Genomic DNA, 72,089 nt, shown 5'->3' with positions numbered 1-72,089 from the left:
TCATTCCCTTCTTTTGAGGCCCACACCATCAGGCTCTTCCGTCCCCTTTCCCTCAGAGTAGCGGTCATATACCGGCCCCCAGGCTCACCCACCCACTTCCTGGACCACTTCTCAGCCTGTCTGCCGCACTTCATGTCCTCAGAACCCTTATCCTGGGAGACTTCAACATCCCCATTAACAGCCCCACTTCCACATCTGCATCCCAGCTTCTATTACTAACCACTTCCCTAGGCCTCTCACAGCTCTCAACCTCTGAAACACACAAAGACGGTAACACCCTGGACCTGGTCTTTGTCCGGCTCTGTTCAATCTCTTACCTAGATAACTCACCACTTCCCCTCTCTGACCACAACATTCTCTCCTTCACACTCACAATTCCTCGCCCACCCCAGCACTCTCCTACCTACCACACACTCAGAAATCTACATGCCATTAATCCTCATACACTTTCAGACTCCTTACACTCATCACTGTCCCCAATCTCTTCTTTTTCATGTCCTGATCTGGCTGCACATCACTACAATGACACTCTTAGAAGCACCCTAGACCAAGTAGCTCCCCTCACCCTCAGAACCTCCAAACACAGAGTGAAACAGCCCTGGCTCACATCGCAAACCCGATTTCTCCAGCGATGCTCTAGGAGTGCTGAACGCTTATGGAGGAAAACTCGCACCCCAGAAGACTTCATACACTTCAAATTTATGTTAAGGACCTATAACTCTGCCCTTCACCTCGCCAAACAGTTCTACTACACCACCCTGATCTCCTCACTATCCAACAACCCCAAGAAACTTTTTAACACCTTTCACTCCCTCCTCAGGCCAAAAGCACAAGACCCTATCACAGACATTTGTGCTGATGACCTGGCCTCCCACTTTATAGAGAAAATAGACAATATCCGTCAGGAAATCCGCTCCCAGACACCAAGTGCAATGACTCCCATTCCTCCCTGCATCTCCCCTGGCTCACTCTCCACATTCGATCCCATCACAGAAGAAGAAGTCTCCAAGCTCCTCTCCTCTTCTCGTCCGACTACATGTACCACCGACCCATTCCCTCACACCTCCTCCAGTCTCTCTCTCCAGTCATCACAACTCACCTAACTACAATTTTTAATCTCTCCCTCTCCTCTGGCATTTTCCCCTCCTCCTTCACTCTATCATTACTCCATTACTAAAAAAAACCACCCTTGACCCATCATGCACAAACAACTACAGACCGGTCTCCAATCTCCCCTTCATCTCAAAACTCCTGGAGCGCCTAGTCTACTCCCGCCTTACCCGTTACCTCTCCACTCATTCCCTCCTAGACCCTTCACAGTCCGGGTTCCGCCCCCTACATTCAACAGAAACTGCACTCATCAAGGTGACCAATAACCTTCTGACAGCAAAATGTAACGGTGACCACTCTCTGCTCATTCTTCTCGATCTTTCTGCAGCTTTCGATACTGTTGACCACCCACTCCTACTCTCTAGGCTCCAGTCACTAGGCATTAAGGACACTGCTCTCTCCTGGTTCTCCTCCTACCTTTCTGAATGCTCCTTCAGTGTTCTGTTCTCCGGCTCCACTTCATCTCCTCTTCCTCTCACTGCCGGGGTACCTCAGGGCTCAGTCCTTGGCCCCATTCTCTTCTCCCTCTACACGGCCCCAATTGGACAGACCATCAGCAGATTTGGCTTTCAGTACCATCTTTATGCTGATGACACACAACTATACACGTCATCCCCTGACCTTACCCCCGCTGTGCTGCAGAACGCCACTGACTGTCCGCAGTCTCTGACATCATGTCCTCTCGCTATCTGAAACTCAACCTCTCCAAAACTGAACTTCTTCTGCTCCCGCCTTCTACTAACCTCCCTAAATCTGACATTTCTCTCTCCGTGGGTGGCACCATAATAACACCCCGGCAGCAGGCACGCTGTTTGGGTGTTATGTTTGACTCTCCTTCACCTCCCACATAAAATCTCTTGCCCGCTCGTGCCGCTTACACCTAAAGAACATCTCTAGAATCCACCCTTTTCTCACCATGGAGACAACAAAAACTCTCACTGTCGCCCTGATCCACTCCTGTCTGGACTACTGTAACGTTCTATTAATTGGCCTCCCCCTCACGCGACTTTCCCCTCTCCAGTCTATCCTTAATGCAGCAGCCAGGGTCGTCTATCTGGCTAATCGTTACTCGGACGTGTCCGCTCTTCGCCAGTCGTTACACTGGCTGCCCATTCATTACAGGATACAATTTAAAGTACTTGTTCTCACCCACAAAGCTCTCCACAGTGCGGCACCCCCTTACATCTCCTCCCTCATTTCTGTCTATCGGCCTAGCCGACCACTGCGCTCTGCAAACGACTTTCGACTAACCTCCGCACTAATCCATACCTCCCACTCCCGACTCCAAGACTTCTCCCGTGCTGCGCCAATCCTCAACCCCAAGAAATTAGGACCATCCACAACTTGCATAGTTTTAGGCGCTCGCTCAAAACACATTTGTTCAGAGCGGCCTATCACGTTCCCTAATCAAACTCATTTTATGTTTGTGTGTGTGTAGCCCATTCACTATCTCCATCTACCTCCCACCCCCTGAAGATGGCTGGACCATCATTGTAAATACATCATTGTAAATACACACCTGTACTTTGTATCTCCCCACCTCATTGTAGATTGTAAGCTCTCACGAGCAGGGTCGTCTTATTTTGTCTTATTTTGCTTTATTACTGTATTGTTAACATTGTTACCTATGACTTTTGTGTTTGAAACTGTTAAACTGTAAAGCGCTGCGGAATATGTTGGTGCTATATAAATAAAGATTATTATTATTATTATTATAAGGAAAAAAGTTATCTATAACATCTGGACCTGCACCTCCAGTGTATGACATCTGGCCCCCTTGCACCCCATGTATAACATCTGGCCCCCTCATCAACCGTGTATAACATCCGACCCCATTGACCCCAGTGTATAATATCCGGACCCCTTGCACCCCATGTATAACATCCAACTTCTCTCTCTCAGGAGCATAACATCTGGTCCCCTCATCACCTGTGTATAAGGCTACTTTCACACATCCGTTTTTCGCCGTCCGGCGCAATCCAGCGAATTTTGAAAAAAACAGATCTGGCGAATGATGCTGCCGGATCCGTTTTTTCCCATAGACTTGTATTAGCGCCGGATGGCCTTATGTTTCGTCCACTTTTTGCCGGATCCAGCAAAAATTGCGGATCCGGCGACAAAACGGACAGAGGAACCTTTTTTGTATCTGGCAAAAAAAAAAACGGACAGCATTTGATCCGGCGCCGTCCGGCTTTTCCTGTAATGGAAGTCTATGGCACCAGTGAAGGATTTCGTTGACGGATTCCATTTTGTTAAACTGCACATGCCCAGAATGTGTATTTTCCATTCTAGGGTCTCTCTCTCTCTCTCTCTCCTCCCCCAGCTGATTGGCTGAAACAGCTAGTCGGATCCGGCAGAAAAACGGATACGTTGCATCAGGTTTTCACTAATTTCACCGTATCCGAAAATCCGTCCCGCCACCAGATTATGCCTAACGGCGAAGGACGGAAGTGCGAAAGTAGCCTAATATCTGGCATTTTGACCCCAGTGTATAAAATCCAACCCCTCATCCCTAGTGTATAACATCCGACCCCTCGCCCCAGTGTATAACAGCCAACCCCTCGACCCTAGTGTATAACAAACTAGTGTATAACATTCGATTCCTCATCCCAGTGTATAACATCCAACCCCTCGTCTCTAGTGAATAACATCCGACCCTCGACCCTAGTGTATAACATCCGATTCCTCACCCCAGTGTATAACATCCAACCCCTTGACCCTAGTGCATAACATTCGATCCCTCGACCATAGTGTATAACATTCGATTCCTCGACCCTAGTGTATAACATCCAACCCCTCGCCCTCAGTGTATAACATCCAACCCCACGCCCTCAGTGTATAGCATCCAACCCCTTGCCCTCAGTGTATGACATCCGATCTCGACCCTAGTGTATAACTTCCAACCCCTCACCTTCAGTGTATAACATCCGATCCCTCGCCCCAGTGTATAACGTCCAACCCCTTGCCCTCAGTGTATAACATCTGATCTCTCGACCCTAGCATATAACATCAGATCCCTCGACCCTAGTGTATAACATCCAACCCCTCACCCTCAGTGTATAACATCCAACCCCTCGCCCTCAGTGTATAGCATCCAACCCCTTGCCCTCAGTGTATAACATCCGATCTCTCGACCGTAGTTTATAACATCAGATCCCTCGACCCTAGTGTAGAACATCCGATACCCCTTCCCCCAGTGTATATCATTTGTCCCCATTGCTCCGGTGTATAACATATGCCCCAGGGTCAGACTGCTGTGCCTGGGGCCCACATGTAGAATTAATTCTAAGGGCCCACACAGAGTTATATGTAGAGATCTTATTATCTTTGTTACAATGGAGTGTCGACTGTAAAACCAGTGAAGAGATTATATAATTTTATATAATTTTTAGTTTAAAAGACATTTTGAATAATTGAATGTCACCAAATTTTGGGAACAGTTTGGGAAGGCCAATTTCTGTTCAAACATGACTGTTCCCCAATGGTACATTAAGGAATGGTTGGGGTTAGTTTGGTGTTTCTGAATCAGTTCCTCGTTTACAGGTGGAACCTTGTGGCTTTTGTCTGTACTCTTCTAACCCCATTGCCTTAGGGTGGTTTCACATTGCGTTTCTGTACCCGTTCAGTTTCCCTGTCGGACTTTACGTTCAAACCCCTCTGCAAAACGGGGTCTGGACGTATGTGCCAATAGACTAAACCTGATCTTTGCCATGTATCATTTTTGGGAGTTTACATTTACTGGAGATTGAGATTTACTACGTCTGAGTATCCACTTCCAGTAGGTGTACACTCCCGAAAAAAGTGCAAGACAGAGCTCACGTTCACTTTATCTGCACCATTACAGTCCATTGGCCCCATCGGCGCATAAGTCCGGACCTCATTTTACGTTGGGGTCTTACGTATGCCTTTTGGGTTCACTAAATGCAAGGTGAGAGCTTCCTTAACAATGACTGACTGTAGTTTAAATTATTTCACAGCTGGGTCCTGGGGGAAAAAATGCTGATGGGCCACAGAAAGTCACAAAATAATTCTGGCCTTATCTACTGCATCATGCTAAAATGTCCTAAAAAAAATAAATAAATAAATAAAAAAAAGTCTGGACTTATGACACCCCACTCCTCCTTGTCTTTCCAGTGATACTATTTGTGTATTAAGCCACAATCTATATATATATATAATTGTCTAAGGGGTACTTTCGTCTTTCTGTCTGCAACTTCCGTCACGGAAATCCCGCGTCGCTGATTGGTCTCGCCAGCTGTCTGTCATGGCTGCCGCAACCAATCAGCGACGGGCACAGTCCCTCCCCCACTCCTCCGCAGTCAGTGCCCGGCGCCCGCTCCATACTCCCCTGCAGTCAGTGCCCGGCATCCACATACTCCCCTCCACTCACCGCTCACACAGGGTTAATGCCAGTGGTAACGTACCGCGCTATGCCACGGGTAACGTTACCATTGCTATTAACCCTGTGTGTCCCCAACCTTTTACTTTTGATGCTGCCTATGCAGCGTCAATAGTAAAAAGATCTAATGTTAAAAATAATAAAAAAACAAAAAACCTGCTATACTCACCCTCCGTAGTCCGACGATGCGCTCGCGCCGGCCGCCATCTTCCGTTACCAGAGATGCTTTGCGAAATTACCCAGAAGACTTAGCGGTCTCGCGAGACCGCTAAGTCATCTGGGTAATTTCACAATGCATCCTGGGAACGGAAGATGGCGGCAGCCGCGCGCATAGGGACAGCTTTGCTGGATCCCAGGGGGCGAGTATCTAACTATTTTTTGTTTTAATTATCTTTTTTTAACACTGCCCACACTGCTATATACTACGTGGGCAGTGTTATATAGCGCGTGGGCTGCGTTATATACAGCGTGGCTGCTATATACTACTTGGCCAGTGTTATATACCACGTGGGAAGTGTTATATATCGCGTGGGCTGCGTTATATACCGCGTGGTGTTATGACCCCAATGGCGAGGGTCTCAGAGATATCAGCAAGTCTGCAAAGTACAAAAATCCAGCTCATAGGGCAGTGGTAACTGGGTTGACCATATATCTACTCCTAACGCCAACCCTAGAAGTAGCCGGGGAACATGCCTACGTTGGTCGCTAGATGTCTCGCGCCAGCCGGAGAGCTAACTACCCCTAGAAGAGGAAAACAAAGACCTCTCTTGCCTCCAGAGAAAGGACCCCAAAAGTAGGATACAAGCCCCCCACAAATAATAACGGTGAGGTAAGAGGGAATGACAAACACAGAGATGAACTAGGTTTAGCACAGAGAGGCCCACTTACTAATAGCAGAATATAGTAAGATAACTTATATGGTCAACAAAAACCCTATCAAAAATCCACGCTGGAGATTCAAGAACCCCCGAACCGTCTAACGGCCTGGGGGGGAGAACACCAGCCGCCCTAGAGCTTCCAGCAAGGTCAGGATACAGATAATATACAAGCTGGACAAAAAATGAAAACAATAACAAATTGCAAAAAGCAAAAAAGCAGACTTAGCTTAATCAAGCAGGAACCAGGATCAGTAGACAAGAGCACTACAGATTAGCTCTGATATCAACGTTGCCAGGCATAGAACTGAAGGTCCAGGGAGCTTATATAGCAAAACCCCTGACCTAATGACCCAGGTGAGCATAAAAGGAATGACTGACAAACCAAGAGTCAAATCACTAGTAGCCACTAGAGGGAGCCAAAAAGTAAATTCACAACAGTACCCCCCCCTTAGTGAGGGGTCACCGAACCCTCACCAAGACCACCAGGGCGATCAGGATGAGCAGCGTGAAAGGCACGAACTAAATCGGCCGCATGCACATCAGAGGCGACCACCCAGGAATTATCCTCCTGACCATAGCCCTTCCACTTGACCAGATACTGAAGCCTCCGCCTGGAGAGACGAGAATCTAAGATCTTCTCCACCACATACTCCAACTCGCCCTCAACCAACACCGGAGCAGGAGGCTCAGCAGAAGGAACCACAGGCACAACGTACCGCCGCAACAAGGACCTATGAAATACGTTGTGAATGGCAAACGACACCGGAAGATCCAGGCGAAAGGATACAGGATTAAGGATCTCCAATATCTTGTAAGGACCAATGAATCGAGGCTTAAATTTGGGAGAGGAGACCTTCATAGGAACAAATCGAGAAGACAGCCATACCAAATCCCCAACACGAAGTCGGGGACCCACACCGCGGCGGCGGTTGGCAAAACGCTGAGCCTTCTCCTGTGACAACTTCAAGTTGTCCACCACATGATTCCAGATCCGCTGCAACCTATCCACCACAGAATCCACCCCAGGACAGTCAGAAGGCTCCACATGTCCCGAGGAAAAACGAGGGTGGAAACCAGAGTTGCAGAAAAATGGTGAAACCAAGGTGGCAGAACTAGCCCGATTATTAAGGGCAAATTCAGCCAACGGCAAGAAGGTCACCCAATCATCCTGATCAGAAGAGACAAAACACCTCAAATACGCCTCCAGAGTCTGATTAGTTCGTTCCGTTTGTCCGTTAGTCTGTGGATGAAAAGCGGACGAAAACGACAAATCTATGCCCATCCTACCACAAAAGGATCGCCAGAACCTGGAAACAAACTGGGATCCTCTGTCCGACACAATATTCTCAGGAATGCCGTGCAAACGAACCACGTTCTGGAAGAACACAGGAACCAGATCAGAAGAGGAAGGCAGTTTGGGCAAAGGAACCAGATGGACCATCTTGGAGAAACGATCACATATCACCCAGATGACAGACATGCCCTGAGACACCGGAAGATCCGAAATGAAATCCATAGAGATGTGTGTCCAAGGTCTCTTCGGGACAGGCAAGGGCAAGAGCAACCCGCTGGCACGAGAACAGCAAGGCTTAGCTCGAGCACAAGTACCACAGGACTGCACAAATGACCGCACATCTCTTGACAAGGAAGGCCACCAAAAGGACCTGGCCACCAGATCTCTGGTGCCAAAAATTCCCGGGTGCCCTGCCAACACTGAGGAATGAACCTCGGAAATGACTCTGCTGGTCCATTTAGCAGGCACAAACAATCTGTCAGGTGGACAAGAGTCAGGCCTACCAGCCTGAAATCTCTGCAACACACGTCGCAGATCTGGAGAAATAGCTGACAGGATAACTCCTTCCTTAAGAATACCCACAGGTTCAGCGACTCCAGGAGCATCAGGCACAAAGCTCCTAGACAGAGCATCGGCCTTCACATTCTTAGAACCTGGTAAATACGAAACCACAAAGTCAAAACGGGAGAAAAACAATGACCAGCGGGCCTGTCTAGGATTCAGGCGTTTAGCAGACTCGAGGTACATCAGATTTTTGTGATCAGTCAAGACCACCACACGATGCTTAGCACCCTCGAGCCAATGACGCCACTCCTCAAATGCCCACTTCATGGCCAACAACTCCCGATTGCCCACATCATAATTTCGCTCTGCCGGCGAAAACTTCCTAGAGAAAAAGGCACAAGGTCTCATAGTAGAGCAACCAGGGCCTCTCTGCGACAAAACGGCCCCTGCCCCAATCTCCGAAGCATCCACTTCAACCTGAAAGGGAAGTGAGACATCAGGCTGGCACAAAACAGGCGCTGAAGTAAACCGGCGCTTCAACTCCTGGAAAGCCTCCATGGCAGCAGGAGCCCAGTTAGCCACATCAGAGCCTTTCTTGGTCATATCCGTCAACGGTTTAACAACGCTAGAAAAATTAGCGATAAAACGACGGTAGAAGTTAGCAAAACCCAAGAACTTCTGAAGACTCTTAACTGACGAGGGTTGAGTCCAATCATGAATAGCTCGAACCTTGACTGGGTCCATCTCCACAGCAGAAGGGGAAAAAATGAACCCTAAAAAGGGAACCTTCTGTACACCAAAGAGACACTTTGAGCCTTTAACAAACAAAGAATTTTCACGCAAAATCTTGAAAACCATCCTGACCTGTTCCACATGCGAGTCCCAATCATCAGAAAAAACCAGAATATCATCCAGATAAACGATCAAAAATTTATCCAGATACTTCCGTAAAATGTCATGCATAAAGGACTGAAAAACTGAAGGTGCATTAGAGAGCCCAAATGGCATCACCAAGTACTCAAAATGACCTTCGGGCGTATTGAATGCGGTTTTCCATTCATCTCCTTGCTTAATGCGCACAAGGTTGTACGCACCACGAAGGTCTATCTTGGTGAACCACTTGGCACCTTTAATCCGGGCAAACAAGTCTGACAACAACGGCAAAGGATACTGAAATTTGACAGTGATCTTATTCAAAAGCCGATAGTCAATACAAGGCCTCAAAGATCCGTCCTTTTTAGCCACAAAAAAGAATCCCGCACCAAGAGGGGAAGAAGAAGGACGGATATGCCCCTTCTCCAGAGACTCCTTGATATATGAACGCATCGCGGTATGTTCAGGTACCGACAGATTAAACAGTCTTCCCTTAGGAAACTTACTGCCTGGAATAAAATCTATTGCACAGTCACATTCCCTATGAGGAGGCAATGCACTTGACCTAGACTCGCTGAAGACATCCTGATAATCAGACAAATACGCCGGAACTTCCGAAGGCGTAGAAGTAGCAATAGACACGGGCAGGGAATCTCCATGAATTCCATGACAGCCCCAACTTGACACTGACATTGCCTTCCAGTCCAAGACTGGATTATGGGTCTGTAACCATGGCAACCCCAAAACAACCAAATCATGCATCCTATGCAGAACAAGAAAACGTATCACCTCCCGATGTTCAGGAGTCATGCACATGGTAACCTGTGTCCAAAACTGCGGCTTATTTTCTGCCAATGGCGTAGCGTCAATACCCCTAAGAGGGATAGGATTTTCTAATGGCTCAAGAACAAAACCGCAACGCTTGGCAAATGACAGATCCATAAGACTCAGGGCAGCACCTGAATCTACAAACGCCACGACAGGATACGATGACAGTGAGCAAATCAAAGTTACAGATAGAATGAACTTAGGTTGCAAATTACCAATGGCGACAGGACTAACAACCTTAGTAAGACGCTTAGAGCATGCTGAGATAACATGTGCAGAATCACCACAGTAGTAACACAAGCCATTCTGGCGTCTATGAATTTTCCGCTCATTTCTAGTCAGGATTCTATCACATTGCATTAAATCAGGTGCCTGTTCAGATAACACCATGAGGGAATTTGCGGTTTTGCGCTCCCGCAACCGCCGGTCAATTTGAATCGCCAGGGCCATGGAATCATTCAGACCCGTGGGAATGGGAAAATCCACCATCACATTCTTAATGGCTTCAGAAAGGCCATTTCTAAAATTTGCAGCCAATGCACACTCGTTCCACTGGGTCAGCACGGGCCATTTCCGAAATTTTTGGCAATACACCTCAGCCTCGTCCTGGCCCTGAGACATAGCCAGCAAGGCTTTTTCTGCCTGAATCTCAAGATTGGGTTCCTCATAAAGCAAACCGAGCGCCAGAAAAAACGCATCAATATCAGCCAATGCCGGATCTCCTGGCGCCAGCGAGAAAGCCCAATCCTGAGGGTCGCCCCGTAAAAAAGAAATAACAATTTTCACTTGCTGAGCGGAGTCTCCAGAGGAACAGGGTCTCAGGGACAAAAACAATTTACAATTATTCCTGAAATTTCTAAACTTAAATCGGTCTCCGGAAAACAGTTCAGGAATCGGTATCTTAGGTTCTGACATAGGATTTCTGGTAACATAATCTTGTATGCCCTGCACACGAGCAGCAAGCTGGTCCACACTTGTAATCAAGGTCTGGACATTCAAGTCTGCAGCAATCACAAGCCACTCAAAGGTAAAAGGGAAAAGAAAAAAAAAAAATGAGAGAGAGAAAATAAAACCTCAGAACTTTCTTTCTTATAATCCCACTTCTGCAATGCATTTAACATTTAGTACTGGCCTGGCAAACTGTTATGACCCCAATGGCGAGGGTCTCAGAGATATCAGCAAGTCTGCAAAGTACAAAAATCCAGCTCATAGGGCAGTGGTAACTGGGTTGACCATATATCTACTCCTAACGCCAACCCTAGAAGTAGCCGGGGAACATGCCTACGTTGGTCGCTAGATGTCTCGCGCCAGCCGGAGAGCTAACTACCCCTAGAAGAGGAAAACAAAGACCTCTCTTGCCTCCAGAGAAAGGACCCCAAAAGTAGGATACAAGCCCCCCACAAATAATAACGGTGAGGTAAGAGGGAATGACAAACACAGAGATGAACTAGGTTTAGCACAGAGAGGCCCACTTACTAATAGCAGAATATAGTAAGATAACTTATATGGTCAACAAAAACCCTATCAAAAATCCACGCTGGAGATTCAAGAACCCCCGAACCGTCTAACGGCCCGGGGGGAGAACACCAGCCGCCCTAGAGCTTCCAGCAAGGTCAGGATACAGATAATATACAAGCTGGACAAAAAATGAAAACAATAACAAATTGCAAAAAGCAAAAAAGCAGACTTAGCTTAATCAAGCAGGAACCAGGATCAGTAGACAAGAGCACTACAGATTAGCTCTGATATCAACGTTGCCAGGCATAGAACTGAAGGTCCAGGGAGCTTATATAGCAAAACCCCTGACCTAATGACCCAGGTGAGCATAAAAGGAATGACTGACAAACCCAGAGTCAAATCACTAGTAGCCACTAGAGGGAGCCAAAAAGTAAATTCACAACAGCGTGGGCTGCGTTATATACCGTGTGGGCTGCGTTATATACCGCGTGGGCTGCGTTATATACCACGTGGGCTGCGTTTTATACCGCGTGGGCTGCGTTATATACCGTGTGGGCTGCGTTATATACCGCGTGGGCTGCGTCATATACCGCGTGGGCTGCGTCATGTACTGTGTGGGCTGCGCTATGTACCGCGTGGGCTGCGTTATATACCGCGTGGGCTGCGTTATATACCTCGTGGGCTGCGTTATATACCGCGTGGGCTGCTATATACTACGTGGGCAGTGTTATATACTACGTGGGCAGTGTTATATACCGCGTGGGCAGTGTTATATACCGCGTGGCTGCTATATACTATGTGGCCAGTGTTAGATACTATGTGGGCTGTGTTATGTACTGCTTGGCCTGTGCTATATACAGTATTACGTGGCCACTGTTATATACTGCATGGCCTGTGTTATATACTACGTCGCCTGTGTTATATACTGCGTGGCTGCTATATACTGCGTGGGCTGTGTTATATACTATTTGGGCTGTGTTATATACTGCGTGGCCACTGTTATATATTGCGTGGCCTGTATTAACGCATCGGGTATTCTACAATATGTATGTATGTATGTATGTATGTATGTATGTATGTATATAGCAGCCACATAGTATATAGCACAGGCCACGTAGTATTTGTCTGCTATATACTACATGGCTCCTATATACTACGTGGCCTGTGCTATATACTATGTGGCTGCTATATACATACATACATACATATTCTAGAGTACCCGATGCGTTAGAATCGGGCCACCATCTAGTTTCCCATAAAAGTTGATCACCTTATCTAGAAAAAAGAACATAAAATGCTGATAATAAATTATTTATGCATAAAGTTTGGTTTTGTTGTAGATTATTAATGAAAAACGCTTCTTTCCCTGACCAGGAATCGAACCTGGGCCGTGGCGGTGAGAGCGCAAAATCCTAACCACTAGACCACCAGGGAAGATGAGGGCCTTCTGTACATTCAATCATGTCGAACATGCTAATAGGATGTGTGAGTCACCCTGATATTACTGCTGTAGATGTGAAGCTGATCCGACAAGGATCCGCACAGGAGTAGTTTACCTATGGCCATATTTCTGGAAACTACGTGGACTGGTCTCTATATATATTTGTTAAGGTGCCACACTGACCATATGAATGCTAGCATGCCATGTCTATGTAAGATGTACCTCATAGTGATTATTCTAACATAATAAGCAAGATAACCCCTTTATATAGGTGGTCTGCAGGGCATTTTGAGATTACTAAAAGATCTCCACAGAAAACCACACTGAAGTCCAATGATGTCTTCTTTGACTGTTGTCATTCATTTTTTGAATTGCGGATCCGGCGACAAAACAGACAGAGGAACCTTTTTTGTATCCGGCGAAAAAACGGACAGCGTCTGATCCGGCGCTGTTCGGCTTTTCCTGTAATGGAAGCCTAAGGCGCCAGTGACGGATTCTGTTGACGGATTCCATTTTGTTCAACTGCACATGCCCAGAATGTGTATTTTCTATTCTGGGGTCTCTCTCTCTCTCTCCTCCCCCAGCTGATTGGCTGAAACAGCTAGTCGGATCCGGCAGAAAAACTGATACATCGTATCAGGTTTTCACTAGTTTCACCGTATCCGAAAATCCGTCCCGCCGCCGGTTTATGCCTGACGCAAAGGACGGAAGTGTGAAAGTAGCCTAACATCTGGCATTTTGACCCCAGTGTATAACATCCAACCCCTCATCCCTAGTGTATAACATCTGATCCCTCGCCCCAGTGTATAACAGCCAACCCCTCTACCCTAGTGTTTAACATTTGATTCCTCGACCATAGTGTATAACATTCGATTCCTCATCCCAGTGTATAGCATCCAACCCCTTGCCCCAGTGTATAACATCCGATCCCTAGACCCTAGTGTATAACATCCAACCCCTCACCCTCAGTGTATAACATCCAACCCCTCACCCTCAGTGTATAACATCCAACCCCTCGTCTCTAGTGAATAACATCCGACCCTCGACCCTAGTGTATAACATCAGATTCCTTGCCCCAGTGTATAACGTCCAACCCCTTGACCCTAGTACATAACATTCCATCCCTCGACCATAGTGTATAACATTCGATTCCTCAACCCTAGTGTATAACATCCAACCCCTCGCCCAAGTGTATAACATCCGATCCCTCGACCCTAGTGTATAACATCCAACCCCTCGCCCTCAGTGTATAACATCCAACCCCTCACCCTCAGTGTATGACATCCAAACCCTCGCTCTCAGTGTATAGCATCCAACCCCTTGCCCTCAGTGTATGACATCCGATCCCTCGACCCTAGTATATTACATCAGATCCCTCGACCCTAGTGTATAACATCCAACCCCTTGCCCGCAGTGTATAACATCCGATCCCTCGCCCCAGTGTATAATGTCCAACCCCTTGACCCTAGTGAATAACATTCGATCCCTCGACCATAGTGTATAACATTCGATTCCTCGACCCTAGTGTATAACATCCAACCCCTCGCCCCAGTGTATAACATCCGATCCCTCGACCCTAGTGTATAACATTTGATCCCTCGACCCTAGTGTATAACATCCAACCCCTCGCCCTCAGTGTATAACATTCAACCCCTCACCCTCAGTGTATAACATACAACCCCTCGCCCTCAGTGTATAGCATCCAACCCCTTGCCCTCAGTGTATAACATCTGATCTCTCCACCCTAGCATATAACATCAGATCCCTCGACCCTAGTGTATAACATCCAAACCCTCACCCTCAGTGTATAGCATCCAACCCCTTGCCCTCAGTGTATAACATCCGATCTCTCGACCCTAGAATATAACATCAGATCCCTTGACCCTAGTGTAGAACATCTGATACCCCTTCCCCAGTGTATATAATTTGTCCCGATTGCCCCGGTGTATAACATATGCCCCAGGGTCAGATTGCTGTGCCTGGGGCCCACATGTAGAATTAATTCTAAGGGCCCACACTAGAGTTATATGTAGAGATCTTATTATCTTTGTTACAATGGAGTGTCAACTGTAAAAACTGTAAAACACAGGCGGCTCCTGCACTGGAGGAGGGGTATTACTATTGAGGTTGTGTTTTAGGGGTTGATCTCCTAGTTCCAGTGAAGAGATTATATAATTTTTAGTTTAAAAGACATTTTGAATAATTGAATGTCACCAAATTTTGGGAACAGTTTGGGGAAGGCAATTTCTGTTCAAACATAACTGTTCCCCAATGGTCCATTAAGGAATGGTTGGGGTTAGTTTGGTGTTTCTGAATCAGGTCCTCGTTCAAAGGTGGAACCTTGTGGCTTTTGTCTGTACTCTTCTAACCCCATTGCCTTAGGGTGGTTTCACATTGCGTTTCTGTACCCGTTCAGTTTCCCTGTTGGACTTTACATCCAAACCCCTCTGCAAAACGGGGTCTGGACGTATGTATCAATAGACTAAACCTGATCTCTGCCATGTATCATTTTTGGGAGTTTACACCTACTGGAGATGGACATTTACAGTTGTGGCCAAAAGTATTGACACCCCTGCAAACTCTATGTTAATGCCTTTGCCCAAAAAGCTCTTCTTTTGTCTCATCTGACCAGAGAACATTCTTCCAAAACGTAGTAGGCTTTTTCAGGTAAGTTTTGGCAAACTCCAGCCTGGCTTTTTTATGTCTCGGGGTAAGAAGTGGGGTCTTCCTGGGTCTCCTACCATACAGTCCCTTTTCATTCAGACGCGGATGGATAGTACGGGTTGACACTGTTGTACCCTCGGACTGCAGGGCAGCTTGAACTTGTTTGGATGTTAGTCGAGGTTCTTTATCCAACATCCGCACAATCTTGCGTTGAAATCTCTTGTCAATTTTTCTTTTCCGTCCACATCTAGGGACACAGTGCCATGGGCTTTAAACTTCTTGATGACACTGTGCACGGTAGACACAGGAACATTCAGGTCTTTGGAGATGGACTTGTAGCCTTGAGATTGCTCAGGCTTCCTCACAATTTGGTTTCTCAAGTCCTCAGACAGTTCTTTGGTCTTCTTTCTTTTCTCCATGCTCAATGTGGTACACACAAGGACACAGGACAGAGGTTGAGTCAACTTTAATCCATGTCAACTGGCTGCAAGTGTGATTTAGTTATTACCAACACCTGTTAGGTGCCACAGGTAAGTTACAGGTGCTGTTAATTACACAAATTAGAGAAGCATCACATGATTTTTCGAACAGTGCCAATACTTTTGTCCACCCCCTTTTTTATGTTTGGTGTGGAATTATATCCAATTTGGCTTTAGGACAATTCTTTTTGTGTTTTTTCATTTAAGACAAATTAAATAAAGATAATAATACCAAAGAATTTGTGTTTGCAATCATTTTCAGGAAGAAACTGAGTATTATCTGACAGAATTGCAGGGGTGTCAATACTTTTGGCCACAACTGTATAAGGGGTCGTTAACCTCTTCAGTAACAAAGGAAGCCAAATTCATTTAATGTGGGATCCAAACACACAGGCTAAATGGAAGATCTGTGATTAACAATACGCAGGGATCTTCTACCCCCAGATCGCTTAGGTTGGCGTGACACACTCATGAAAGAATGTTACACACGTTGCTTGTTACACAAAGCATTAGATGATAAGTTGTATAACTTACAGTACATACTGTATGTTCCACATACTCACTCCATGGTGCACACTCAAACATTGCATCAGGCTACACACACTCCATGTTAAATGTCTCTAAGGCAACAAGCTTCAAGCACAAGAAAAGAAAAGTGTAAAAATCTCAAGAACAGCTGAAAGTTATAATAAGAAGAAAATTGCAGAATTGCATTTATTTACAAGCACGATAGGAGAATACCCACTTATAAAGATGGGATTAACCCTTTCAGATGAGTCATGTGACAGTACACACCACGCAGCGCTGAGAAATTCATCTAAGGTCCAGATAAAATACTGTTGGCCAGAAATCGGCCTGTCTTGCAGGTTTTATGAAAATATGTGACTTCCAATGAACAGGAAAAAAAAAGTTATTTTCTTATGTTCCAGCAAATTCTTTGCCCCTCATCACTTCCTATTGATTCAGTTTCCTTGTATTATAAAAGCAGTAAATGCGTGTAGTCAGCAATTTATTTAGATACATGACTTGTAGACTCAGAGAACAGAGAACAGCAAGAAAGGATGATGGACAAGCTGAGATCGGGTATGGCTGTTATTTCCTCACCCTCATCATGATATACATGTAGAGAGTAGAGAGTAATCACATTTACTACATTTAGTTTTACACCATTTATGTTTCTAGATTCTTTACGGCATTTACCCTACAGGCGGAATTATTTAATATGTTGATAGATCAACCTTTTGCGGATGTGGTGAAACCGGTGAATTTTTAAAAATTTATGTTTAGAAAGGGGGGTTATTTCAAACATTTGTTTTTATATTTACCAAAAGTATATTTGTAATATGTTTTATGCTATCTTTAAGTCCTTCTAGAGGACATGAGCCTGCGAGTGCCTGTGAGTATATATATGTCAGTATGTCAATATAGTGATGAAGTAACAAGAAAATACCGATGCTCCTGGCCTTTTCGCAAGGGTGTACCGTCCATTGTGACAGCCGAAGCGGCCACTTTGGGGTTCATGAGTCAAGGGTCCCGGCTGCGGCTCGGCATTGGGCCCTCTTCCCCGTCATCACAATTTCAGCTTTATGCGCATCCTCAGGACATGGATACCGTTGAATACAATGGTGGAACGGGAGACAAATGCTTCACCTTTCAGCCTGCACATGTGAGTCTGATACTCTGTTCACTCCAGGCACGATTACATCACTACAACTCTAATGTGAAGCCTCCGTACTCACACTGAAAAGACCGCAGCAGTTCACTGAGGGAATGGGGCGAGATCTTTTTAATTGCCAGTAAATTTGAGGGCATCATGTTAAGTGAGGGGCTCTGCTTGGCATCATATTGAGTGGGGAGCTTATAGCGAGTGGGCCATTATGCTAAGTGGGGTGCTTGTGGAGGCCAATAAACTGAATGGGAAGTTGTGATGGACACAATACTGAGTTGAGTTGGTTACTAAGTAAGGAACAATCATACTAATTGATATGCTGTGGGGTCTTCATTCTATGTAGGGGGCTGTGGTGGGCCATCATAATTGGCGGGCAGTTTTGGGGGCCATTATACTGTGTGAGGGGCTCTGGGGGATGCCATCCTGGGTGTGGTGATATAGGGACTCTCATACTGAGTGGGGGCACTCATTCTTTGTGGGGGGTTGTTATACTGTGTGAGGGGCTGTGAGGGCCATTATATTGTGTAAGGAGCTGTGGGGACCATAACCTGAGTAGGGCTCCCATGCTGTCTGGGGCTAAGAGGGCTCCCATACTGAGTGTGGTGCTGTGGGGACCCTCTTTTTGTGTGGGCTATCATGCTGAGTGGGGAGTTGTTGGGGCCATTGTACTGTGTGAGGAGCTGTGGGGGCCTTCATACAGAGTGACGGACTGTGGGGGCTCTCATACTGAGTGGGGGCCTTCATTCTATATGGGGGGCTGTTATACTGTGCTATGGGGTTCCTCTTTCTGTGTGGGCTTTCATGCTGAGTGGGGAGTTGTTGGGGCCATTGTACTGTGTGAGGAGCTGTGGGGGCCTTCATACAGAGTGACGGACTGTGAGGGCTCTCATACTGAGTGGGGGCCTTCATTCTATATGGGGGGCTGTTATACTGTGCTATGGGGTTCCTCTTTCTGTGTGGGCTTTCATGCTGAGTGGGGAGTTGTGGGAGCCATTGTACTATGTCAGGGGCTGTGGGGGCAATTTTACTGCATGAGGGGCCATCATATTAGGTTAATGGTTGTGGGGACCATCATACTGTGTGAGGGGCTGATGGGGCCTTCACACTATGTGACTGGCAGTGGGCGCCATCATACTGAAGTGGTGGCTGTGGGGCTCCCATTTTGAGTGGGGGGGCTGTAGGGGCTCCCTTAGTGAGTTGGGGAAGTGTGCTTATTCTGTGCCAGTGGGCTGTGGGGGGACCTTCATAGGCTACATTCACATTTGCGTTGTGCGCCATAGCGTCGGCGCCGCAACGCACAACGCAAACAAAAACGCAGCAAAACACATGCACAACGCTGCGTTTTGCGACGCATGCGTCCTTTTTTTGGTTGATTTTGGACGCAGCAAAAATGCAACTTGCTGCGTCCTCTGCGCCCGGACGCATGCGCCGCAGTGACACATGCGTCGCAAAACGCAAGTGCAACGCATGTCCATGCGCCCCCATGTTAAATATAGGGGCGCATGACGCATGCGGCGACGCTGCGGCGCCCGACGCTGCGGCCCAGACCGCAAATGTGAACGTAGACATAGAGAGTAGGGTGCTGTGGTGGTCATCATACTCAGTGTGAGTTATACTGATAGGACATCATACTGTTTGGGGGGTACATGATACTGTGTGTGTCTTTTTTTAAGGTTTAGGGGGCCCAATTAGAACTTTTGCTATGGGGACCTATGATTTCTATGTATGTCACTGGCCTTTCTCATGCCCATGTCATTGTAATTCAACATGTCCTATCCTCCTCTTTCACCAATCATCTCTTAGAAGGGAGTCAGGAAGCCCCCTAACATGGGACCTAAAGGCAATTCACACATTCCATTGCAATTTTTTTTGCCTAAATAAATATCATTTGGGATAAAATTATTTTTCAGATAATGGGAAGATGACGAACTGTGCCAAACAAATTTGCAACTTTTAAACCATGCCCTTTTGGGTAGACTTTAACTCCCTTTTTCATAAAAAAATTAATTCTGGTTTCTAACACCCCCCTGTTTCTCAGCTGCAATTTTTTTTTTTAATCTTGTGCTTTATTTACTGACCTCAGGTCCAACTCTGAGTCTCTGTCGCTGCGTCTGTTACTGTCTGTAATCAGAAAAAGTCCCTAAGTGTAACCAATGCCACTTCACCAATATATAACCACGGAAAAGACTTACTAATAGGTAGTCAAACAGAAGCGAACCATAATATTAAAATTATCAACATTTATTAAAGCATTTAAAAAAAAAAATTATATGACAAAAAACATAATCATATCAAGACATCCAGTAGGAGGGGCTCCAAACAGTATGGCAATATATTCTATCAAAAGATGGTAATTATACAGCTCAATTATAATATTGATTAAGTGCCTAGTGACCAGGAATATTTCCTTCCATTCTATTCAATAGCAACAGTATATTATCAATAATATCTATGTGCCATATCAAAAACAGAAAAAAACACTCACTGACACATATCCCTATCGATGTTACTGTGCAAATAACCACAACAGAAAAAGACAAGTATAAACCACAATGGTAATAGTACATAATTTCCAACTAAATGCATGAATATACCTAGCCGCCTAAAATATATTACCTGTAGGGGTACAGCACAGCAGTAGCAGAGCCAACATAAATGCCAGTGGACTGCCTTGGAGACCCTCCTCACCCCAACGTACGTTTCGCCCTAGCTTCTTCCGAGGGCGTGTCTAGGGGAGGAGAGTGAGCCCTATTTTTGCGGCCAAAATCCAATGGGAGCGAGATGTATGATGACGATGCAGAGTTGCTGATCGGAACAGACGGCGCATGCGCTGTACCTCGCGCCCCATGTAAAATCCACTTCTGGAGAAGCACTCGCTGGAGCGCACGCTGGAACGCATGTGCACCATCTATCGAGCGCCACCGGAAGTGCCCGAGGCCGAGGTCCCTATGCATGTGCACAGTCTGGACGCAAGTATGCACCAGAAGATAATTACCCAGGTAATCCCATTCTGTATGAGCACCAAAATATCCTAGATTGCCCAAGACAATTGTACACAATACTGAATGTACTATTTAAACCGAACAAAGAAGGGGGTATGACAATGGACAAGTGTAGAGAATTAAAAGGACCAGATCACATGATCCAATTTAATAGGAGATGAGATGTGAAGAATTATAACATTGAGTAGAAGTGTGATGAAATAAGTGACACCTAAATAAGCAGTTGAGTGCTAATGAATAGTTTAAAGTGAAAATATGAAATTATCATACAAACAAATATTACCTATTAGTGAAAAATTAAAAGCGCTGAGTGAACTATGACAATATGTTAAGGTATAATAAGTGATAAAGAGAGTAATAAGTGACACCCAATTAAACAATTAAGTGCTGATAAATTAATAGAGAGATTAATGATATAAAGTGAAAAAATAGGATTAACATACAATCCCATCTTAGATGATTTATTTAATTACCGTATGAATATATAAATACTAGTGTATAAGTGTAAAATACCATAAAACAGACTGGTGACTAGGCACTTAATCAATATTATAATTGACCTGTATATTTACCGTCTGTTACTGTCTGCAGCATTGACAACATGATGACAGTGATGCAGCGAATAACTGAGCCGCACAGAGCAGCTGAACTCACTGATTGGCTGCAAAGCTGTTGATATCACGTCAGCACTACAGATTAGAATTGACATCTGAAGAAGCAGCGGGGACTCAGCCCCGGACCTGGGGGGGGTGAGTAAAGTAGTTTTTTTTTAAAATAAACTGTAGTTGGGGTACAGGGTTTTCTGAAATTTGAAAACCCCTTTAAAGAAAATAAACACTTTCAGGGATGTGGGGTTTTTCGTGATAAAAAATGCATGTATTTTAGACTACACATTATTACAAATAATAAATAATTTAGCTTTCACAGTCTCTAATCTTGTCTATCACAATGTTTGTTACTTTTCTCTTTCTTCTCCTGAAGTTCTCCAGGCTCGTTTATGGCCACATCAAAGTGAAGCTGAACTTTGATGTGGTCATAAATCAGATTAAAGGGAACCTGTCACCCCCCCCCCAGGCATTTTTAACTAAAAGAGCAGCGCAAACTGCGCATGCCCGAAAAAAACTTACAGCGCAGGCGCCGGGGCCGCAGCAGAACACATGGGCGACTATTGCATGTTCACTTCCTCAAAGTGGTCGCTGTTGCGGCTGCTGCTCCGACCGCGGAAGGTCATCTGGGAAGCGAGGGACACACCGCGGTGGTCACTGACAAGGCGGTTGTCACGATATGGTATGAAATATCATATAAGTTTAGTTCTCTTGCTAGCATGCTGTGGGCTAAGCCCCCCCTCTTGGAGTGTCTCTGCAACAGCTTGTAGCTGCAAATTCCTGACTTTCAGCTCACAAGCTTTCATCCCCCTCACCAAGGTATTTACGACCGGCATTTCCTGTAGTGGAAAGTGACCAGCTTTAACTGGATGAGAAACTTCTAGAATCCATGAAAGTTCTTTGTTTGGTTTTTGTAAGATATTAAGCAAACCATCTAAGTTAAGAGCACAAAACTACATATTCTTACTTCCACTCGGTGGACCTACCCATCACTCTAAACACGGGCGTCTAACTCCATCTGGTGAAGAAGTAGGGATTTCTCTGTAAATATGTATCCCAGACAGGGCATATTTGATCTCATTGGAATGCCCACGATAATCCGAGATGAATGCTGGGTTTGTTACGACTATGACATGTTGTGTAGCGAAGTTATAGAAAGTAGATAAATTTAAGGTTGAAGTACTCAGAATGTAGAGAGAGGAGGGTCTGAATAAGCCAGCCTTTCTGTGATGTCACTAGCTGCAGGTTTTAAGTTTGTGGCAGGCTCCCCAGCAGGTCTTCTTGTCTTTTTTCCTGGAGAGCCCTGAGCACGTCCAATGAGCTGGGACGTATGGTTGCCTGCAATGCAATGAACTGAGAATATGTGAGTGTTATCTTTTCTCCTTTAATCCCCTTTATGTTATAATTACCTTGTACATATTTACAATTGTCTCATTTGTTACATCTTTGTAAAATATTTTGATAAAGCACTGCCTACATTTTGTGGGGTATATTATTTCATGCCAGTTCTTTCTCCATGCTCTAAAAACGTACCCTAAGGCTTCTGAAGGGAATTTACGCTACTGTTTTGGGTTAGCTTCGGACCCGTTTAATCGAAGCTGGTGGCAGTAATACCGTGTACTGTGCAGGCCTTTGGGTGTCACTGTAGCGACTGCGGCTTGATAATTATTGTTCCTGCCTGAGCGGGAGTAGTTTATCGCGTCGCTGCAGCGTGCCCAATAGCCCGTACATAGCAGGCAGCCTTTCTGGTGACTAATTACCCTAGGTGCAGTACCTAATCTGACCTGCGGGTAAAGGGGGCGCCAGAGAGCTGCAAGTGTTAAGTGGAACTGTAAGCGGGATACATAAATCCCTGCAGTTCATGGTGTATTGAAGAGCAGTGGGATACCCAGAATAAGCCCCTGCTGTAAACTAAGAGGTCAATAGCCTTGTGTGTGTTTTTTTTTTATCACATGGTGGCAGTGGAGGGATAACTAAGATAAGCCCCCCTGCACATGTGATAGCCGTCTGTTGGTCTAAAGTCACCCCAATCCGTGACATATTGGTGACAGTGGTCAGGAATCCCTGTGGATTTTGTGACAAACTGCTGGCCGCGGCTAAGGGATCGTGACAGCGGTAAATCCAGGAGCCCCAGTGGGACGATAATGAAGGCAGAGGAGGCGGAGCCCGGCGCGCAGAGTATTGAGTGACAGCTGGGAGGTGTTTCTGTCCAGGGGAAAAGACACTCCCCCAGGTCTATTTCAAGGTATCAGGGACAAATTATAAAAGCAATTATTTCAGCGTTTGCAGGGACCCGAACTAAAAGAGCCCCTTTGACAGAATGCAGCATTAGTGCTGTACAAGGTGGCTCTTTTAGTTACAAACGACTGGGGGGTGACAAGTTCCCTTTAAAGAACTTCAGGAGAACAACAATGACATAAGTTAAAACAATGGATAAGAAAAAAATAATCAAGAGAAATCCAAGGCACTCACTAGAAATAGATTTGTTTTTATTCTGATATAAAGTGCAGGAGTTATTAGTGAAGGACTTAATACAAGTGGCCAACGTATGTTTCACCTCCTCAAACGCTTTCTCAGGGGCAACAAAATCAACAAATTGCTGATCAGTCTCTGCCCCTCCCTGTGACCTTATCCTGGATTTTATTGATGGAATGTCCTTCAGAATGACATCAGCACTAGCTAGTGATGAGCGAATATACTCGTTACTCGAGATTTCCCGAGCACGCTTGGGGGTCCTCCGAGTATTTTTTAGTGCTCAGAGATTTAGCTTTTATTGCCGCAGCTGAATGATTTACATCTTGTAGCCCGCATAAGTACATGTGGGGATTCCCTAGCAACCAGGCAACCCCCACATGTACTTATGCTGGCTAACAGATGTAAATCATTCAGCTGCGGCAATAAAAACTAAATCTCCGAGCACTAAAAAATACTCGGAGGACACCCGAGCGTGCTCGGGAAATCTCAAGTAACGAGTGTATTCGCTCATCACTAGTCAGCACCTAACAATAACCAAAAAAATCCATGTCAGCAAAAACTGCCACAAGTCAGCAGGTGTCCTGAGCATTTGTGTTAGAAAAAATTAACTGATGTTGAACATAAAATGGAATTAAATGGTCTTTCTGGTTGTATAATATCGGTAGTGTACGGCCAGATGCTTTTACAACTTTATTTCACAATCACATCCAGGCCCTTTTGTGATTGTTGTTTGAACTGCACTGATAATGGTGTTATATTAGTCAAAGTCCACCTGGTCCTCTCACTTTTCATGTCCTATAACTGTTCTTTTTCAGAAGGAATGTGTTCATACTTTAAGGAAAGACCGGTGATCATCACATACGGACTGCTGGCACTTTCATTTATCCTGGTTATTGTTCTCTTCATAGCTGTCCATTCTAAAAGTCAGTAACGTTTTTTGTTCATTCATTGTCATAGATTATATGTAGTGTATTTATCTGTACGCTATCCAATGCCTAACTATGCTATTTGTACATGAACCTCTCCACTTAGGTCATATTCGAGGTGTAACTTTAAAAATAAGGGCCACAAAGCAAAACATGTAACATGGAGACAGGGATTGTGTAGGTATGGGATCTGCGTCTGCACCGTCCTCAGGGAGAGACAGCCCATATATTGTAGATGTCAGTCTTCTGCAATAACTGGGATTAGCGATAACTCTGATCCTGAGGAGAGAAGGAAACCTCCAATGCTACTGATTATTTTAGCTATTGAACCCCTAAGATGCCATTGACACAAGTGATCATGGCCTCTAGGCGGTTAGACAGAAGGAGGAGTCATCCTTCTCTTAACCACTTGCTGTGCTACAATGAAATATTAGGGTGCCAATGGATTATTGTCTTGTAAACACAAAAAAGCCTTTTTCTGCTTGGATGTTGGTGGCCCCTAGGGTCCTGGGTTGTGTGTAGTCAGTGCTAGCTAGCTATACTTTAATTGAAGCGAATAAGGAAGATCATGTGACATACGTCTTCAGATGAAACGGAAACCCAAAAACATAGAGCGTGACTGTCAAGTCTCTTGACTTTTCCCACCACCTTCTATATTGGAATGAGTGCTGATTTCCTTAAAGGGGTTTTCCCACAAACAAAGTTAATTTTATTCAAAATTTTAATCAATAGATCTTGGAATAACAATATTTTCCTCAATTTAATGTTTTTACATAATATGTTCCTGTGCTGAGATAATCTTATAAATGTGCCCCTGCTGTGTACTGTGTAATGGCCGTGTCTGACCGTACAGGAACATGGTCTGATCATACCACAGCTCCTGGGCAGGGGGGGAGCAATAGAGAGTATACAGACATTACGGAACAGGATCACAGATTATTCTTTCTTTGAGGTAAAACATTGCCTACAAAGCACAGAAATAATAATCAGCTGTGATCCCATGCTGTAATATCTGTATACTCTTTTGCGTCCTCCCCTGCCCAGGAGCTGTGGTATAATCAGACCATGTTCCTGCACAGTCAGACACAGCCATTACACAGTACACAGCAGGGGCACATTTATTTTTTTCCGATTACATTACATTCCTTCCCTTTCAAGCCCTGCCGTGCGTCCAAACAATTCTTTCACATTTTGGATATCTGCGTACTCAGGAGAAATTGCACAACAAATTGTATGGAGCAATTTCTCCTGTTACCCTTATGAAAATGCAAAATTTGGAGAAAAAATAAGATATATGATGATATATGATTTTTTATTTCCACAGCTCTACGTTATAAACTTCTGTGAAGCACCTGTGGATTCAAGGTGCTCAATACACATCTAGATAAGTTCCATAAGGGGTCTAGTTTTCAAATGATGTCACTTGTTAGAGGTTTCCACTGTTTAGGCACATCAGGGCCTCTCCAAATGCAACATGGTGTCTGCAAATTATTCCAGCAAATTTTACATTCAAAAAGTCAAATGGCGCTCCTTTCCTTTCAAGCCCTGTCGTGCACCCAAACAGTAGTTTTCCCCCACATATGGGGTACCGGCATACTCAAGAGAAATTGCACAGCAATTGTATTAAGAAATTTCTCCTGTTACCCTTATAAAAATGCAAAATTTGGAGCTAGAAAGATTTATTTGGGAAAAATGTGATTTTTTTTATTTCTATGGCTCTACGTTATATACTTCTGTGAAGCACCTGTGGGTTCAAGGTGCTCAATACACATCTAGACAAGTTCCCTAAGGTGTTTAGTTTCCAAAATGGTGTCACTTGTGGGGTGTTTCCACTGTTTACTCACATCAGGGGCTCTCCAAACATGACAAGGCGTCCTCTAATTTTGCCAGCAAATTTTACATTCAAAAAGTGAAATGGCGCTCCTTCCCTTCTGTGCCCTGTTGTGTGTCCAAACAGTGGTTTTCCCCCACATATGGGGTATCAGCGTACTCATGAGAAATTGCACAACAAACTGTATGGTCCATTTTCTCCTTTTATCCTTGCGAAAGTAAAAAAAAATTAGGTCTAAAGGAAAATGTTTGTGAAAGAAAGTTAAATGCTTAGTTTTTTCATCCACATTCCATTAATTCCTGTGCAGCAACTGAAGGGTTAATAAACTTCTTGAATGTGGTTTTGAGCACCTTGAGGGGTGCAGTTTTTAGAATGGTGTCACTTTTGGGTATTTTCTGTCATATAAGCCCCTCAAAGTCACTTCAAATGTGAGGGTGAGGTAGTCCATAAAAAATGGTTTTACATATGTTGTTATAAAAATGAGAAATGGCTGGTCAACTTTTAACCCTAATAACTTCCTAACAAAAAAAAGTTTCAAAATTGTGCTGATGTAAAGTAGACATGTGAGAAATGTTATTTCTTAAGTATTTTGTGTGACAGGAGTCTCTGATTTAAGGGCATAAAAATTAAAAGTTTGAAAATTGCAAAATTTTCTACATTTTCTCCAAATTTCTGATTTTTTCACAAATAAGCACAGGTTATATCAAATAAATTTTACCACTAACATGAAGTACAGTATGTCACGAGAAAACATTCTCAGAATCAGTGGAATTTTTTGAAGCTTTCCAGAGTTATGACCTCATAAATTGACAGTGGTCAGAATTGTAAAAATTGGCCTGGTCAGGAAGGTGAAAACAGGCTTCGTGGTGAAGGGGTTAATGGCGCAAAAAAAAAAAATTACTGAATTGCATTTTATTTATCTGTTTCTCAAAAATTAGAATAAAAAGCCAATACAAAATGCTATGTACCCCCAAATGACAACAAAAAAACTTAATCTCATCCCACAAGAAAACAAGACTCTACTCAGACCTGACCAATAGAAAAATAGTAGCTGTCCATGTTCCTAGTAGTTCAGAGGTGTTGTAAAAGTAACATGACTCCCAAAAAACAATCCACTAAAATCCACGCTTGGAAAGCCAATTGTCCCCTGTGGAAAGTCGGCTTACTTATCTGCTCCTCGAGGTAGACACAGGACCACGTTTGGTTAAAGTGTCTGGGGGCTAAAGCAACATTTTTGTGGGGAAAATTAAAAGTTTTCATTTTTTTCTTCCACATTGCTTTAATTGTAAAGCCCTTAAAGTGTCAACAAACTTCTCGAATGTGGTTTTGAGCACTTTGAGCGGGTGCAGTTTTTAAAATTGTGTTATTTTGGGGCATTTTCTGTCACCTAGGCCCCTCAAAGTTATTTCATATGTGATGTGGTCCCTAAAAAAATGGTTTTGTAAATTTTGTTGGAAAAGTGAAACACTGCTGATAAACTCTTCTAACTTCCTAACGAAAAAAACACATTTTTCTAAAGTAATGCTGATGTAAAGTAAACATGTGGTAAATGTTATGTATTAACAATTTTGCGCCATATAACTCTCTAGTTTAAGAACATAAAAATAGAAAATTTGAAAACTGCTAAATTTTCATTTTTTTGATATTTTCATAAAAAGATGCCAATCATATCGGCCAAAATTTACCTGTAACATGAAGTAAAATGTGTCAGAATCAGGAATAATCAATCTCAGAATCACTGGGATATGTTAAAGCATTCCAAAGTTATTACCATATACAGTGCCACTAGTCAAAAATGAAAAATTTGGCCTGATCGGGAAGGTGAAATTAGACTTGGGGGTGAAGGGTTTAATTAACAGGGTTAGAAAATTAAAGCAGTCGTCTGACCAGTTGTCAGGAGCCAATAATGTTATTATATTCTATTGAATTAATCTTCTTTACTAGATTCCCAACCAGAACAGAAAGCTCTGGCCAGCAGGGACGACATGGTCAGCGTGAACATCACTGGTAAGATGCCATTGTCCTCCTGTGCTAATGTGTCCAGATACTGACCTTTGTCTTGTTTTAGTCATGTTTTTTGTTTTTTTTCTGAAGAATTTTTTTTATCTTTTGTAAATCATTATGGAAGTAACAATTAAGCTGGAGTTGTTAGTGCAGTTAGGACTTTTGCTTGTGACTGTTGTGATTATTTGTGTCATATGTATACCCCGTGCTTGATATTTTTTTTCCACTTTTGATGCCACTCCTCTACTGGATAGAGTTTATGTCTTTTTGTTCGACTTTTGAAATTTCTATATGTTGATTAAAACTTATTTGCGTAGCGAACCACACACAGGTTTCCCCCCGTTTGAAAAGTGTCGAAAACAAAAGTGCAAAAAATAGCAGAGGGTTGGAATTTATTGGCAAGATTGATCTTTTATGTGCCAATGGACTGGCACGAACGCATTGATTAATGCCTTTTTACTTTTACAAGAGAAAAATTGAGTAAAATAAGTGACTCAACATGTTTTTTTACTTAACCACAAGATGTTGTTCATTTCCTCTTTTGCAGTTAATTCGTTAATTGAAAAAATGAAAAATGTGGAGCAAGATGCAAAAAGTAAGAAACAAAACGTACAAAAGAGAGACTTGTCAATGTGTCAGGCATACAACACTAGAAAAAGGAGGTTCCTGACAACCATCGGAAAATAGACATTAACATATGTGAAAAGCTCCATTTTTTAAGTTGTTATCTGACCTATGAAAAAACATAAAAACAGCTAAAGTAAAAAATAATAAAAAAAATACTCACCTCTTCAATTACTCTGTTGCTTAACCCATCTTTTTACAAACAGCTGGCACTTGGTATACGACCAGCATAACTGCTTACTGGGGATGAGGAGATCGGTGAGAGTTCGGGTTCCGGTTCCTGACCTTTTTAAAAAGTTCAGCACGAAAAAAGAACAATACTCGAACGTCCACTTAAACCCGAAACCCATTGAAAGTAAAGGATTCCTGAAATGCTAAGAAAAATTCTCTTTCTCATTAGTGCAGGACACATGACTGCAGAGGCCACTAATTGACTGCAGTGGTCCGGTGTCAGCTGCTGGTAGTCAGAGACTTGGTTATCAACTGGAGCTTCTGCACTGAACTGGAGAGCAGAGTATTTTTTCATAACATATGGTGCCGTTTTTATTTTTTTTAAAGGCCAGGTAGCCCCCCTTTAAAGGGAAACTGTCTGCAGGATTTCGTTTATTATTATTATTATTATGATCTTTTAACTTAGCGCTATCCTATTCCACAATGTTTTACATACATACATTATCATCACTGTCCCCAATGGTGCTCTCAAACTGCAATCCCTATTGGCATGCCTCTAAAATGTGGAAGGAAACTAAAGTACCCGGAGGAAACACATGCAAACATGGAGAGAACAAACAAACACCTTGCAGATGTTGTCCTTGGTGGGATTTGAACTCAGGACCCCAGCTCTGCAAGGCTGCAGTGCTAACCACTGAGCCACTGTGCTGCCAAAATAGGGTCCTGGGTTCAAATCCCACCAATGATAAGAAGTTTGAATCTATGAGGGTACGCATCTGTGACTGTGACAGCGTTGAGCCCCCTGTATTCCACACAGAACCGGGTTGTCTGATATTTCTATGGTACAAACACTACGGGTGAGGCTCAAGCACTGCTGGATGTTTGGATGACCCCCAGCTTCAGCATCAAATCAATCTCCTGGCGCATGTGCTGCTGCATATCTAAGGACATTTGATATACTGAACGCCAGATTGGAGGGTGATCCCCGGCATCAACGTGATGGACAGCTGACTCTGTCCTTCTGGGCTTGTTGCTGAACAAAGGGGTGTAAGTTACTCACAGCTGGAACCGTTGGTCTGACAAGAGCTGGTTTCAAACCTTAACATCCTTGATGGTCCCACCCGCCCTAGCCTGGGCAAGCATATCCAGGAGGGTCTCCCCTTCACCTTCTTCCAGCACATTGTGTATGTGGAGGGTGCAGGCCTCTAGTTCATGATGTGCTTTCATCATGTTCACTTGGAATGCCTTCTGCCTTCACCGTGCGTGGTCCAGGGTGATAAGGTATGTTATGGCGTTGAGCCACTGGTGCACGAGGTATGGACCTTCCAAGACCGCCTGAAGCTTGTCCTGGGGTACCAGAACAAGTACCCACACCTTTTGACCCACATGGTAGGTCCTCTCACAAGCATTATGGTCATACCATTGCTTCTGGTTGGCCTGAGCTCACGTCATATTATCGTGCATCAGCTGCACCAAGGCCTGCATCTCAGCTCAAAGAGGGAAGATCCTGTAGAGGCCTGTGGAATCTCCCTTTAGGCAAATAGTAAGTGTGGGAAGTACTGCTCCCAGTCACACCTGTGGAAGTCGATCAACATCTTAGCATCTGCTTCAGGGTTCCATTGAACTGTTCCCACCAGCCTTTAGTCTGTGGGTGGTACTGGCTGGTTACCTGGTTAGTGATAATTTCCTGGGGAAAACCCATTCAGGATATAATCTCCAGAAAGGCGGTGGCCACCTTTCGGCCCAAATGGATGAAAATCTATCTCTTCCGAGTACCTAGTGGCATAGTCCACAGTCTACTTCCATCTGTATGAAGCATTTCACGGAGCTGCTGGGTGTGGACATCAGTCCAACCAGATCCACAGTTACCGCTCTTCAATAATGGGCAGAGTTACCAGTCGGGCTTTGGGGCACGACCCCGCCTTTTCCACCCTCTGAAATGTGTAGCATAAACAGCAGTAGACAGCCACATCAACCTCCATCCTTGGCTAGTAGAAATCTGGGCTAGTCTTGCCTTAGTATTAGTGATCTCTAGATGTCCAGCCATCGGAATCTCGTTTACAATCCACAACAACTGTGCCCTGATTGAACACGGTACCACTAACTGTTGTTCCCTAGGCTGTGTCTTCAGTGAACTCTGTTGAACCGTTACATGGTACAGCTGTCCTTGATCCCAACCACCCCCTCAAGGTCTAAGTCAGAGGGAGGGTGTGCTGCCTGCTCCTTGAGAGCTTTCAGGCTGTCGTCAGTTTCCAACTCTGCCTGAAGTCACTGACTAGAAGTGGCCAAAATAGATGAGACCAACACGTCTTCTGTCAGTTCCCCAGGGCTTTGGTCCTGGCCTCCATCTGACCCAGCAGCTACTTGGTTGGAAGGGAGGAAGCCGTCTGACATCCGAGAGGCCCTGGCACTACCAGTGCACGTGACAGCAGCCACATCTGCTGCAACTGCAGGTAGTGCCCGCTTCCCTGCTGCTTCTGACCAAGTCACAGGTCCAGACTGACTAACCTGGCCCTCTTGCATTTTGGTTGTGGAGGACCTCTGAAAATCAATACACATTTTATGATATTTACATGTAAGGCGAAGATTGAGTCATCATTATCATTAAGTAGATCAAAAAAAGATTGTAGTTCCGACCATTGAAGTACAATGCCAAATTCAAGAAATATAATCAATGTAACGTGCCCAAAATATGACACACAGTGATTCTGAAAGAAAAAGGTCTGTTTCCTACAGCCCCAGGGACAGGTTCGCATATGCCTGAGCACATGTTGCCCCCATAGCTGTACCCTGGAGCTGTAGGACATAGGCACCATTGAAGGTAAAAAGTTACGGCACAGGGTCAACACCAACAATTGAACCAGAAAATCCGCATGTGTTTGATCAAGATTTTTTATCTGTAGAAAATAGGAGACTGCTTGTAGGCCATCTTGATGTTTTATACATGTATACGAGGACTCAACATCACAAGTAGGTAATCTCGATGTATTTACATGTATTCTCCATTAAAGCACACATCCCAGACACTATAGACCTACCTGTAGGTGTGATGGCATTCTTGTGAATTTTCGGAAGAAAATACAGAGTAGGGTCAACTGTATCTGGGAACGTATAGAAGAGACCTGGGATCAGGTTTTGGTTGATGCATGTAGGATATCTGCGGAGACACCATCACGTGTTTCTCAACGCAAGCAGTGAATAGCCAGGCCTTTCCCCGGGAAGGAACAACCACGGGAAGGGCAGCATCCAATAAAGGAAAACATCCAATACAGGAAAACCACCTATGCCAAGCATGGTATCCATCCACAGACAGCTGTTTCGGGGTGTTTGCCCCTCATCAGTGTGGAGTAGGAATCTGGCTATTAGGAGCAGTGCCTAGTAAAAGGCTGTAAAGGCACAGATGATTGGCCTCGGGGAGACCAAAACATCCAACACTGCGGAGACACCATCACGTGTTTCTCAACGCAGTGATCCAGAACACTGCCCCCATCCCTTATGGGAAATATGCAAATGCATGTAGGATATCTGCGGAGACACCATCACGTGTTTCTCAACGCAAGCAGTGAATAGCCAGGCCTTTCCCCGGGAAGGAACAACCACATGAAAACATCCAATACAGGAAAACCACCTATGCCAAGCATGGTATCCATACACAGACAGCTGTTTCGGGGTTTTTGCACCTCATCAGTGTGGAGTAGGAATCTGGCTATTTCCTTTATTGGATGCTGCCCTCCCCGTGGTTGTTCCTTCCCGGGGAAAGGCCTGGCTATTCACTGCTTGCGTTGAGAAACACGTGATGGTGTCTCCGCAGATATCCTACATGCATTTGCATATTTCCCATAAGGGATGGGGGCAGTGTTCTGGATCACTGCGTTGAGAAACACGTGATGGTGTCTCCGCGGTGTTGGATGTTTTGGTCTCCCCGAGGCCAATCATCTGTGTCTTTACAGCCTTTTACTAGGCACTGTGTTGTGAATTTACTTTTTGGCTCCCTCTAGTGGCTACTAGGGATTTGACTCTGGGTATGTCTGTCATTCCTTTTATGCTCACCTGGGTCGTTAGGTCAGGGGTGTTGCTATATAAGCTCCCTGGACCTTCAGTTCAATGCCTGGCAACGTTGATATCAGAGCTAATCTGTAGTGCTCTTGTCCACTGATCCTGGTTCCTGCTTCATTAAGCTAAGTCTCTTTTTTTTGCTTTTTGCAATTTGTTTTTGTTTGCTATTTTTGTCCAGCTTGTATATAATCCGTATCCTGACCCTGCTGGAAGCTCTAGGGCGGCTGGTGTTCTCCCCCCGGGCCGTTAGACGGTTCGGGGGTTCTTGAATCTCCAGCGTGGATTTTTTGATAGGGTTTTTGTTGACCATATAAGTTATCTTACTATATTCTGCTATTAGTAAGTGGGCCTCTCTGTGCTAAACCTAGTTCATCTCTGTGTTTGTCATTTCCTCTTACCTCACCGTTATTATTTGTGGGGGGCTCGTATCCTACTTTTGGGGTCCTTTCTCTGGAGGCAAGAGAGGTCTTTGTTTTCCTCTTCTAGGGGTAGTTAGCTCTCCGGCTGGCGCGAGACATCTAGCGACCAACGTAGGCATGTTCCCCGGCTACTTCTAGGGTTGGCGTTAGGAGTAGATATATGGTCAACCCAGTTACCACTGCCCTATGAGCTGGATTTTTGTACTTCGCAGACTTGCTGATATCTCTGAGACCCTCGCCATTGGGGTCATAACAGTTTGCCAGGCCAGTATTAAATGTTAAATGCATTGCAGAAGTGGGATTATAAGAAAGAAAGCTCTGAGTTTTTTTTTTTCTCTCTCTCATTTTTTTTTTCTTTTCCCCTTTACCTCTGAGTGGCTTGTGATTGCTGCAGACATGAATGTCCAGACCTTGATTACAAGTGTGGACCAGCTTGCTGCTCGTGTGCAGGGCATACAAGATTATGTTACCAGAAATCCTAGGTTAGAACCTAAGATACCGATTCCTGAACTGTTTTCCGGAGATCGATTTAAGTTTAGAAATTTCAGGAATAATTGTAAATTGTTTTTGTCCCTGAGACCCTGTTCCTCTGGAGACTCCGCTCAGCAATTGAAAATTGTTATTTCTTTTTTACGGGGCGACCCTCAGGATTGGGCTTTCTCGCTGGCGCCAGGAGATCCGGCATTGGCTGATATTGATGCGTTTTTTCTGGCGCTCGGTTTGCTTTATGAGGAGCCCAATCTTGAGATTCAGGCAGAAAAAGCCTTGCTGGCTATGTCTCAGGGTCAGGACGAGGCTGAGGTGTATTGCCAAAAATTTCGGAAATGGTCCGTGCTGACCCAGTGGAACGAGTGTGCATTGGCTGCAAATTTTAGAAATGGCCTTTCTGAAGCCATTGAGAATGTGATGGTGGGTTTTCCCATTCCCACAGGTCTGAATGATTCCATGGCCCTGGCAATTCAAATTGACCGGCGGTTGCGGGAGCGCAAAACCGCAAATTCCCTCATGGTGTTATCTGAACAGGCACCTGATTTAATGCAATGTGATAGAATCCTGACTAGAAATGAGCGGAAAATTCATAGACACCAGAATGGCTTGTGTTACTACTGTGGTGATTCTGCACATGTTATCTCAGCATGCTCTAAGCGTCTTACTAAGGTTGTTAGTCCTGTCGCTATTGGTAATTTGCAACCTAAGTTCATTCTATCTGTAACTTTGATTTGCTCACTGTCATCGTATCCTGTCATGGCGTTTGTAGATTCAGGTGCTGCCCTGAGTCTTATGGATCTGTCATTTGCCAAGCGCTGCGGTTTTGTTCTTGAGCCATTAGAAAATCCTATCCCTCTTAGGGGTATTGACGCTACGCCATTGGCAGAAAATAAACCGCAGTTTTGGACACAGGTTACCATGTGCATGACTCCTGAACATCGGGAGGTGATACGTTTTCTTGTTCTGCATAAAATGCATGATTTGGTTGTTTTGGGGTTGCCATGGTTACAGACCCATAATCCAGTCTTGGACTGGAAGGCAATGTCAGTGTCAAGTTGGGGCTGTCATGGAATTCATGGAGATTCCCTGCCCGTGTCTATTGCTACTTCTACGCCTTCGGAAGTTCCGGCGTATTTGTCTGATTATCAGGATGTCTTCAGCGAGTCTAGGTCAAGTGCATTGCCTCCTCATAGGGAATGTGACTGTGCAATAGATTTGATTCCAGGCAGTAAGTTTCCTAAGGGAAGACTGTTTAATCTGTCGGTACCTGAACATACCGCGATGCGTTCATATATCAAGGAGTCTCTGGAGAAGGGGCATATCCGTCCTTCTTCTTCCCCTCTTGGTGCGGGATTCTTTTTTGTGGCTAAAAAAGACGGATCTTTGAGGCCTTGTATTGACTATCGGCTTTTAAATAAGATCACTGTCAAATTTCAGTATCCTTTGCCGTTGTTGTCAGACTTGTTTGCCCGGATTAAAGGTGCCAAGTGGTTCACCAAGATAGACCTTCGTGGTGCGTATAACCTTGTGCGCATTAAGCAAGGAGATGAATGGAAAACCGCATTCAATACGCCCGAAGGTCATTTTGAGTACTTGGTGATGCCATTTGGGCTCTCTAATGCACCTTCAGTTTTTCAGTCCTTTATGCATGACATTTTCCGGAAGTATCTGGATAAATTTTTGATCGTTTATCTGGATGATATTCTGGTTTTTTCTGATGATTGGGACTCGCATGTGGAGCAGGTCAGGATGGTTTTCAAGATTTTGCGTGAAAATTCTTTGTTTGTTAAAGGCTCAAAGTGTCTCTTTGGTGTACAGAAGGTTCCCTTTTTAGGGTTCATTTTTTCCCCTTCTGCTGTGGAGATGGACCCAGTCAAGGTTCGAGCTATTCATGATTGGACTCAACCCTCGTCAGTTAAGAGTCTTCAGAAGTTCTTGGGTTTTGCTAACTTCTACCGTCGTTTTATCGCTAATTTTTCTAGCGTTGTTAAACCGTTGACGGATATGACCAAGAAAGGCTCTGATGTGGCTAACTGGGCTCCTGCTGCCGTGGAGGCTTTCCAGGAGTTGAAGCGCCGGTTTACTTCAGCGCCTGTTTTGTGCCAGCCTGATGTCTCACTTCCCTTTCAGGTTGAAGTGGATGCTTCGGAGATTGGGGCAGGGGCCGTTTTGTCGCAGAGAAGCCCTGGTTGTGCTACTATGAGACCTTGTGCCTTTTTCTCTAGGAAGTTTTCGCCGGCTGAGCGAAATTATGATGTGGGCAATCGGGAGTTGTTGGCCATGAAGTGGGCATTTGAGGAGTGGCGTCATTGGCTCGAGGGTGCTAAGCATCGTGTGGTGGTCTTGACTGATCACAAAAATCTGATGTACCTCGAGTCTGCTAAACGCCTGAATCCTAGACAGGCCCGCTGGTCATTGTTTTTCTCCCGTTTTGACTTTGTGGTTTCATATTTACCAGGTTCTAAGAATGTGAAGGCCGATGCTCTGTCTAGGAGCTTTGTGCCTGATGCTCCTGGAGTCGCTGAACCTGTGGGTATTCTTAAGGAAGGAGTTATCCTGTCAGCTATTTCTCCAGATCTGCGACGTGTGTTGCAGAGATTTCAGGCTGGTAGGCCTGACTCTTGTCCACCTGACAGATTGTTTGTGCCTGCTAAATGGACCAGCAGAGTCATTTCCGAGGTTCATTCCTCTGTGTTGGCAGGGCACCCGGGAATTTTTGGCACTAGAGATCTGGTGGCCAGGTCCTTTTGGTGGCCTTCCTTGTCAAGAGATGTGCGGTCATTTGTGCAGTCCTGTGGTATTTGTGCTCGAGCTAAGCCTTGCTGTTCTCGTGCCAGCGGGTTGCTCTTGCCCTTGCCTGTCCCGAAGAGACCTTGGACACACATCTCTATGGATTTCATTTCGGATCTTCCGGTGTCTCAGGGCATGTCTGTCATCTGGGTGTTATGTGATCGTTTCTCCAAGATGGTCCATCTGGTTCCTTTGCCCAAACTGCCTTCCTCTTCTGATCTGGTTCCTGTGTTCTTCCAGAACGTGGTTCGTTTGCACGGCATTCCTGAGAATATTGTGTCGGACAGAGGATCCCAGTTTGTTTCCAGGTTCTGGCGATCCTTTTGTGGTAGGATGGGCATACATTTGTCGTTTTCGTCCGCTTTTCATCCACAGACTAACGGTCAAACGGAACGAACTAATCAGACTCTGGAGGCGTATTTGAGGTGTTTTGTCTCTTCTGATCAGGATGATTGGGTGACCTTCTTGCCGTTGGCTGAATTTGCCCTTAATAATCGGGCTAGTTCTGCCACCTTGGTTTCGCCATTTTTCTGCAACTCTGGTTTCCACCCTCGTTTTTCCTCGGGACATGTGGAGCCTTCTGACTGTCCTGGGGTGGATTCTGTGGTGGATAGGTTGCAGCGGATCTGGAATCATGTGGTTGACAACTTGAAGTTGTCACAGGAGAAGGCTCAGCGTTTTGCCAACCGCCGCCGCGGTGTGGGTCCCCGACTTCGCGTTGGGGATTTGGTATGGCTGTCTTCTCGATTTGTTCCTATGAAGGTCTCCTCTCCCAAATTTAAGCCTCGATTTATTGGTCCTTACAAGATATTGGAGATCCTTAATCCTGTATCTTTTCGCCTGGATCTTCCGGTGTCGTTTGCCATTCACAACGTATTTCATAGGTCCTTGTTGCGGCGGTACGTTGTGCCTGTGGTTCCTTCTGCTGAGCCTCCTGCTCCGGTGTTGGTTGAGGGCGAGTTGGAGTACGTGGTGGAGAAGATCTTGGACTCTCGTCTCTCCAGGCGGAGGCTTCAGTACCTGGTCAAGTGGAAGGGCTATGGTCAGGAGGATAATTCCTGGGTGGTCGCCTCTGATGTGCATGCGGCCGATTTAGTTTGTGCCTTTCACGCCGCTCATCCTGATCGCCCTGGTGGTCTTGGTGAGGGTTCGGTGACCCCTCACTAAGGGGGGGTACTGTTGTGAATTTACTTTTTGGCTCCCTCTAGTGGCTACTAGGGATTTGACTCTGGGTATGTCTGTCATTCCTTTTATGCTCACCTGGGTCGTTAGGTCAGGGGTGTTGCTATATAAGCTCCCTGGACCTTCAGTTCAATGCCTGGCAACGTTGATATCAGAGCTAATCTGTAGTGCTCTTGTCCACTGATCCTGGTTCCTGCTTCATTAAGCTAAGTCTCTTTTTTTTGCTTTTTGCAATTTGTTTTTGTTTGCTATTTTTGTCCAGCTTGTATATAATCCGTATCCTGACCCTGCTGGAAGCTCTAGGGCGGCTGGTGTTCTCCCCCCGGGCCGTTAGACGGTTCGGGGGTTCTTGAATCTCCAGCGTGGATTTTTTGATAGGGTTTTTGTTGACCATATAAGTTATCTTACTATATTCTGCTATTAGTAAGTGGGCCTCTCTGTGCTAAACCTAGTTCATCTCTGTGTTTGTCATTTCCTCTTACCTCACCGTTATTATTTGTGGGGGGCTCGTATCCTACTTTTGGGGTCCTTTCTCTGGAGGCAAGAGAGGTCTTTGTTTTCCTCTTCTAGGGGTAGTTAGCTCTCCGGCTGGCGCGAGACATCTAGCGACCAACGTAGGCATGTTCCCCGGCTACTTCTAGGGTTGGCGTTAGGAGTAGATATATGGTCAACCCAGTTACCACTGCCCTATGAGCTGGATTTTTGTACTTCGCAGACTTGCTGATATCTCTGAGACCCTCGCCATTGGGGTCATAACAGCACTGCTCCTAATAGCCAGATTTCTACTCCACACTGATGAGGAACAAACACCCCGAAACAGCTGTCTGTGGATGGATACCATGCTTGGCATAGGTGGTTTTCCTGTATTGGATGTTTTCCTTTATTGGATGCTGCCCTTCCCGTGGAAAGGCCTGGCTATTCACTGCTTGCGTTGAGAAACACGTGATGGTGTCTCCGCAGATATCCTACATGCATTTGCATATTTCCCATAAGGGATGGGGGCAGTGTTCTGGATCACTGCGTTGAGAAACACGTGATGGTGTCTCCGCGGTGTTGGATGTTTTGGTCTCCCCGAGGCCAATCATCTGTGCCTTTACAGCCTTTTACTAGGCACTGCTCCTAATAGCCAGATTCCTACTCCACACTGATGAGGGGCAAACACCCCGAATCAGCTGTCTGTGGGTAGGAGTGCCTCTCGGCCTTTTGGCTGCGATCTTGTGTCGCAGTCAGAGGGTGCGAGTGTTTCTTTGCAGCGTGCTGCTAATTTTCGTCTGCGATATTCGTATCGGCAGTGAAGACTGAAGATGTTTGTCAAGAATACGATTCGTTTGGTCGTGGAGGATGGTGCCAAAAACAACGTGGTGTATGTGGTTCGTGACCTGCTGGAGGGAAAGGCTGGAGCTCATCGGACTGACATTTTCAGTGTGAATGAATTTCACAACCAAGGTATATATGACGTAACCTTTGTGAGTGAGCCTTGCTGTCTAACTGTCTTCGAGTGGTTAAGAAGCCATGATGGTGACCCCTGCCTGGGGGGAGTGCGGGTGGAGCCTTTGTTTGGGCTCATGGAGAAAGTAGTGACTGTAACCGTGTACAATCCTTACACAGAAGTAAGGCTGCTGGAGCAGTTCCTGGCTCGGTACTGCGAATATGTAAAAAGTGGAGAGAAACAGAGAAATTGTTTGGGCATTTTTAATTGTAAATATGTGTTTCGTGTGAAACTGAGGAAAGACCCAAGCTGTTTGGGAGGCTTTACCCATCCCCCGGCGAACTTTTCAGTGGCGGGTCATAGGGGCTTTCTGTCGTATGCAGGGCAGCCTCTATACTGCAGGAAGTGTTTTCAATTTGGGCACTTACAGAACACATGTGAGAAGAGCATGGTTTGTCGTAACTGCAAGCAAGAAGGCCATACAGCGGCTCAGTGTCCGATGCCACGTGAATGTGACCAGTGTGGTAATACAGGGCACCTGTATAAGGACTGTCCATATGGTGTGCCAAGGAGGCCAACTAGAGAGGAGGAGAGGCGGGAGGAGGAAGAAAAGAAACGTAGGGAGGAGCGGAGGCAGGAGGAGGAAAAAAAGAGAGAGGAGGAGGTTAAGAAACGGGAGGAGGAGAGGAAGCGGGAGAAAAGCGAGGCATCTGCGCAGCAAAGCGCTGAGGTAATTCCGCCCTCCATGGTTGAGAGACGGCGGGATAGACGGCAGGAGGACAAGGAGGCTGAAAGGAGGAAGGAGGAGCTGGAGGACAAGTTATTCTGGAGAGCTGCAAAGCAAGAAGAGCGTGCTATGGTTAAAAATAAAAAGAAAAAAAAGGAAGCCCCAGTTACCAAAGATGAGGAGTTGGGTGGTTTGATGGATTTTGACACTTCTGGGGCGGAGGAGATGGCTGCGTCGTTGATTGTTGATTCTGATCCAGAAAGCATTGGCGTTTTTTCCTCAGAAGAGGAGCCTGGAGGTCGAAAGTGTCCCAGGGAGGGTGGTGGGGAAATCTGTGATGAAGGTGGAGGGCCCCAGAGGAAGGCTGGGCAGAAGAAGGCGCGTGTGGAGGAGTGTATGGAGGTCAGCGGCTCTGAAAGCTGCTCAGCGCAGATGGTGGAGGAGGACAGTGGCAGTGCTGTGTAGATATGTGCTATTATTTCAGTAGCTAGGTGGTTTTGTATATAGCATTTGCCTTTAAAATTTTTTTTTTTTTTTTTTTTTTTTTTCCTTTTGGTTTGTTTTTCATGTAAGTTGAGTAATGTCATGTTCGTAGGTTGTTTTTTTTAGTATTTTTTTGTGTATGTAATGGGTTTTGTACTCATATCACAAAATGTGAGGGTCTTTAAAAGCAGGTGGCGGCGGGCAGCCATTTTGGATTTTTTTGCAACCCAGAATGCAGGAATTTTTTGTCTGCAGGAGTGTGGGATTGTGGATGGTGTGAAGGGGAGTGAATGGCCTCATGGTGCGTCTGTGTGGTCAGGGAGTGCCTGTAATAAAAATGATGGTGTGGGTTTTTTGGTGAAGGGAAATGATGTGAGTTTGTGTGACTACATGGTGATTGAGGTTGGAAGGTGTGTGTTGGCTAATTTTGAGTTTAGAAATGTTCGTTTTTGCATTATTAATGTATATGCTCCTGTGGATAAACAGGAGCGTAGAGTTTTATTTGAAAAAATTAAGTTTTTTATTCCAGGAAGAGTGCCTGTTGTGATAGTGGGTGATATGAACTGTGATGTGGGAAGTGTGAATGTGGATGCGTCAGGGAAAGTGTTAATGGATATGGTGAGTGATTTTGGTTTAAAAGATATGCAGCGGGCATGCAAGATAACTCCGTTGTTAAATACGTTTTTTTCTGACAGTGGGAGGGTGGAGTCTAGGTTGGACTATTGTTTTGTTTCAAAAAATCTGATTCCTGTTAGTTATGCACAGGAGAGGGTGTTTTTTTCGGATCATGTGTGTATGAAGTGTGAATTGGATTTGCATGTTAATGAGGTGGCTGGGAAAGGTGTGTGGAAGTTGAATGTGAGTTTGCTGGAAGGAGGGGGGGTGAGAGAGGAGTATGAAAGACATTATGCAGAGTGGTGTGGGTGCAGGAGTGATTTCAGAAATGTGTGTGAATGGTGGGATTGGGTTAAATGGAAAACCAAGAGTTTTTTTAAAAAACTCGGGTACAAGTGTGCGGCTGCAAAGAGAGAAAGGTTTGTTTTTTTAAATGCAAGACTGAGTTTGTTGTATAAGTTGAGGGCGGGAGGGATGGATGTGAGTGAAGATTTAGTGAAAGTGAAAAAAGAAGTGAATGATTTTTTGTTAGAAAGAGGGAGGAGTATTGTGTATAGGGCCAAATTAGAGAATTTGGAGAAGAATGAGAAGTGTTCGCGGTTTTTCTTTAAGAAAGTTTTTGGGAAGAGACAGAGTATGAGTGTTTTGAATGGGATGGATGGAAATGAAGTTAGTGGCGCGGACTTGTGTGAGGAAGTGGCAAAGTTTTATGATGATTTGTATGCTGTGAAATGGAGGGATGAAGGTTTGGAGGGTGAGGTGTTGAGTGTTTTGGAAAATAGTTTGAATAGGATAGAAAGGGAAAGTTTGATGGGTGAGGTGACGGGTGAAGAAGTATGGAAGGTGGTGTGCAGTATGGCGCTGAATAAAACACCGGGGGAGGATGGTTTACCGGTGGAATTTTATCGTGTGATGTGGGATGTGATTGGGAAGGATTTTGTGGATGTATGTACGTATATGTGGGCGAATGCAGAGGTGGCAAATGGTATGCGTGCAGGGGTGGTTGTGTTATTGCCAAAAAAAGGTGATTTGAAAAATCTAAAAAATTGGAGGCCGATCACATTGCTGAACTGTGATTATAAGATTTATGCGAAACTTTTGGCTAACAGGATGCGTGGTGTGGTTGGGAGTGTGGTGGGTGAGGAGCAATGTTGTGCGGTACCTGGAAGACGAATACATGGAAGTTTGTGTATGTTGAGAGATTGTTTGTGGGACTGCATGAATCGTAAGAAAGGGGTGTATGTGTTGAGTTTGGATTTTGAGAAGGCGTATGATAGATTGGCGCATGGTTTTTTGTTTAGTGTGTTGGTGAAGATGGGTTTTCCTTCTGAGTTTGTTGAGAGAGTGAGAAGTTTGTATAAGAATATTTACAGTTGTGTGTTGTTGAATGGAAATGTGGGGAGGAGAGTAAATGTATTTTCGGGTGTTCGGCAGGGGTGTCCTTTGTCCCCTATCGTTTTTATTTGCGCAATTGAGCCTTTGTTATGTTTGTTAAGAAAAGATAAGGTGATTCGGGGTGTGCAAGTACCCGGGGGTGGGGGGAGAGAATGGAAGATGAGTGGCTATATGGATGATGTGTGTGTGCTGTGTGATTCAGAGTGTTCGGTACGGCGTGTGAAGTTGTTGGTTTCTATGTTTTGTGGAGCATCTGCTTTTAAAGTGAATTGGGAGAAGAGTGAGTGTAAGAATTTTGGGGGAAGGAGTCTGAGCGATGATGTTGGAGTGAATGTGGTGAGTGGATCGATAAAGGTTTTGGGTGTGAAATTTTCAGAGAAATTGGATGGAGAGGAAAGCTGGGTGGATGTGAAAGAGAGAGTGGAGCGTAAGTTTAATTTTTGGAGTTTGAGGGATCTTACGTTTTTTGGTAAAATTTTAGTTATTAAGAGTGTTGTGTTACCTATTTTTTTGTATGTTGCGATGGTGTTTCCACCAAGCCACATGTGTATTAGAAGATTAAATAGGGTTTTGTTTGTCTTTTTTTGGGGTTCATGTATGGAGCGTGCGAGGAGAGAGATTGTTATGAAGAGTTTGGATAAGGGGGGACTGGGTTTCCCAAATTTGAATGTTTTTTTCGGCGTGAATATTATGGTGTTTGTACTAGGTGTGATTAGGATGGATGGGAAGTATGCATGTATGTGCAGGTTTTTGTTTGGAAATTTCTTGTTTCGTTTGAAATGGCATGAAAGAGATCTTAGGAGCCCAGTGGCTTTTGAGGTTCCTGTGTGGTATGTGTGGGTTTACAAATTTCTAGTGAAGTATGAACTTTGTGATGTGGATGTGAGATTGTTAGAAAAGAAGAAAGCTGTATATAAGATGATTGAGTGTAGAGAGGTGGAATGTGACATTATTGTAGGACGAGCCCATAGGCTGTTCTTGCCAGATTTTAAAATGGTAAGAGGGGATGATGTGCAGAAAGTATGGAAGAAGGTACGTGTGAATGGTATGACAAATAGGCAGAGTGAGATTGTATGGCAGTCATTGCATGGGGTGTTGCCAGTGAGGGAGTTTCTGAAAAATCGGGGTTTAGTGAGGAGTGAGAGGTGTCCGAGGAGTGGATGTGGTGGGAGTGAGAGTGTGGTGCATTTGTTTTGGAATTGTCAGTATGCTAGAAGTGTGATTGCAGGTCTGGGTCGTTTGTGTAAGGAGCTGTGTGAGGTGAATCTGTTGTCTTTTGAGCTCTTTATGTTTGGATTGGGTATGTGTGGGGAGAAGGAGAGAGTATTGTGGTTGATGATGGCATGTATAAAAGAGGTTTTGTGGGATGTGAGGAATGTGTATGTGTTTAAAAGGAAGGATATTGAGGTTAAAAACTGTATAAAAATTATTTTGGGAAAATTGTATTTTTGCTTTGTGTGTGATCAAAGGAGGAGAGGGGAGGTGGATGCAGAGGGAATTTGGAAGACTAAAAAGTGGAAACATTTTGTTAATGTATCTTGAAGTGGTTTTTGGTTGTTAATTAAAACATTTTTTGTGTGTTTTCCAATGATGATGGGAATGGCGGTGGCACTAAGTGTGTGGCACGCTGTTTTGGGAGATGAGTTCCTTATAGTTTTGGTTACCTGACTGTGGAACTTCCCATCTGAGGGGAAAAAAAAAAAAAAAAAGAAAAAAAAAAGCTGTCTGTGGATGGATACCATGCTTGGCATAGGTGGTTTTCCTGTATTGGATGTTTTCCTTTATTGGATGCTGCCCTTCCCGTGGTTGTTCCTTCCCGGGGAAAGGCCTGGCTATTCACTGCTTGCGTTGAGAAACACGTGATTGTGTCTCCGCAGATATCCTACATGCATTTGCATATTTCCCATAAGGGATGGGGGCAGTGTTCTGGATCACTGAGTTGAGAAACACGTGATGGTGTCTCCGCGGTGTTGGATGTTTTGGTCTCCCCGAGGCCAATCATCTGTGCCTTTACAGATTTTGGTTGAGACATGCTTGAATCTGATGTAGAGCATGCCCAAAAGGATTCAAGCAGTGTTGAAGTAGAGATGAGTGAATTTGATCGGGTCCCTGCTTATTCGGCAAGCTACAGTGCTGACCGAATAAGCTGCAGAGGGAACCCAGATACATGGAGTGCGCCGGCTGATCAGATGTTCCGCTCTGCAGCTGCATGTGTTGCAGCTGTGTCACAGTCACGGCACATACATGGAGAGCCTGTGTGCTGTGACTGTGACACAGCCGCAACACATACAGCTGCAGAGCCGAACAGCACTTTTGCTTGCCGAACAAGCAGGGACTTGATCAAATTCTCTCATCTCTAGCTGAAAGCCAAAAGTGGATTAACAAAATAATAAAAATTAACATTTAGATTTTTAGGAGCAAATCAGTAACAATGCAGTGACATAACAAGAATCTGCATAACTAATCATATCTACATATATAATCGCCAGTTGGAACTTCCGTCTGCTTTCCCCGAATCCCATAAGGCACTGCGGCAGTGTCACTTGCACCTGCACAAGTGACATTCACGTCATCGCTATTCCTGCGCATGCTCAGTAGCAGCCACAACTGTAAGATATGTTGGAAAGCGCAAACGGTGTGAGACATGTCCGCTGCTCCTCTCAACACCACTAGGCACACACAGATGTTCATTTCACCGCACTCCCTGTTATGATCCTTAGTGGTTGAGGATCACAAATTACTCCAGCTAAGTAACAAACATAGGACAAGCTCTAGGGAGGTGGCAAACTGGACTGACCGCAAATCTGAACCTATCCAAACACACTAGAAGTAGCCGGTGAACGTGCCTAAAAATCCTAGACGTCTCGAGCCAGCCTGAGGAACTAACTACCCCTAGAGAGAAAGAAAGACCTCTCTTGCCTCCAGAGAAATAATCCCCAAAGATATAAAAGCCCCCAACAAATAATAACGGTGAAGTAAGAGGAAAGCACATACACAGGGGTGAAAGCAGATTCAGCAAATGAGGCCCACTAATACTAGATAGCAGAAAATAGAAAAGGGAATCTATGCGGTCAGTAAAAAACCCTTACAAAATATCCACTCTGAGATTTCAAGAACCCCCACACCAACTAACGGTGTGGGGGGAGAAACTCAGTCCCCTAGAGCAACCAGCAAGCGAGGAAATCCCATTTTAGCGAGCTGGACTAAAAACATAATGAACGCTGATAATCAAAAAATGATCAAACAAAAACTTAGCTTGTCTTGGAGAGACTGGGAGCAAGGTAGACACAAGGAATCTGAAGAGCACTGAATACATTGATAGCAGGCAAGGAACTGAGTATCCAGGTGAGCTAAATAGGAAACCAACCAGGATAACGAACCAGCTGATGCTGCAACCTGCAGAAAGACAACACTACACAGTACCACTTGTGACCACTAGAGGGAGCCCAAAAATAGAGTTCACAACAGTACCCCCCCCCTTGAGGAGGGGTCACCGAACCCTCATCAAGACCCCCAGGGCGATCAGGATGAGCCGCGTGGAAGGCACGAACCAAATCGGCCGCATGAACATCAGAGGCGACAACCCAGGAATTATCCTCCTGACCATAGCCCTTCCACTTAAACAAATACTGAAGCCTCCGTCTAGAGATACGAGAATCCAAAATCTTCTCCAACACGTACTCCAATTCGCCCTCGACCAGCACCGGAGCAGGAGGCTCAACAGAAGGAACCACAGGTACCACATACCTCCGCAACAAAGACCTATGGAACACATTATGAATGGCTTGCTGGGAGATCCAAACGAAAAGACACTGGGTTAAGGATTTCCAAGATCTTATAAGGACCGATGAAGCGAGGCTTGAATTTAGGAGAGGAGACCTTCATAGGAACATACTGAGAAGACAGCCACACCAAATCCCCAACACGAAGTCGGGGACCCACACCGCAGCGGCGGTTGGCAAAGCGCTGAGCCTTCTCCTGTGACAACCTCAAATTGTCCACCACATGGTTCCAAATCTGCTGCAACCTATCCACCACAGAATCCACCCCAGGACAGTCAGACGGCTCAACCTGACCCAAGGAAAAATGAGGATGGAAACCAGAATTGCAGAAAAAAGGCGAAACCAAAGTAGCAGAACTAGCCCGATTAGTAAGGGCAAACTCGGCCAAAGGCAAAAAAGTCACCCAATCATCCTGATCAGCAGAAACAAAACATCTCAAATAAGTTTCCAAAGTCTGATTAGTTCGCTTGGTTTGGCCATTAGTCTGAGGATGGAAGGCCGACGAAAAAGACAAATAAATGCCCATCTTAGCACAAAAAGTCTGCCAAAACCTGGACACAAACTGGGATCCTCTATCCGACACAATATTTTCAGGAATGCCGTGCAAGCGAACCACATTCTGAAAAAATAGAGGAACCAAATCGGAGGAAGAAGGCAACTTAGGCAAGGGCACCAAATGGACCATCTTGGAAAAACGATCACACACCACCCAGATGACAGACATTTTCTGAGATACTGGAAGATCCGAAATAAAATCCATGGAAATGTGCGTCCAAGGCCTTTTCGGAACAGGCAAAGGCAAAAGCAAACCGCTGGCACGAGAACAGCAAGGCTTAGCCCGAGCACAAATCCCACAAGACTGCACAAAGGAACGCACATCCCGCGACAAGGAAGGCCACCAGAAGGACCTAGCCACCAAATCTCTGGTACCAAAAATCCCAGGATGACCCGCCAACACCGAAGAATGAACCTCGGAAATAACTCTGCTGGTCCATCTATCCGGGACAAACAGTCTCTCTGGTGGACAACGGTCAGGTCTATCCGCCTGAAATTTCTGCAGCACTCGTCGCAAATCTGGGGAAATGGCAGACAAAATCACTCCCTCTCTGAGAATACCAGCCGGCTCAGAAACTCCCGGAGAGTCAGGCACAAAACTCCTAGAAAGTGCATCAGCTTTCACGTTCTTCGAACCAGGCAGGTATGAGACCACGAAGTTGAAACGGGAGAAAAACAACGACCAACAAGCCTGTCTAGGATTCAGGCGCTTGGCAGATTCAAGGTAAATCAGATTTTTGTGATCAGTCAAGACCACCACACGATGTTTAGCTCCTTCGAGCCAATGTCGCCACTCCTCAAATGCCCACTTCATAGCCAACAACTCCCGATTACCAACATCATAATTCCGCTCGGCAGGCGAAAACGTTCTTGAAAAGAGAGCACATGGCTTCATCACAGAGCCCTCAGAGCTTCTCTGCTACAAAACAGCCCCTGCTCCAATCTCAGAAGCATCAACCTCGACCTGGAAGGGGAGAGAGACATCTGGCTGACATAAGACTGGAGCTGAAGAAAACCGGTGCTTCAGCTCCCGAAAGGCCTCCACGGCCGCAGGAGACCAATTAGTCACATCAGAACCCTTCTTGGTCAAATCCGTCAAAGGTTTAACCACGCTAGAAAAATTAGCGATGAAACGACGGTAAAAATTAGCAAAACCCAAGAACTTCTGAAGACTCTTAACAGACGTGGGCTGAGTCCAGTCATGAATAGCCTGGACCTTGACTGGGTCCATCTCCACAGTAGAAGGAGAAAAAATAAAACCCAAAAAGGAGACCTTCTGTACTCCGAAGAGGCATTTTGAGCCCTTCACAAATAAAGCATTAGCACGCAGGACCTGAAACACCATCCTGACCTGCTTCACATGGGACTCCCAATCATCAGAAAAGACCAAAATGTCATCCAGATAAACAATCATAAATTTATCCAGATATTCTCGGAAGATGTCATGCATGAAGGACTGAAACACAGAAGGAGCATTAGAGAGTCCAAAAGGCATCACCAAGTACTCAAAATGGCCTTCGGGCGTATTAAATGCTGTTTTCCATTCATCTCCCTGCTTAATGCGCACAAGGTTATACGCACCACGGAGATCTATCTTGGTGAACCAACTGGCACCCTTAATCCGAGCAAACAAATCAGACAATAGTAGCAAAGGATACTGAAATTTGACTGTAATTTTATTCAGAAGACGATAATCTATACAAGGTCTCAAAGAACCGTCCTTCTTGGCCACAAAAAAAAAACCTGCACCAAGAGGGGAAGAGGATGGGCGAATATGTCCCTTCTCCAAAGACTCCTTTATATAACTCCGCATCGCGGCATGCTCTGGTATAGACAAATTAAAAAGTCATCCCTTAGGGAATTTACTACCAGGAATTACATTTATAGCACAGTCACAATCCCTATGAGGGGGCAGGGCACTGGACCTGGGCTCATCAAATACATCCTGGTAGTCAGACAAAATCTCAGGGACCTCAGAAGGAGTGGAAGAAGCAATAGACACCAACGGAGTATCGCCATGAATTCCCTGACAACCCCAACTTGACACAGACATAGCTTTCCAATCTAAAACTGGATTATGAGCTTGCAGCCATGGCAGACCCAAAACGACAACATCATGCAAATTATGCAGAACAAGAAAGCGAATCACCTCCTGATGTACGGGAGTCATGCACATGGTCATTTGCGTCCAATACTGAGGCTTATTCTCAGCCAATGGCGTAGCATCAATTCCCCTCAGAGGAATAGGAAATTCCAAAGGCTCCAGGACAAAACCACAGCGCCTGGCAAACGACAAATCCATCAGATTCAGGGCAGCACCCGAATCCACAAAAGCCATAACCGGGTAGGACGACAAAGAACAAATCAAAGTAACAGACAAAATAAATTTAGGCTGTATAGTACCAATGGTGACAGGTTTAGCGATTTTTTTTAAGCGTTTAGAGCATGCTGAGATAACATGAGTAGAATCACCACAGTAAAAGCACAACCCATTTTGACGTCTATGACTTTGTCGCTCAATTCTGGTCAGAGTTCGGTCACATTGCATAGACTCAGGTCTCTGTCCAGAAAATACCGCCAAAGGATGAGCAGATTTGCGCTCCCGCAAACGCCGATCAACCTGAATGGCTAAAGCCATAGAATCACTCAGACTTGTAGGGGTGGGAAACCCCACCATAACATTCTTAACGGCCTCAGAAAGACCTTCTCTGAAATTTGCAGCCAGGGCACACTCATTTCATTGAGTAAGCACCGACCATTTCTGAAATTTTTGACAATACACCTCTGCTTCATCCTGACCCTGAGAGATAGCCAGCAACGCTTTTTCTGCCTGATTCTCAAGATTAGGCTCCTCATAAAGCAGTCCAAGAGCCAGAAAAAATGCATCTACATTAAGCAATGCAGGATCTCCTGGCGCCAGAGAGAAAGCCCAATCTTGAGGGTCGCCATGCAACAAGGAGATAACAATTTTAACTTGCTGAGCGGAATCACCAGAGGAACGAGGTCTCAGAGATAGAAATAACTTACAATTATTCTTAAAATTTAGAAACCTAAATCTATCTCCAGAAAACAACTCAGGAATGGGTATCTTTGGTTCTGACATAGGGCTATGAATAACAAAATCCTGAATACTTTGCACCCGTGCAGTAAGATGATCCACACAAGAAGTCAGAGTCTGAACATTCATGTCTGCAGCTGAGCTCAAAACCACCCAGAGTTCAAGGGGATGAAAGAAGCTAAACAGACTGCAGCAAAGGAAAAGCGGGAGGAAGAGAAAAAAAAAATGTACTCAGGTCTTCTTTTTATCCCACTTCTGCGATGCATTAAACACTTTTGGGCCTGCTATACTGTTATGATCCTTAGTGGTTGAGGATCACAAATTACTCCAGCTAAGTAACATAGGACAAGCTCTAGGGAGGTGGCAAACTGGACTGACCGCAAATCTGAACCTATCCAAACACACTAGAAGTAGCCGGTGAACGTGCTTAAAAATCCTAGACGTCTCGAGCCAGCCTGAGGAACTAACTACCCCTAGAGAGAAAGAAAGACCTCTCTTGCCTCCAGAGAAATAATCCCCAAAGATATAAAAGCCCCCAACAAATAATAACGGTGAAGTAAGAGGAAAGCACATACACAGGGGTGAAAGCAGATTCAGCAAATGAGGCCCACTAATACTAGATAGCAGAAAATAGAAAAGGGAATCTATGCGGTCAGTAAAAAACCCTTACAAAATATCCACTCTGAGATTTCAAGAACCCCCACACCAACTAACGGTGTGGGGGGAGAAACTCAGTCCCCTAGAGCAACCAGCAAGCGAGGAAAAGCAAGCGAGGAAATCACATTTTAGCGAGCTGGACTAAAAACATAATGAACGCTGATAATCAAAAAATGATCACACAAAAACTTAGCTTGTCTTGGAGAGACTGGGAGCAAGATAGACACAAGGAATCTGAAGAGCACTGAATACATTGATAGCAGGCAAGGAACTGAGTATCCAGGTGAGCTAAATAGGAAACCAACCAGGATAACGAACCAGCTGATGCTGCAACCTGCAGAAAGACAACACTACACAGTACCACTTGTGACCACTAGAGGGAGCCCAAAAATAGAGTTCACAACAACTCCCCATGCGATAGCATTGGGCCTATTTCTAGTGCTGAATAGTTGCAAGTCAAATGTATGCATGAGATAGCAAAGATGATTGTCTATAAAAATGATGGTAGTCTCACATTCACAGCTGTAGCGGCTGGCGAGATATAGAAACCGAAAGTCAAAAGTTCAAAACATTGTTTCCCTTTTCCTCATCAGTGTATAAAGGGGTTATAGAGACATTCATTAAGATGCATATAAAGTGGTGAAAGCAGCAGAAAAATGGAAAACCATCTTCAGCATAGCCCATCAAAATTAGATCTGACTTTTGACATCCCCACCATTCAAAGTTGCACCACTTGTTGGATCACCATGACTCTTTCAAACTGTTAGACAGATATGCTGAAATTGGGACCACCACCGATCAAATATCAATGGCTTATCCTAATTTTCAGTATATTTTGGATGACTTACTCAATACTAAAAAAATCGCAATGGTACTAAGTTGTCTTAAATATAGACAATTTATTACTTCTTTCTTCCAAAAACAGCACTGCTTGTGTTCACAGGCCATGTCTCGTATTGCAGTTCACTCCTATTGACTTGAATGGAGTTGTACTGTAAGACCAGAAACAGCCAACTAACAGGTGTGACACTGCGTTTGAAAGAAAGCCTCTGTTTTTACTAATTCTGTACAATCCCTTATAATATCAAATTTTTTTTTAATTTCAGAGAAACTAACCTGTGATGCTGGTTGGAATCTGTTTGACAGCAAATGCTACTTTTTTTCAAACACCAAATCTAACTGGTTTAGAGCCCGGTCCATGTGCGTACTCAAGAACTCTGATTTAGCTGTGATCAACAACGAAAATGAGCAGGTGAGATGTCAGTTATGTATCTGATTAACACTTGTTATAAAGCTGAAAGTGCAATCCAGTTGTCTTCATTTTTCCACCATCTTGCACACACATGTGCAGCTCTCAATGCAGGGCTACCAACTGTTCGGCCAGCATAATACATCTTGGCTGGCTTTCCAGTACACAAGAGCAGTTATTTGGTCTAGTGTTCCTGTGTTCTCAGTGGCAGAGCTGCAAGACATATCTGGTGGTGGGTTATCTCTAGGAGTGCCAAGCGATTGGCAGTCCAATATTGAACATGCTCTATTGACATCTTCCCTGAGAATCAGTTGTCTGGGGCGACTATGTAATGCAGGTAATCGGATGCCGTGACACAGAAGCACAAAGCAAGGGTTAAACAAATATTCTCTTTGTCAATACAGGAACAACCTCCTTACAGGGAGAAAATGGGGAAACACAGTTAAAGGGCCGAGGATAAAACAGGGTAAAAATTCTGATTAACAGTCTATCAGTTTCACTTATTGTGACCCTGTTGTCCATTTCTCTCTCAGAGTACAATGGCTGTTTGGCTGCCGGCTGAGACCAGTGCTGAGTCTTCTGGCTTCCCCATCTAACAAATGGTCCTACTTCTGGCAGCAGCGAGCAGTCACCGGTTTTGCCTGCTGAGCCCCTAGTCCATACAGCTGCTGTGCAAGAAAGTTGAGTCCTCCGTAACCCTCCACTCGGTGTGCTTTTCTTTGCACAAACTACCAGTACTTGAGAGTTCTCGTCACACTCGTCCAGGAGTTCTACTCTGCGGCCTATTCCTCCCCACAGTCCGGCAACGGTCCTCACTCGCTCTGCTCTCCAGCGGAAAGCCCCTCTTTTTTCCTGCTCAAACTCCCTTATACTCCTCTGACTCACAATGCCCCCTGTTATGACCTGGTGGTTAAGAGGCCACACTGATATGACCTGGTGGCTAAAACGCAACATGGGGCGAGCTCTGAGGAGGTGGTATCTCTACTGACCGCAGTCCCTAATCCTAACAACAACACTAGTAATAGCCGTGGGATGTTCCTGACTCTCCCTAGACACCTCTTCACAGCCTAAGAACTAACTACCCCTAGAGAAGGAAATAGAAAGCTATCTTGCCTCAGAGAAAACCCCCAAAAGGAAAGATAGCCCCCCACAAATATTGACTGTGAGTGGAGAGGGAAATGACGTACACAGAAATGAAATCAGATTTAAGCAAAGGAGGCCAATACTAAACTTGATAGACAGAGAGAAAAGGATACTGTGCGGTCAGTATTAAAAACTACAAAAATCCACGCAGAGTTTACAAAAATGAACTCCACACCGACTCACGGTGTGGAGGGGCAAATCTGTTTCCCCAGAGCTTCCAGCTAGCCTGAATATGACATAGTGACAAGCTGGACAAAAAGAGACATGTTTGCAAAGCAATAGAGTCCAAAGCAAATGGACAAACAAGAACTAGCAAAAACTTATCTTTTGCTGACAAGGACAGGCCATATGAGAAATCCAAGGAGAGAACCAAATCCAACCAAGAACATTGACAGCTGGCATGAACTAAAGCCCAGAGCAGGTTTAAATAACAAACCCAGGCAAGGCGATCAGTGAAGGCAGCTGCTACAGCTACCTAAAGGAGCAGCAGTTCCACTCGAAACCACCAGAGGGAGCCCAAGGGCAGAACTCACAAAAATACCATTAGCAACCACAGGAGTTAGCTCCAGAACGGAATTCACAACAGTACCCCCCCCCCTTGAGGAGGGGTCACCGAACCCTCACCAGAGCTCCCAGGCCGATCAGAACGAGCCAAATGGAAAGCACGAACCAAATCGGCAGCATGAACATCGGAGGCAACAACCCAAGAATTATCCTCCTGGCCATAACCCTTCCACTTGACCAGATACTGAAGCTTCCGCCTCGAAAAACGAGAATCCAAAATCTTCTCCACCACATATTCCAATTCCCCCTCAACCAACACCGGAGCAGGAGGATCAACGGAGGGAACCATAGGTACCACATATGTCATGATTCTCAATGGCGAGAGAACATAGCCCAGCATATATGAGAACTAGCTCTTGGAAGATGGAAACTATACTGACCATGAACTAAACCTGCCGCACAACTAGAAGTGGCCGGGTAGCATGCCTACGTTTTTTATCCCTAGATGCCCAGCGCCAGCCGGAGGACTACCTAATCCTAGCAGAGGAAAAGACAGTCCTGGCTCACCTCTAGAGAAATTTTCCCAAAAGGCAGACAGAGGCCCCCACATATATTGGCGGTGATTTTAGATGAAATGACAAACGTAGTATGAAAATAGGTTTAGCAAAATCGAGGTCCGCTTACTAGATAGCATGAAGACAGAAAGGGCACTTTCATGGTCAGCAGAAAACCCTATCAAAACACCATCCAGAAATTACTTTAAGACTCTAGCATTAACTCATAACACCAGAGTGGCAATTTCCGCTCACAAGAGCTTTCCAGACACAGTAACGAAACAGCAGCTGTGAACAGGAACAAAATGCAAAAACACACAAGGACAAAAGTCCAACTTAGCTAGGAGTTGTCTAGTAGCAGGAACATGCACAGAAGGCTTCTGATTACATTGTTGACCGGCATGAAACTGACAGAGGAGCAAGGTTATATAGCGACTCCCATATCCTGATAGGAGCAGGTGAACAGAGGGGATGATGCACACAAGTACAATTCCACAAGTGGCCACCGGGGGAGCCCAGAATCCAATTTCACAACAGTACCCCCCCCTCAAGGAGGGGGCACCGAACCCTCACTAGAACCACCAGGGCGATCAGGATGAGCCCTATGAAAGGCACGGACAAGATCGGAGGCATGAACATCAGAGGCAGTGACCCAAGAATTATCCTCCTGACCGTATCCCTTCCATTTGACCAGATACTGGAGTTTCCGTCTGGAAACACGAGAGTCTAAGATCTTTTCCACAACGTACTCCAACTCACCCTCAACCAACACCGGAGCAGGAGGCTCAACGGAAGGCACAGCCGGTACCTCATACCTGCGCAACAATGACCGATGAAAAACATTATGAATCGAAAAGGATGCAGGGAGGTCCAAACGGAAGGACACAGGGTTAAGAATCTCCAATATCTTGTACGGGCCGATGAACCGAGGCTTAAACTTAGGAGAAGAAACCCTCATAGGGACAAAACGAGAAGACAACCACACCAAGTCCCCAACACAAAGCCGAGGACCAACACGACGACGGCGGTTGGCAAAAAGCTGAGTCTTCTCCTGGGACAACTTCAAATTGTCCACCACCTGCCCCCAAATCTGATGCAACCTCTCCACCACAGCATCCACTCCAGGACAATCCGAAGATTCCACTTGACCGGAGGAAAATCGAGGATGAAACCCCGAATTACAGAAAAACGGGGACACCAAGGTGGCAGAGCTGGCCCGATTATTGAGGGCGAACTCCGCCAAAGGCAAAAAAGCAACCCAATCATCCTGATCCGCAGACACAAAACACCTCAAATATGTCTCCAAGGTCTGATTAGTCCGCTCGGTCTGGCCATTAGTCTGAGGATGGAAAGCAGACGAAAAAGACAAATCTATGCCCATCCTAGCACAGAATGCCCGCCAAAATCTGGACACGAATTGGGTCCCTCTGTCAGAAACGATATTCTCCGGAATACCATGCAAACGAACAACATTTTGAAAAAACAGAGGAACCAACTCGGAAGAAGAAGGCAACTTAGGCAAGGGAACCAGATGGACCATCTTAGAGAAACGGTCACACACCACCCAGATGACAGACATCTTCTGAGAAACAGGCAGATCCGAAATAAAATCCATCGAGATGTGCGTCCAAGGCCTCTTCGGGATAGGCAAGGGTAACAACAATCCACTAGCCCGAGAACAACAAGGCTTGGCCCGAGCACAAATGTCACAAGACTGCACAAAGCCTCGCACATCTCGTGACAGGGAAGGCCACCAGAAGGACCTTGCCACCAAATCCCTGGTACCAAAGATTCCAGGATGACCTGCCAACGCAGAAGAATGAACCTCAGAGATGACTCTACTGGTGCAATCATCAGGAACAAACAGTCTACCAGGTGGGCAACGATCAGGTCTATCCGCCTGAAACTCCTGCAAGGCCCGCCGCAGGTCTGGAGAAACGGCAGACAATATCACTCCATTTTTAAGGATACCTGTGGGCTCAGAATTACCAGGGGAGTCAGGCTCAAAACTCCTAGAAAGGGCATCCGCCTTAACATTCTTAGAACCCGGTAGGTAAGACACCACAAAATTAAACCGAGAGAAAAACAACGACCAGCGCGCCTGTCTAGGATTCAGGCGCCTGGCAGACTCAAGGTAAATTAAATTTTTGTGGTCAGTCAATACCCCCACCTGATGTCTGGCCCCCTCAAGCCAGTGACGCCACTCCTCAAAAGCCCACTTCATGGCCAAAAGCTCCCGATTCCCAATATCATAATTCCGCTCGGCGGGCGAAAATTTACGGGAAAAAAAGGCACAAGGTCTCATCACGGAGCAGTCGGAACTTCTCTGCGACAACACCGCCCCAGCTCCGATTTCAGAAGCGTCGACCTCAACCTGAAAAGGAAGAGCAACATCAGGCTGACGCAACACTGGGGCGGAAGAAAAGCGGCGCTTGAGCTCCCGAAAGGCCTCCACAGCATCAGGGGACCAATCAGCAACATCAGCACCCTTCTTAGTCAAATCAGTCAATGGTTTTACAACATCAGAAAAACCAGCAATAAATCGACGATAAAAGTTAGCAAAGCCCAAAAATTTCTGAAGACTCTTAAGAGAAGAGGGTTGCGTCCAATCACCAATAGCCTGAACCTTGACAGGATCCATCTCGATGGAAGAGGGGGAAAAAATGTATCCCAAGAAGGAAATCTTTTGAACCCCAAAAACACACTTAGAACCCTTCACACACAAGGAATTAGACCGCAAAACCTGAAAAACCCTCCTGACCTGCTGGACATGAGAGTCCCAGTCATCCGAAAAAATCAGAATATCATCCAGATACACAATCATAAATTTATCCAAATAATCGCGGAAAATGTCATGCATAAAGGACTGGAAGACTGAAGGGGCATTAGAAAGACCAAAAGGCATCACCAAATACTCAAAATGGCCCTCGGGCGTATTAAATGCGGTTTTCCACTCATCCCCCTGCTTGATTCGCACCAAATTATACGCCCCACGGAGATCAATCTTAGAGAACCACTTGGCCCCCTTTATACGAGCAAACAAATCAGTAAGCAGTGGTAACGGATATTGATATTTAACCGTGATTTTATTCAAAAGACGATAATCAATACACGGCCTCAAAGAGCCGTCTTTCTTAGACACAAAGAAAAAACCGGCTCCTAAGGGAGATGACGAAGGACGAATATGTCCCTTTTCCAAGGACTCCTTTATATATTCTCGCATAGCCGCGTGTTCAGGCACAGACAGATTAAATAAACGACCCTTAGGGTATTTACTACCCGGGATCAAGTCTATGGCACAATCGCACTCCCGGTGCGGAGGTAGTGAACCAACCTTGAGTTCTTCAAAAACGTCACGAAAGTCAGACAAGAATTCAGGAATCTCAGAGGGATGAGTTCCTTTACATCCCCAGCTTAACACAGACATAGCTCTCCAGTCGAGGACTGGGTTATGAGATTGCAGCCATGGCAATCCCAGCACCAAAACATCATGTAGATTATACAGCACCAGAAAGCGAATAACCTCCTGGTGATCCGGATTAACACGCATAGTCACTTGTGTCCAGTATTGTGGTTTATTACTAGCCAATGGGGTGGAGTCAATCCCTTTCAGAGGTATCGGAGCCTCCAATGGCTCCAAATCATACCCACAGCGTTTGGCAAAGGACCAATCCATAAGACTCAAAGCAGCGCCAGAGTCGACATAGGCGTCCGCGGTAATAGATGACAAAGAACAAATCAGGGTCACAGATAGAATAAACTTAGACTGTAAAGTGCTAATTGAAACAGACTTGTCAGGCTTCTTAGTACGCTTAAAGCATGCTGATATAACATGAGTTGAATCACCACAATAGAAGCACAACCCATTTTTTCGTCTAAAATTCTGCCGCTCGCTTCTGGACAGAATTCTATCACATTGCATATTTTCTGGCGTTTTCTCAGTAGACACCGCCAAATGGTGCACAGGTTTGCGCTCCCGCAGACGCCTATCGATCTGAATAGCCATCGTCATGGACTCATTCAGACTCGCAGGCACAGGGAACCCCACCATAACATCCTTAATGGCATCAGAGAGACCTTCTCTGAAAATCGCCGCCAGGGCGCACTCATTCCACTGAGTAAGCACAGACCATTTGCGGAATTTTTGGCAGTATATTTCAGCTTCATCTTGCCCCTGAGACAAGGACATCAAGGCCTTTTCCGCCTGAAGCTCTAAATGAGGTTCCTCATAAAGCAACCCCAAGGCCAGAAAAAACGCATCCACATTGAGCAACGCAGGATCCCCTGGTGCCAATGCAAAAGCCCAGTCCTGAGGGTCGCCCCGGAGCAAGGAAATTACAATCCTGACCTGCTGTGCAGGGTCTCCGGCAGAGCGAGACTTCAGGGACAAAAACAATTTGCAATTATTTTTAAAATTTTGAAAGTGAGATCTATTCCCCGAGAAGAATTCAGGCAAAGGAATTCTAGGCTCAGACATAGGTGCATGAACAACAAAATCTTGCAAATTTTGTACCTTTGTGGCGAGATTATTCAAACCTGTAGCTACACTCTGAAGATCCATTTGAAACAGGTGAACACAGAGCCATTCAAGGATTAGAAGGAGAGAAAGAGAGGAAGGCTGCAGCATAGGAAAACTAGCAAGTGATTCAATTAAGAGCACACTCAGAACTAGAGGAAAAAAAAAAAAAAAAAATTGTAGCAGACTTCTTTTTTCTCTCCTTTCTCAGCCAGTAATTTAACCCTTTTTTTTTGGCCGGTCAAACTGTCATGATTCTCAATGGCGAGAGAACATAGCCCAGCATATATGAGAACTAGCTCTTGGAAGATGGAAACTATACTGACCATGAACTAAACCTGCCGCACAACTAGAAGTGGCCGGGTAGCATGCCTACGTTTTTTATCCCTAGATGCCCAGCGCCAGCCGGAGGACTACCTAATCCTAGCAGAGGAAAAGACAGTCCTGGCTCACCTCTAGAGAAATTTTCCCAAAAGGCAGACAGAGGCCCCCACATATATTGGCGGTGATTTTAGATGAAATGACAAACGTAGTATGAAAATAGGTTTAGCAAAATCGAGGTCCGCTTACTAGATAGCATGAAGACAGAAAGGGCACTTTCATGGTCAGCAGAAAACCCTATCAAAACACCATCCAGAAATTACTTTAAGACTCTAGCATTAACTCATAACACCAGAGTGGCAATTTCCGCTCACAAGAGCTTTCCAGACACAGTAACGAAACAGCAGCTGTGAACAGGAACAAAATGCAAAAACACACAAGGACAAAAGTCCAACTTAGCTAGGAGTTGTCTAGTAGCAGGAACATGCACAGAAGGCTTCTGATTACATTGTTGACCGGCATGAAACTGACAGAGGAGCAAGGTTATATAGCGACTCCCATATCCTGATAGGAGCAGGTGAACAGAGGGGATGATGCACACAAGTACAATTCCACAAGTGGCCACCGGGGGAGCCCAGAATCCAATTTCACAACACACATATCTCCGCAACAAGGATCTATGGAACACATTATGAATGGAAAAAGAAGCTGGAAGGGCCAAACGAAAAGACACCGGATTGATAATTTCAGAAATCTTATAAGGCCTAATAAAGCGAGGCTTGAACTTAGGGGAAGAAATCTTCATAGGAACATGACGAGAAGACAACCAGACCAAATCCCCAACACGAAGCCGGGGACCAACACACCGACGACGGTTAGCGAAACGTTGAGCATTTTCCTGAGACAACGTCAAATTGTCCACCACATGAGTCCAAATTTGCTGCAACCTGTCCACCACTGAATCCACACCACGACAGTCAGAAGGCTCAAGCTGCCCCGAAGAAAAACGAGGATGAAAACCAAAGTTACAAAAGAAAGGCGAAACCAAGGTAGCCGAACTAGCCCGATTATTAAGGGCAAACTCGGCCAACGGCAAAAAGGTCACCCAATCATCCTGATCAGCAGACAAGAAGCATCTCAAATAGGTTTCCAAGGTCTGATTGGTTCGCTCCGTTTGGCCATTTGTCTGAGGATGGAATGCTGAAGAAAAAGACAAATCAATGCCCATTCTAGCACAAAAGGACCGCCAAAACCTAGAAACGAACTGGGAACCTCTGTCAGACACAATATTCTCCGGAATACCATGCAAACGAACCACATGCTGAAAAAATAATGGAACCAAATCAGAGGAGGAAGGCAACTTAGGCAACGGTACCAAATGGACCATCTTAGAAAACCGGTCACAAACCACCCAGATGACAGACATCTTCTGAGAAACAGGAAGATCAGAAATAAAATCCATGGAAATATGCGTCCAGGGCCTCTCAGGAATAGGCAAAGGCAAAAGCAACCCACTGGCACGGGAACAGCAAGGCTTAGCCCGAGCACAGGTCCCACAGGACTGCACAAACGAACGCACATCCCGCGACAAGGAAGGCCACCAAAAGGACCTAGCCACCAAATGTCTGGTACCGAAAATCCCAGGGTGACCAGCCAACACCGAACAATGAACCTCAGAAATTACCCTGCTAGTCCATCTATCAGGAACAAACAGTTTCCCCACTGGACGGCGGTCAGGTTTATCAGCCTGAAACTCCTGAAGTACCCGCCGCAAATCAGGGGAGATGGCAGAAAGAATCACCCCCTCCTTGAGGATCCCAGCCAGCTCAAGAACTCCCAGAGAATCAGGCAAAAAACTCCTAGAAAGGGCATCAGGCTTCACATTCTTAGATCCCGGAATATACGAGACCACAAAATCAAAACGGGAGAAAAACAGAGACCACCGAGCTTGTCTAGGATTCAACCGCTTAGCAGACTCGAGGTAAATCAGATTCTTATGATCAGTCAAGACCACCACGCGATGCTTGGCTCCCTCAAACCAATGTCGCCACTCCTCAAATGCCCACTTCATAGCCAACAACTCCCGATTGCCGACATCATAATTACGCTCAGCAGGCGAAAACTTTCTGGAGAAGAAAGCACATGGTTTCATCAAAGAGCCATCAGAATTTCTCTGAGACAAAACGGCCCCTGCCCCAATCTCAGAAGCATCAACCTCAACCTGAAAAGGGAGAGAAACATCTGGCTGACGCAACACAGGGGCAGAAGTAAAATGACGTTTAAGCTCCTGAAAGGCCTCAACAGCCGCAGAGGACCAATTCATCACATCAGCGCCCTTCCTCGTCAAATCGGTCAGAGGCTTCACCACACTAGAAAAATTAGCAATAAAGCGGCGATAAAAATTAGCAAAGCCCAAAAATTTCTGAAGGCTCTTTACAGAAGTAGGTTGAGTCCAATCATGAATGGCCTGGACTTTAACAGGGTCCATTTCAATAGCCGAGGGAGAAAAAATGAAACCCAAAAAAGAAACCTTCTGAACTCCAAAGAGGCACTTAGACCCCTTCACAAACAACGCGTTAGCACGAAGGACCTGAAATACCATCCTAACCTGCTTCACATGAGACTCCCAATCATCGGAAAAAAACAAAATTCATCCAAATAAACAATCATGAATTTATCCAGATAATTCTGGAAGATATCATGCATAAAGGACTGAAATACCGATGGAGCATTAGAGAGCCCGAATGGCATCACAAGATATTCAAAATGGCCTTCGGGCATATTAAATGCTGTTTTCCATTCATCACCTTGTTTAATACGCACGAGATTATACGCCCCTCGAAGGTCGATTTTAGTAAACCAACTGGCCCCCTTAATCCGAGCAAACAAATCAGAAAGTAAAGGTAAAGGGTACTGGAATTTGACCGTGATCTTATTGAGAAGGCGATAATCTATACAGGGTCTCAAGGAGCCATCCTTCTTGGCAACAACAAAAAAATCCCGCTCCCAATGGTGACGAAGATGGGCGAATATGCCCCTTCTCCAAGGACTCCTTTACATAACTCCGCATAGCGGCATGCTCTGGCACAGACAGATTGAAAAGTCGGCCCTTAGGGAACTTACAGCCAGGAATCAAATTAATGGCACAATCGCAGTCCCAATGAGGAGGCAGGGAACTGGACTTGGGCTCATCAAATATATCCTGGAAATCCGACAAAAACTCAGGAACTTCAGAAGAAGGGGACGAGGAAATGGACATCAAAGGAATATCACTATGTATCCCCTGACAACCCCAACCAGTTACAGACATAGATCTCCAATCCAGCACTGGATTATGTACCTGTAACCATGGAAAACCCAGCACAACAACATCATGCAAATTATGCAACACCAAAAAGCGAATATTTTCCTGATGTGCTGGAGCCATGTACATGGTTAACTGTGTCCAGTACTGAGGTTTATTCTTGGCCAATGGCGTAGCATCAATCCCCCTTAAGGGAATAGGGCTCTGCAAAGGCTCCAAGGAAAAACCACAGCGCTTGGCAAATTCTAAGTCCATTAAGTTCAGGGCAGCACCAGAATCCACGAATGCCATAACAGAAAAGGACGACAATGAGCAAATCAGGGTAACAGACAAGAGAAATTTAGGCTGTACAGTACTAATGGTAACAGACCTAGGGACCCTCTTAGGGCAATCAGAAATAGCATGAGCAGAATCACCACAGTAAAAACACAGGCCATTCTGACGTCTGAATTTCTGCCTTTCTGCTCTAGTCAAAATCCTATCACATTGCATAGGCTCAGGACTCTGCTCAGAGGACACTGCCATATGGTGCACCACCTTGCGCTCGCGCAGGCGCCGATCAATCTGAATGGCCAAAGACATTGACTCATTCAGACCAGCAGGCGTGGGAAACCCCACCATAACATCTTTAAGGGCTTCAGAAAGACCCTTTCTGAAAATCGCTGCCAGGGCATACTCATTCCATTTTGTGAGCACAGACCACTTTCTAAATTTCTGGCAGTATACTTCTGCTGCTTCCTGACCCTGACACAGAGCCAGCAAAGTTTTTTCTGCCTGATCCACAGAATTAGGCTCGTCATACAGCAATCCGAGCGCTTGAAAAAATGCATCAATATTGAGCAATGCAGGATTTCCTGGCTCAAGGGAGAATGCCCAGTCCTGCGGGTCGCCAAGCAGCAAAGAAATAACAATCTTCACCTGCTGAATGGGGTCACCAGAGGAACGGGGTCTCAGAGCAAAAAACAATCTGCAATTATTTTTAAAGTTCAAAAATTTAGATCTATCCCCAGAAAATAAATCAGGAATAGGAATTCTAGGCTCTAATACCGGAGTCTGGACAACATAATCTGGGATACTCTGTACCCTTGCAGCGAGTTGATCCACCCGCAAGGACAGACCCTGAACCTCCATATCAGCACCAAAATCCTGAACCACCCAGAGATTAAGGGGAAAAAAAGACAAAACAAGCTACAAAGGAAAAAAAAATGACTCAGAACTTTATTTTCCCTCTTTTGAGATGCATTTAACACATTGTGGGCCAGCTGTACTGTTATGACCTGGTGGTTAAGAGGCCACACTGATATGACCTGGTGGCTAAAACACAACATGGGGCGAGCTCTGAGGAGGTGGTATCTCTACTGACCGCAGTCCCTAATCCTAACAACAACACTAGTAATAGCCGTGGGATGTTCCTGACTCTCCCTAGACACCTCTTCACAACCTAAGAACTACCCCTAGAGAAGGAAATAGAAAGCTATCTTGCCTCAGAGAAAACCCCCAAAAGGAAAGATAGCCCCCCACAAATATTGACTGTGAGTGGAGAGGGAAATGACGTACACAGAAATGAAATCAGATTTAAGCAAAGGAGGCCAATACTAAACTTGATAGACAGAGAGAAAAGGATACTGTGCGGTCAGTATTAAAAACTACAAAAATCCACGCAGAGTTTACAAAAATGAACTCCACACCGACTCACGGTGTGGAGGGGCAAATCTGTTTCCCCAGAGCTTCCAGCTAGCCTGAATATGACATAGTGACAAGCTGGACAAAAAGAGACATGTTTGCAAAGCAATAGAGTGGCCCCTGCAATTCTGGACCCGGTATCATGCCATCACCCACAGCCCAGTCTTCCTTACAACTATACACATAAGATTGGCAACCGAACCTATCGATATTATTGGGTCCGGATACCATTAGTCTGATATGTATGGGAGGCTCTAGACGTGTCTACTATCACCCAATCACCTATTTCTCTGCTATCTCATATACTGGCCCCTTACAATCTACTTCCCACTCTCTACAGAAACTGCCCCTACGAAATCAATCTAACGGCAACTTTTCTCTACTGAGTCTTCTTAATTTGTCTGTAGTGTTTCATTTTGTAGACTGCCTTCTCCTACTCATTTTGCCTCACTCTTTAGTCCTTAGGGCTAGTGGGTAATGTTAAACCCTATGAAGACCAACAGAAGGGCTAGATCCCTCAAACAACCCTCTGCAGTATGATATATTCTCCTATGAGAGACTGGTTTTACTTCAAGTCCTAAAGACTCCTTTAGACAAGCAAATATTTGCCATGTCTAGTTAACATTAATCAATATGTGTACACATACTGGCACGATTGGATCATTGGCTGATTTGAACATTTATCAACGGCACATCAACCAGGGAATGTTCTGCTGATAATATGATGCTGTACGAGTTTAAAATAGTTGTATCACCGATCATTTTGTTCCTGTGCAAACAGGTCGATATATTAGCTTAGATGTTGTATATAGTCGATTGACCTCATAACCCATCAGCAAGTCTAAATAGACCTTTAGTTGCGTTAAAAAGCTTGTTAATGGCTTGGACAATTATTTAAAGGGTAGTTACCTCCATTAAGACATCAAAAAGCTTTGGAATAGAGCTAATTTCTATAGGCCTTGAGGATAGTGCTCTCTTTTGGTTCTCTTCCTACCTTTCTGAACAATCGTTCAGTGTGTTATTTACTGTCTCTTCTTCTCCTCTTTCCCATATGCTACATTCAATGCTTGGATTGACGACTGATCTCCCGACCCGGACTTACAGCCATATATGTGTTTATAAGTTCGAGGTGGGAGTTCCGCGTTCAGTCCTGGTATTACAGTCAGGTCCATATACAGTATACACTGTGAAACTTGTTGTGTGAATTTTTCCTTTCTTTCGAGCTTTAACAGAGATTGTTCCTAGCTCTTCTTCTCTTTTTTTTATATTGCCCCATTGGAAAATTATCTGCCCATTTGGCTTTCAGTGCCATCTCTTTACTGAGGACACCCTATTATACATTACAATATCCTTCTCTTAACATCACCTTCACAGCACTACAAAACACCAGTGATTGTCTGTCCTCTATCTCTAACATCATGTCCTTTCTCTGGCTGAGCCTTCCAAAAACTGAACTTCTTGTTTTTTCACCATCTACTAAGACACTTCTGGCTTCTCATCACCATCATTGACGGGCACATTCCCATGTAACAGTAAAAAATGTACAAGGTGCTCTGGAGGTATCTATATTGAGGAAACCATGCAAAAACTACAACCAAGGATGACACAGACACAGTACATAACCAGGAATGAACTGGACACGGCAGTGGGAAAACATTTCTCTGAACCTGGAGACTGTATGACAGACTTAAAAGTCTTAATGCTGAAAGGTCATTTTAGAATTTTGGAATTCAATCTGATAAGGGTGTTCAATTCTTTGACAATAGGACTCATTTTAACACCTGGATTTATGACTGACTACATGGACACAATTCACACCTCTACCAGAAGGATTCCAGATAAAGGAACATTCCCACCACCTCTCCATTTCTCATTTGTAACAAAAACCCTCGTTTGATTTCCTTGGCTTATCTTTAGGAGGCATCACCCTCTTCCACCTCATGAACAAATGTTCTGTTTTAATATCTATTAAATGTTGTACTACTGTGTTATTAATTCATTTCTGCCTGAAGAAGGAGCCCCTGTACTTTGAAAGCTAAAAACATATATTTTTCTGGTCAGCCAATAAAGGTATCACTTCGAGAATACTTTTATCATTTTTGGGCATAAAAGTATGCCCAATCATCATCTATGAAGTAAACCCTATAATCCATTTTAGTGTGTATTAGTACAATATCTCCAAATTCTGCACTTTTGTTCCTGTGGATTCTGCAAAGGTTATTATTTATTGTTGCTCTTATTAATTCTTTTCTAGATTAGTGTAACGGTCCACATACATTATCAGATATCTGCCCATTTACCGAAGTTCGATTATCAAATATAACAGGATCACACCCTTGTTTGCTTCTATTTGCATAAAGGTATCATTGGCAGTATGTGCGGAGGAAAGTCTCATACAATTTCCTTATTCTCGGCAGCACATCCTCTTTGAAACTGGATAATGAGCTGCTGACAATGATTATTTTAATGCCCACATAAAAGACGTGGTCAAGCAACAAACGCCCATTTCATTTGTCCTTTACTCAGACACACTTTTACATAGGACAATGATACTGGAGGATGACTGTTGGTTATTATTATTATTTATTATTATAGCGCCATTTATTCCAGGGCTCACAATCTATAAGGGATGGGTGAGAATACAGTAGGTGAGGATAGAGCTGGTCGTGCAGTGGTTTGGTCGATCAGTGGTTACTGCAGGTTGTAAGCTTGCCGGAAGAGGTAGGTCTTCAGGTTCTTTTTGAAGGTTTCGATGGTAGGTGAGAGTCTGATATCTTGTGGTAGAGAGTTCCAGAGTAGGGGTGATGCGCGAGAGAAATCTTGTATGCGATTGTAGGAAGAGGAGATAAGAGGGGAGTAGAGAAGGAGATCTTGTGAGGATCGGATATTGCGTGCAGGAAAGTACCGGGAGACGAGGTCACAGATGTATGGAGGAGACTGGTTGTTGATGGCTTTGTATGTCATGGTTAGGCTTTTGGTTGAACACTTCCTCTTTGCTTCTAGGTGTCTTCTTTTTCAAGCGGTAGATAGGTGGTAGCAAAATGCCATGATTTTTGCCCCAAGTGACAAATATCAACACCGTAATTGGAGACCCATGTAGATCTTTAGTATTTGTGAAATTTGCTTGGTGTATACAATGTTATGTGGTATTTCCTGCAGGTTATAGTGGTGGTACCATTGTATAGCATTGTTATTTAGAACACGGTATGTCAGTGTTATTTATGACCATTGAATGGGAAGTTACACTACTTGGAATCATTAGTTACTGAATGATCTAGTGATTTATACATTGCTAACCTAACCGATGGAAAGACCAGCCCATAATGCTGCTGAATCTCAACATAAAAAATACATAGAAGTGATAACCTTTGTAGCATCCCTGAACTTTCTATAATATCCAGTCTTTGCAAAACTGTTTTTATTCCATTTTATACAGTCTCCCCTAGGAAGTCTATGAAGAAAGGTTTATCTTTTGGTTTCTTTATTTGCCCCCACAGAGATTTATTGGTGCAAAAACAGGTGATAGAACTTATTGGATTGGTCTAACTGACACCGAGGCAAAAGGAAACTGGACATGGGTCGATGGAACGAACTACAAATTATCATATAAGTAAGTTTTGTAATCCCCTGATTATCTAGGGTTATATGGTGTAGTGCAGCAGTGCCCACCCTGTGCAGTGATGAGGCAGTGACCTATGAAAGTTACAAAGTAAACGTAATTTAATGTTCCGTGTTCTCACAGGCAAAGCAACAACCAAAACTGTCCATGTGAGTCTGGCTACCGAGGGCGACTGCACCACTGTATCACGCTTCGGGGTGCCAAGAGTTCGCTCAGCTGGCTCTGTGTTAACTCACATAGGCTGTGCTTCTGCAGAGCCATCTGCTCTGCAAGTTGCAAACTCTAAAACTGACACACCTAACCCTCTGCTGCAGGTTTTTTTTCAAGGAACCCGTGGCCATAGACCACATGGAAAACCTGGCCAGGGAGGAAATGGACCATCTCCCTACCTTCCTGTAGTCCATTTTCAAAAATAAAAACCCATGATTGGTTGTCCAATACCAACACTTACTTTTATTTTGCATTGCAATCCCAGCTATGTCTGTGACTGCAAATGCACTCCCATGGCCTAAATACACCTCTGTGGGCATCCTGAGAGACACATAGCGACCCTCGCATATGACCCCAGTCACTTCCTCACAATAGATAAGTGGGGAATTAATCTCTGTAAACTCTACCAACAAGAAGAATGATTACAGCTGCAGGTACAATGCCAAATATATGGCTATGGTTGTCTCATATCTATTGGCAAAGGTCATCAATATTGAAGACCCACATAGAACCTGCACAATTCACTACCCCTTCCTATTCATGTAATGTAAAGATATACCGGTGTATACCAGCCCAACTAAGGCCAAAACAAAAAGGATACTCTTTGGGCCAAGATTAGGTAAATAGAGGCCTGGAGATATGCTTAAAATATCTTCTAGAAGCCATTCCAGTTTATCCGCCAAAAGTAGGGCTCTGATGTAGTCTGCACAAGGACTAACCTCTCTTACGTCATTGTCATTATCTCATATTATCTCCTCTGTGTTGCAGGAACTGGATGCCCAATGAACCTAACAGTTCTGGAGGTGATGAAGATTGTGGCCACGTTTGGAAGGAAGCGAAATGGAATGACAAGAACTGCCACGATAGTACTTCACTTGCCATCTGCGAAAAGAAACTCTGAACTTTCATTGTCCTCATGGACAATCGCTATAATCATCTGCTCTGATTAATCTCTTAGAGCTGGAGCCAATTTTTACCTCTCTGACCAAGCCAAATATTTAAAATCTGTCCAGTGTCACTTCATGTGGTAATAACTTTGGAACAATTCAACATATCCCAGTGATTCTGAGATAGTTTTTTTTAGCAATATATTGTACTTTATGTTAAGGGTAAACTTAGGTGGATATGTTTTTTTTTTTTAAATATTGGAATATTGGAGAAATTTTTTAAAAATGTGCAATTTTCAATCATTCTATTTTTATATCTTCTTATACTAGTAGTCACAATGTACAAAATAAGTAATAAATACATTGCACATATGTCTACTTTACATCTGCATCATTTTTAAAATGTAATTTATTTAGTTAGGATGTTAAAGGGGTTCATAATGTAAAAGGCGTGTCCAAACGGCGCTTAGGATCAAGGGAGATATGACTATGCAATAACCCGCATGAAATTGTATGGCAGTATGGTGCAGTTGTACTATAAATGTGCCAATGCTTGCAAGAAAAGGTTGGTGATCTGTATGAAGAAGTGGTAACAAACTAAATAGGTATACTTCGGTGCACTCCCTAAATTGGACAAGAAACGGTAAGCGGGCACAGCCATATTATAAGTATCCAGAGATAATGAGAGGGGTGCTACCATAGCGTCCTACAAATGCATGTTTGAAAAGTGAAAAGAAAAAGAAGACGCAAATAGAGGGTGCACACACCCAATATACATGTGAACAAAGGCTTTATTGAAACAATAACAAGTGCACATACTTGTATAAAAAGCATTTAAAAACATCTAAAACACACACAAGTCATGGCTCAATAGGGTCATGGCGGCTAAATATAGACAAAAAAATCCATGAGTGATACTGTGAGTGCTTAGTAATCTATAAATCATGTAGATGCTTACTAAGAGCAGTTTTAAATACTTTTTCCCAAGTTAATATTTCAGAAAATAAATAATAATAAATACCAGGCTTAGATATAGCCCATTAAAATTCTGAAATGTATACAATATTACAAGTGCAGCACAGTTCCACTTAGCGAAAAACAATCTTATCATCTTATGAAAAGCAGTACTCCGATACACTCATGAAGAGAATGTGCAAAACAGATAATCAATGTATAGCCATAAATAATAATAAAATTCATACTTGCCATTGATCAATATGTAGCCATGTGGGGCATCCCTACGCGTATCGCTACCATATGCAGCTTCGTCAGGGGAAGATATAAAATACACTGCCCAGCCGCTTTAAGTAGAAGTAAGTGCATTTACTATTGTTACGGGGATCGCCAACATCTGTGTTTGGCCATCTAGGAACAAATCAGCGAAACCCTAAGTTGCAGATTACTAAAAAATAGTGTACGGGGGTATTGCCTGCTCCTGTTCTTGTGTGGGGGAAGCATGGCATGCGCTACCCCAATAACTTGGTTTCAACAGGGATGAGAAGATGTGCCGTGTAGTTTTGATCCTGGCGTGGGGTCGCTAGCGGTTTAGCTGATCCATGCGGTGAGGGTGAAAGAGTCCAAAGTACGTGCGCTACTGCACAAGCCGTAAACAAGCAGCGAATGTTGGTGAGAGAACGCGATCTTGTGCCTGTTGCTGAACCTTCACGCCAGAGGTGGATGCAGTAGCGCACACACTTTGGACTCTTTTGCAATGGGCTACTGTGAGATCATGGTTATTACCCACTTCTGGCTTTTGGTGATAAGCACATGCCAAACATGTGGCTGCTTACTCTGGTTTAGGCACAGTGGGTCTCAGAAGGCGGGAGCATTTGGATTTGGGAGCGCAGTTTTCCCTGGATTTTATTTGAGGGAGTGGGAGCTGTAGGTTTTCTAGAGGCTGTGTTCTGGCAACCAAAATTTCCAGATAGGTCATGATAGGCTTCTAACACAATGTTGACATTTTGTATAGGTATGATGATCTGGACTGCTCAGTTATATGTAGTTGGATCAATGGTTCTTCGAACAAAGCATTTGATAAAGTAATAAATAGTATTATTTATCATAAATTATCATAAAGTATCTCATACTATTTTTATTGAAAAAATTACCAAGTATGGGACTGACAAGGCTACGGTTAGTTGGATTCATAACTGGCTCAGTGATTGTATTCAAAAAGTGGTAATAAATGGTTGCACATCCAATTGGAAGAGTGTTTCAAGTGGGGTCAGGGTGGATAAAAATCAATGTTTTTTTAAAAAAAATAAAAAAAATTGGATTTTTTTTATTTAAATCGGATTTTTTTTATTTAAATCGGATTTTTTTGATTTAAATCGGATTTTTTTCAATAAACTGCTTTTTGAGGAAAATATTTTACCATCCAAAGGTTCTTCCATCATGAGATAAAGCTGAGTTGTTTAACTCAGTAGAATAAAGGCTGTATATGTGTAACATTCACAATGCCATGCTCTTCCAGAGGTTTCTGTAGGATTAGTGGGCAGTTTCTCTCCTATATTATCACAGACGCTCGCTTTACTTACGCAGTTCTCAAAACTGAATTTGACTCCGCAGAGGTCCCAGCCTCTTCTTCATGGCAAAAATGTTACAACATGAACAGAGTTGAGAAAAAGACCTTAATCCTATTGTTCTACAAACCTATGAATACAGAATCAACCCCTTCAGTGCCAAGTCCAAGAAGTTAGACAATATGTTTCTGATTGTTTGGAGTGGAATAGATCTGAACAACACAAGAAGAATGTGAATATAAGTGTGAGGAGGAGGAAGGGCAAGCAGACGAGAAAATGAAAGTGAAACTTTGAGCACAATACTGCAGCATAGCCACAGACAGACAAGTCTGGATCTGTTTGTGTGTACGATCTGAGGTTTATTACATTCTTTCCTTATAATGGCAGCAGGCCGTAAAAGAGACCCAGTTTGGGAATATTTTAATGAAGCTCCTTCGCCTATCGGTAAGGCAGGCATGCGTGCAAAATGCAAACAATGCAACAAAGAGATGCAAGGCCTGGTGGTGCGAATGAGGCAACATCATGAGAAGTGTGGTGATGAAGATGACCAAAGAAACACTTCTGAACAGGCAGGATCTTCAGGTTGGTAAACATTTTTATTGAATCCTATTTCTAAAGACTGAACTGTCATGTGTGAGAAAAATTATATTTCTTATTATTACTGCATGTTACTGTCATTTGGTACAGTTATGAAGAAAAACAAAT

General features: G+C 44.5%; 1 protein-coding gene and 1 non-coding gene across 4 annotated transcripts; one reads left to right on the top strand and one right to left on the bottom strand.

Moving 5' to 3' along the window:
* Window positions 1–12,706: 12,706 nt before the first annotated feature.
* Window positions 12,707–12,778, bottom strand: TRNAE-CUC (transfer RNA glutamic acid (anticodon CUC)). The gene has a single exon. It is a non-coding gene; the product is annotated as a tRNA-Glu (tRNA).
* Window positions 12,779–16,959: 4,181 nt separating this feature from the next.
* Window positions 16,960–69,233, top strand: LOC143773299 (hepatic lectin-like). Of its 3 annotated transcripts, none has more exons than XM_077260781.1 (7): window positions 16,960–17,011; window positions 24,495–24,602; window positions 28,381–28,443; window positions 28,988–29,035; window positions 51,979–52,124; window positions 67,644–67,756; window positions 68,744–69,233. In XM_077260781.1, the coding sequence occupies exons 1-7, from the start codon at window positions 16,990–16,992 to the stop codon at window positions 68,874–68,876; spliced, it is 633 nt and encodes a 210-aa protein (XP_077116896.1). In that variant the 5' UTR covers window positions 16,960–16,989; the 3' UTR covers window positions 68,877–69,233. The 3 variants fall into 3 exon arrangements, with proteins under 3 accessions (XP_077116896.1, XP_077116897.1, XP_077116898.1); XM_077260782.1 differs by having other exon boundaries at window positions 16,978–17,011; window positions 24,498–24,602; XM_077260783.1 differs by lacking the exon at window positions 16,960–17,011 and adding an exon at window positions 22,548–22,567.
* The last annotated feature ends 2,856 nt before the right edge of the window (window positions 69,234–72,089 follow it).

The sequence above is a fragment of the Ranitomeya variabilis genome, chromosome 5 (assembly GCF_051348905.1).
Source record: "Ranitomeya variabilis isolate aRanVar5 chromosome 5, aRanVar5.hap1, whole genome shotgun sequence".
Lineage (NCBI taxonomy): Eukaryota > Metazoa > Chordata > Amphibia > Anura > Dendrobatidae > Ranitomeya > Ranitomeya variabilis.
The sequence above is the reverse complement of the archived record's forward strand: the minus strand, read 5'-3'. Positions and strand labels throughout refer to the sequence as shown.

Coding starts and splice junctions, on each gene's coding strand:
- LOC143773299 (XM_077260781.1), top strand. CDS start 16,990: ATGATGGACAAGCTGAGATCGG. Junction 28,444..28,987: donor GGTCAGCGTGAACATCACTG/GTAAGATGCCAT, acceptor CCTCTTTTGCAG/TTAATTCGTTAATTGAAAAA. Junction 29,036..51,978: donor TGTGGAGCAAGATGCAAAAA/GTAAGAAACAAA, acceptor TTTTAATTTCAG/AGAAACTAACCTGTGATGCT.